The sequence below is a fragment of the Miscanthus floridulus genome, chromosome 1 (assembly GCF_019320115.1).
Source record: "Miscanthus floridulus cultivar M001 chromosome 1, ASM1932011v1, whole genome shotgun sequence".
In the NCBI taxonomy this organism is placed as follows: Eukaryota; Viridiplantae; Streptophyta; class Magnoliopsida; order Poales; family Poaceae; genus Miscanthus; species Miscanthus floridulus.
Genome location: NC_089580.1, coordinates 92,952,450 through 93,024,538, shown reverse-complemented (window position 1 = coordinate 93,024,538; position 72,089 = coordinate 92,952,450). Strand labels below are relative to the sequence as shown.

General features: G+C 46.1%; 2 protein-coding genes and 2 long non-coding RNA genes across 4 annotated transcripts in view; 3 read left to right on the top strand and 1 right to left on the bottom strand.

The window, feature by feature from the left end:
* The first annotated feature begins 32,764 nt into the window (after window positions 1-32,764).
* Window positions 32,765-33,166, top strand: LOC136460382 (uncharacterized). Its single transcript, XM_066460101.1, has one exon. It carries the CDS (start codon window positions 32,765-32,767, stop codon window positions 33,164-33,166), a length of 402 nt encoding a protein of 133 aa, XP_066316198.1.
* A 399-nt stretch (window positions 33,167-33,565) lies between these two features.
* Window positions 33,566-36,785, top strand: LOC136489731 (uncharacterized). The gene is made up of 6 exons (XR_010767429.1): window positions 33,566-33,868; window positions 34,154-34,251; window positions 34,771-34,839; window positions 34,916-34,987; window positions 35,648-35,741; window positions 36,494-36,785. It is a non-coding gene; the product is annotated as an uncharacterized lncRNA (long non-coding RNA).
* Window positions 36,786-45,788: 9,003 nt separating this feature from the next.
* LOC136460373 (uncharacterized) lies at window positions 45,789-46,847 on the bottom strand. Its single transcript, XM_066460099.1, has 4 exons — window positions 46,407-46,847; window positions 46,128-46,340; window positions 45,989-46,066; window positions 45,789-45,929 (listed from the first exon to the last, which is right to left on the bottom strand). The coding sequence occupies exons 1-4, from the start codon at window positions 46,785-46,787 to the stop codon at window positions 45,789-45,791; spliced, it is 813 nt and encodes a 270-aa protein (XP_066316196.1). The 5' UTR covers window positions 46,788-46,847.
* Window positions 46,848-71,188: 24,341 nt separating this feature from the next.
* The window catches only part of LOC136489723 (uncharacterized), a 3,795-nt gene continuing 2,894 nt past the window's right edge, over window positions 71,189-72,089 (top strand). The window contains exons 1-2 of the long non-coding RNA XR_010767428.1: window positions 71,189-71,230; window positions 71,621-71,927. This is a non-coding gene — a long non-coding RNA (uncharacterized lncRNA). The remainder of the gene's footprint in view (window positions 71,231-71,620; window positions 71,928-72,089) is intronic.

Sequence of the window (72,089 nt, the reverse complement as noted above, 5' to 3'; positions counted from 1 at the left end):
ATCACCCTATACGCCACTAGAGTAGTAGTCAATAGCGTAGACTTGGTGTCTAGGCTAGAGGCTACCTTCGTTTGCCTCGTGCTCCATGGTTGAGGGGTAGGCAGCAGGTGGTGATAGCCATGTTCGTCCCTTGTAATCCCCCACGTCCGGGCATGGCATAGAGCTATAGGCCGGTATCACTTGGCAGACCAGGCGTAAGCTAGTGCCCGAAGTGAGCAAGTAGAAGTGAAGTTTATATATCCATAGACCCTATAACCATAGGAATCCATCTCAACCTCTACCTTCTCTACCCTTGTATTGTCCTTGGACGAACTAGCTAGAAGAATGCCTCCATTCCCTATGGAAAATACGATACCCTGAATACTTCCGGGTGAAGTGCTACCACGGTAATTCTGTGCGCTTGCGGATTATTTCTGTTTGTGTTAAGAAATACCAACAAGCATTTCTAGCGCCATTGCCCAGGGAACGGTTCCCGTATTTTCTTCGAACCTAGTTCATCCTCGTATCTATATATTTCCTTTTTTATATAAAAAACAAAAAATATATTTTCACCACGAAAACCACTCCTATCCAATACCGGTTCGCTTCAAAGGTCGAGTTCTCTGAGCCATCACCAAAACCAAACATTTCATCCGGCTATGAACTTCACCCTAGCTTAATAGCCATGGTTTGGACAGAACCCTTCTTTAGGCTAGAAAATGAAAACCCCTGCCATCACATGCACGAGTTCGAGAAAATGTGTTCATGCCTGAGCATCTTAGGCATGACACAAGAAACTCTAAAGTGGTCATTGTTTCCCTTCTCTCTCATTGGAAAGGCAAAGCAGTGGTACAAACATGTCGTAGAAAGTACGAATGGGGACTGGGAAGAACTTAAAGACAAGTTTTATTTTGCATTCTTCCCTATGTCCCTTATCGGCTCTCTACCAAGGGCAATCCTTGACTTTGAGCAGTACAAGGAGTCTATAGGTAAATCTTGGGCTAGGTTTTCAATGTTGATACATGCCAGCCCAGACTTGTCTTTACCCGATGGCGTATTATTGTGTCTCTTTTGTTCGGGTATTGACATAAATGCTGACCTATGCCTAGATGCGACTGTCGGAGGCTGGTTTACACACAAACCCATGATGGAACAAGTGAAATACCTTGAAAACTTCCTAGAATGCTACACTCCTCGCATCATGAGAAATAGAACCCTCTAGGCAAAAGTCATGTCAAGTGTTGAGGAGTCCTCATTAGTCGAATCTAAACCCATAGCATCCTTAGATTTGACTTATGAGCCCTCACTCGGACCTCGAACACTGAAGGAAAGATTAATTCATCCTTTGAAGTTCCCTATTGAATTCAGGGATTATGGCAATACCTCAAAATACTTTGGGCATGAAAAGCTCACACTTCCTTCTGAGGAAGATTCCCCTAGGGTCACACCATCAAAGGAATGGTTAATGGAAGTGAAACGTTCTTTCATAGCGATATGGATTCTTTCACCTTCTATGACCATGCCATGCTCGTTATGGGGAACTATCATAGAAGCCCTTCACAACCCCACTATCAGGACCAATATCATGTCAGAATTCCTAAGTGAAAAACCTTTTGGGTAACATGCCGCTAGTCTCGACCAATAAACTCTTTAAAAGTCCATCATGACTCATCTTTGAGTGTAGTGGGATTGTCAAAAATGTGCCAATGGAAATTAATGAAACCGAGGTTCACATCTTTGCCATCCTTGACTTTGAACTTCTTATAGGCTACCCCTTTGAAAAACTTCTCTAAGAGAAACCTACACATGGGAGCCTTGGTGAAGAATTTGAGAAAATTGCTTGCGCCACTCACCCAGAAAACCCCATGGTGGAGCATTATCTCAACCACAACCCATCCGAGGAGTTGAAGTTCACTTCCCCATTCATTTCACCTAGGTTTTCTAGTGAAATTGAACATCCATCGCCAACCTCACTCAAATGTAAGCCATGTCCCTCTGGCCATAGAACTGTTGTTCTCAATAATGATCAAGGGTCAACGTTGTTTCCACATGATATATCTTTTGAGAACGAAAGCTGCTGTGCCATGGACATTTTGCTTTGTACCACATGCTTCCACGAGGATAACAAACACCTCTTGATCTTTGTCTGCAAACTTTTTAGGAGGATGGTTGTGGATGCTTTCATCTATCATAAGTATTGCAAATCCTGTAGTTGCATTGTGGTATTAACCTTGCACCTCGAACGATAACAATAAATGCTATGCATCAATATTTAAAAAATAATAAAAATAAAAATAATCAAAAATATGTCCCTTTACTTTCAAAATAAAAAATATAATAATAGTAGTAATAGTAGTAGTAGTAGTAGTAGTACTAATAACAATAAAATAACTTTTGGAAATGAGCTTAAGGACATATTTGTGAAATTACTCCTTTGGGTATTTTTGTCACTAACCTTTTAGGTTTGAGCAAAAAGAATGAAGGGGGTGAAATGCAAGGCAAATTCTACCAAATATCATTTCAACAATGAAGCACATTCGACGGAGAGTGCTACCACCCAGATTTGATTTTGCACATTGCAAATTTCAAGTGTGGGGTGAACTTCTCTAAACATATTTCATGACATGCTTCATTCATTCATTTGTTTTTGGTTGTCTCTACCTTGTTCTACCTTTATGCCTTGCTCATCATGATAAAGTCATAAAAAAATTTAATAAAATAAATAAAAAATCACTTTTTAGTTATTAGATTTTTTTCAATAATAATAAAAAATATAATAACAATATTTGCTTGCATAATAAACTTGTTTTAACTTAGACTTACATTTTTTAGAATAAAGCTATGACCTCCATTTTTCCCACAAATAAATAAAATCTTGGTGTTAGACAAGTTCCCCTCGGGTATTCTTTGCCACTAACAATTACAGGAATGAAGAATGAACGATGTCTAGGAACATGGGTGCTACAATACACACTAATGAGATGCTCCAACATTCACACTTGGTTTTTAGTGTCAAATGACATAAAAATCCAAGTGTGGGGTACCCGACCCTTCCATGCTATCACTCGGGCATGCTAGTTTGCACTCCATTTTCTCACCAATGATACTATAAGTTTGATTACGTTCAAAAAAATTCCAAATATGCCAATCAGACTTAAAAATGTGAAATAAAATCTTGCCAAACTATGAACTTGACTTTACAAAGATGGTCGGCATAAACTTTACTCCTAGTTCATATACTTGTTACTTGTGGATACATATCTATTAGGAAAACATGTGAACTAAGTAATTGAGGAGTGAGATATGGCAAAGACTAAAGAAATCCTATCTTTTCTATGTAAGCTCTTGGAGAATTTCTGTTTTGCCAAAAACTTCAAAATTTATAGCAATACTTCTTCTCATTGGTGAAATTTCCTACCAAGGCTAGATATCATGATAAAAACCTTCTACATATGCTAATTATTTGTGTTGAGCTTTGTCAAACTTTGTTGACCCTTGTTGAGAAACTTATCATGCTTTTAAAATCAAGATCACGTACATGCCCCAAATATAAGCACTACCCCTACACTGGGAGTAGTCGCAAAAACATGCCTTCCACTTAGATCCATCCAAAAATGTTCTACTCCTACACCGGGAATGAACAAAAATATGTTTGTTAGGTTCCATCAAAATAAATGCTCCAAATCTTTGCTGATATCTCCCTCAAAAAGTTTTTCTTGCAAAAAGAGGAATGAGGCTATCAAAAAAAAGGAAAAAAAAAAAGAAACAAAAAGAAAGAGATGGTAAGAAAAAAAATAAAAGAAAGATGAGAATAAAGATAGCCCAAGTTCTCATAAAATTTTTTCCAAGTCCCAATAAAGAGAGAGATGTGTTTTAAAGAGTATAGTAGAATTAGGTTAGCCACCACAACTTTTCCACACACATGCACATCTTGATTTGATTGTATGACATCTTTCTCCTTGGATCCATTGTTTGACTTAGCAAAATACGCAATGCAAGTATGCTTCCACACTTCATCCCTACCCAAAGCTCCCCATAAGCCTTTTTAGAAGTAGGATGAAAAGAAGGCAAATTCAAAAGCCTTTGGTAAGGATATAAGCACCATTGAGCGACTTGAGAGTACCATTTGAGGAGAAGTATGCGCTATGCTTTCAATTTCAAAAATACAAAAAAAAATTCAAGAATGCTTCATAGAGGGAAAGTGATGACTTGGTGTCACAACCGTTCCACTTTTCAACCGCTCAAGGCGACATGGTAGACACTTCAAAAATCCACAAGTATAAAGAATGACATGGAATAACTTTTATGCTAGCATCATATCTTTTGAAGTCATACTTCATAGTTACATATAACTTTGCTCAAGGATGAGCCAAGAATAAGTGTGGGGAGCTTGTTGGTGGTCCTTAACTCCTATTTCTAACTGCAACACTCGCATAAAATCTACACAAATGAACACCAAACTTAGAATTAGGACTTATAACTAATGAATTCCATAAGTTTTGGTGATTTACTATTTGTAGGAGGACATGTCAGGAAAACACAAGAAACATGACAAAAGTACACAAAGAACTTAGCAAAACAAACACCCGACATGAGCCTAAGGGGATAAGGCCCACTTACTAGGCAAATCAGGACCCAGGTGGAGAAAAAAGGCCAAAACCCATATCAAATCAACTCCAAATGGCGCTAAACTTTGCAGGGCCCATCTAGAGGACCAAGGAAGGCAAACCACCAGAGATGGGGCTGTTTCAACCGAGTTGGGGTGCGGCCACACCCCTGGTGTGCCCGCACCCCTACTAGCGTGCCTCGAGCCCATCTTTGGTCAGGCAGTGCCATCAATTCTCCTAATGATGGTGCGGGTGGGGTCCCCTTCGAATATTCCCTACAAACCATCATCTGGAGGCTGGTTTGGTGCATTAATGAGGGGAATATGCCATGGGATTATTCCTCCTCTCCACCTATAAAAGCAGGCCACCCCCTCCTCATTTACACACACCACAAGGAGCTCTCCTCATATCATTTCCAAGATGTAAAAGTAGTATAGGATTAGTTGGGAGTTAGGGAGAGAAGCTCAAGTTCTGGAAAGAGCCCTAGGAGTTCTGGTATAATCTTGTATCAGTTCTTTGTAAGACTCAAGTACTTTATATTTATCTTCTCTAATTACTAAATTGTCCTTTGTGGTTATCTATTTCACGCCTTAGTGGAGTAGCTAAGTACGATTAGTATAGTGGTTTACACCTTGGCTTGGGATCTCTGCTCGACTGAGTGCTCTAGTTATCATATGTGGCTAGAGTGGTAATCGATAGTGTAGACATGGTGTCTAGACTACAGGTTACCTAAGTTTGCGCCCAACCCTATGGATAGTTGTGGTAGCCTCAGAGGTAATAGCTCTGATTAGGCCTTTGTAGTCCACCACATTCGGGTTGGTGTTTTCGTAGAGCTTTTGATAGCCTTCCCCTGATCACCCCTTCCTAGTCTTTTCGAGGATCAGAAAGGTACTGCTGCTCTGAAGTGTTAAGGTGTGATCGTTGTGTCTAACCTTTGCTTAGCTAAACCCTTTGGTCTGCTCTAGAATAGAACCACAGTAATAGAGAAGTAAATAGGAACCTTGAACTCTCCCATTGTCCTCCTAGCTTAGCCTGTCTGCTCTACTATCTTATCATGTAGTTCTCCTGTGTGTCACTTATACGAAACTCCTATTATTATCACTTACCCTCACATTAGCTTAGTCAGTACTCTAGTTAGTGGATACATGATGATCAACTATCAAGTTCTTCAACCAATGCTACTAGGAGGATAAATACGATACCCTGGAATACTCCTAGGAGAAAGCTACAATGGTATCCATGCACTTGTGGATTTATCTATTTGTGGTAACAAATACCAAACAAGCTTTCTAGCACCATTGCAGAGGACACAAACCTGGTAGCGACGCTAAGAAATGCCAACAGTACCTTTTTCTCCTGGAAATTGGAAGTGGACTTGTCCAGATCCAACATAGATGATCATGTTAGTAGTGTTGAGGAATGGTCTTCCAAGGATGATGGGTATGTCTTCTTCTTCTTCTCCCATATCCAAAACCATGAAGTCGGCAGGGACATAGTGATCATGTCGGTGCAGAAAATGACCAACACATAAATATTTGTAGTTTTGTTGTATGTTGTGATCGGAGGTGGCCTAGCACTCAATGACATAGGGTTTATACTGGTTTAGGCAACGTGCCCTATGTCCAGTTTGAGTCGGTCGGTGACTTTATTCCTAAGCCCATGTGCTTGAAGTTTGCTGTGGGGTTACAAACGGAAGGGAGAAAGATGGGGGGTACAAGAGGTCTAGTTGGACACCAGTCTGAAGGGCCAAGAGTGAAGGGAGCTCCGCTATGTGCTAAGTGTTTGAACGTGTGCTCGAGGTTTGAACCTAGTGGTTCTGCTATTGTGTGTTAGTGAACTGATCGATCCCTTTGTTGGGAAGGGGCACATCCCCTTTTATAGATGAAGAGGACAGCCTTACAAGTGAGAGAGAGAGTACGTATGCTACTAAGTCTTGTTGCCCACGCAGGCTGGTGCCAGATAATGGTAGGTGCCCATAATACTGTTTAATGTTTGATGCATGTGGGAGGTTGCGTCGTCTTCTTCTGGTATGGCAGACGTCGGTGCCTACCATACTGTTGATGCCTAGAGGCGTGTAGGGGGTTTTACCATGTTTGTCTGGTACGGTAAATGTCGGCGCCCACAACACTGTTGATGCCCAGAGGCTTGTGGGGGGAGCCTTACCGTGTTTGTCTGGTATGGGAGTTGATGATGCCCATAACACTATAGGGAAAATGTCAGCGCCTACAACACTGCTTGGGTTCTGTCATGCTAGGAAGGACGCAGGGTACTATCTAGTAGGTGTATAGGGTATAGTCCTTGGTATTGCGGTTGACTTGAGTGCCCTGCCTTACTTTCTCTGTCTGTTTCCTGGTTCTTACTGAGGTGGCATCCCCGGTCGGTTGGTCCCAGTCGGCTCTGATTTTGCTAGTTGGATAAGAGCTATGAGCAGCGGTTCGGCGCATCCCCGGTCGGAGACGCGGGTCAGAGTCAAAAGCGGTATTTGGCCAGGCCTTCTGGTCGGAGAGGCTGGCTAGGGCCAGAAGCGAGCGTTGTTCCTCTTTGGCTGGGCCTTCCGGTCGGAGAGGCGGGCCAAAGCCAGAAGCGAGCGTTTGTTCTGTCTTAGCGAGGCCTTCCGATCGGAGATTGGATCGCCTTTCTGGCCTGTCGTTTAGGTTTTTGGGCCGGCCCATGAGTTGCACATCGTTCGTAATGTTGTCTGTTGGGCCAAGCCTTTGTTGGGAAGTCGGTCCATGAGGGACCCTAGGTTTATGAACCCGACAGGAGCCCCCGAGCCCCCGGGCGATTCGGGTAGAATTGTCTGGGGGGGTTCGTGTTTGCCAGCTGGGGAAGTTTCATTTCATCAGCGGGTGTGCACGAGCATACCCACGGGTGTAGCCCTCGAGCCCCCAGGCCATTCGGGCAGAATCGCCTAGGGGTTTTGTCAGCGGTCAGTCACGGATCCTAGCATTAGGCATAGCCGAGGGATCGGGCGAGGCGGACTCATGGACCCATGGTGAGTAGCCGAGGCAGTTTTAGGAATCGGGCGAGACAGAGCTAATGGATCCTGGTGTTGGGCGCAGATGAGGGATCAGGCAAGGCAGACTCATGGATCAGTCGTGTGCAGCCAAGGCAGTTTTAGGGATCGGAGGAGACAGAGCTCGCGGATCTTGGCATCGGGCGCAGCCGAGGGATCGGGCGAGGCGGACTCATGGACCCATCGTGCGTAGCTGAGGTAGTTTTAGGGATCAGGCGAGACGAAGCTCGAGGATCCTAGCGTCGGGCGTAGCCGAGGGATCGGGTGAGGCGGACTCATGGGCCCATCATGCGCAACTGAGGTAGTTTTAGGGATTGGGTGAGACAGAGCTCGTGGATCCTGGCGTCGGGCGCAGCCGAGGGATCGTGCGAGGCGGACTCACAGACCCATCATGCATAGACAAGGCAGTTTTAGGAATCGGGCAAGACAGAGCTCGCGGATCTTAGCGTCGGGCGTAGCCGAGGGATCGAGCGAGGCAAACTCACGGACCCATTGTGCGTAGTCGAGGTGGTTTTAGGGATCGGGCAAGACGGATCTCACGGATCCTAGCATCGGGCACAGCCGAGGGATTGGGTGAGGCGGACTCACGGACCCATCGTGTGTAGCTAAGGTAGTTTTGGAGATTGGGCGAGATGGAGCTCGTAGATCCTAGCATCGGGCACAGCTAAGGGATCAGGCGAGGCGGGCTCATGGACCCATCATGCGCAGCCGAGGCAGTTTTAGGGATCCGGCGAGATGGAGCTCGTGGATCCTGGCATCAGGCGCAGCCGAGGGATCGGGCGAGGTGGACTCGCAGACCCGTCGTGCGCAGCCAAGGCAGTTTTTAGGGATCGGGCGAGACGGATCTCGTGGATCCTGGCGTTGGGCGTAGCGGAGGGATCAGGCGAGGTGGACTCATGGTCCCGTCATGCACAGCCGATGCAGTTTTAGGGATTGGGTGAGATGGATCTCGCGGATACTGGCATCGGGCACAGCCGAGGGATCGGGCGAGGTGGATTCACGGACCCGTCATGCGCAGTCAAGGCAGTTTTTATGTGTCTTGAGCCCCTGAGCCCTTTTTGGGCTTGGTAGGGGTTGGTTGAGTTTTGTGCGTTACCCCATCCGCTGTTTCTCGCAACTAGAGGGGTTGTGCTAACGTCGCTTGCCTCGATGTCTCGGGCTCGAGTGACGCGCTCGGTGAGCTCGCTAACGGGTATGATCGAGTGAAATTCGGGTCCGTCGTTAATGATAGGGTCGGCATAGCCCTCTCATGACATTCCACTACTCCTTAACCTATAACCTGGTAGATGTCTAGGTCATTCCAGAGACCGACCCAGGTGGTCCGCTGGCCTCCCCTCGATATAGATTCTGTGGGTTTGGCAGAGGTTAGGATCGAATGAGAAGGTTGTGATGCTTTAGGGCAGACTAGGCAAGGGCCACTCGGGTCTCATCTGTGTTTTCTCCCCTAGCTCTGTTTGACGTGAGGTGGCCTCAAGCCCTTCACAGGCTGGCCTTCAAACCCCGGTTGGTCGTTGCTCATGTTGAATGAGGCAACTGCCGCTTCGTAACACAACACGAAGCGTTGTGATGCATTTGACTACATATGCAATGTGATGAGGACATGACACCCATACATATGACCATGTTTGGTGCATGGTATGGAGAGGTAGGAGGCCAGTAAGGGTGTCCAAGTCAAAAAGGAGATCCGAGGCTAATTCGGTTCGAATCCCCAAGGTGGAGGCACAAAGCAACTCAAGTTCGAGTCTACCTCGGCCTCCAGAACCAGTCTACCTTAAACTGGTCACCCAGGACGCATCTGGACTCTGTTTTTGACGATCCACATATGGATGGAAAGCTAATTTGATAAGGAAGCCAATCCAAGTTGTATCACATCAAAATACCTTTGGAATCAATGGGAATCATCGAAACAAGTCAGCGTCTAGAATCTGTCAGGGTGCTGCGACACCGTCTTTTGGTCCGTTGGACCATGTATCGTGTTTGGGCCCATTAGGGGGCGCGTCCAGAGGGGGTGACGCCTAGAATCTATAAATAGCAGCCGTCGCTCTCCTTAGGGTTCAGGGGTTTTGTTTAGTTCTTGATCTCCTCATGAAACAGACGTCATTTTGCTGCAACTGTGCCGCCAAGGCTGCTTGCTGTGAACCAGGGCCTCAGTTCTTGATCTTGTTCGCCTATGGCGATTAGTCCTTTCGAATAAAGACTTGAACTCCTTTTTTTCATAAGCCTCATATTTATTTGCAATTTTAGATTGCGTTCATCCCATTCTTGCTTGTGTTCTCGATCGCTTGCAGGAAAGCCTTCTCGGCGAGGTCAATCGCGTTCGCGTGGTTGATAACCAATGGAGCAGTGGTGTAACAGTTGCGGGGGTCCAAATCAGTCTTGGTTTGAAGCCTAGATCATGAATGTCGAGTCTCCACCAATCGACGCTATCATACCTATCGGAAGATCGGGCCTAGTCTACATCAAGTGGTATCAGAGCGCTTGTTGCCCGTTAGGTATAACTTTGTTTTCCCCTTTAGATTGTTACTGTTTTTACATTACCTATAGTCCAAAAAAAAGCCAAAAAAATATATACACTATCACATATCTCTAGTCCTATAGCCCCGCTGTGCCTTTGTAATTTTTTTTAATTTTAGTTTGCTTTATTGAACTGTCGTCCCTCACCGCGTCTTAGTGTTCGTTGTGTTCTGAACTTGTTCTTGGTCTAGTGACAAGTCTTGTCTTCTAGAGTGCTGATAGTTTGTTCCTTTTCGCCAAATCTTGCATCCCTATTGCTTGTTATGTGAGCAAATTGAGGGAAAAGAATAAGTCAAGTTGAGAGAGACATATAGTACAAATCTTTAACCTAATCCTTATTTCCACATTTAAAAAGGATATCTCATCTGATCTCCACGGTTGTAGCTGGTGGATTATTCTTGCACACAGTTAGAAAGAAAGGAAAGCATTAATTGGCAGTTATAGTCTCCTTTGGAAATAATATGCACACAAGATTTTCTATGGTTGGTTAGTTGTGATCCTTGTTGGCCATCTCTTTGGTTTTTCCTTGCGCTCATCCAAAAGTAAGTTCCTGTCAGGGTGTCCACGCCTAGGCAGTCCTACTACTGATATTGCTTTGCTGGCCGAGAGTTTAGATCATGCTACAGTGCAGCTTCTTGATATTTTTATTTACAATTATTTTTGCAGCACTTTTCTAAGTTAAAAAAAGAAAGAGTTAAAGGCAAAGAGGTGCAAAAACCAAAAGAAGGAAAAAAAGCCGCACCTAAAAAAAGAGAGAGAAAAATAAAGAAGGAAAGAAAAAGAAAGTGAAAAAAAAGTTCAGAAGTGCTTGCATCCTTTTGAGTCCTTGTGCTGAGTTGTATTGTATTCCTTGCTTGAACTAGGTCCAGGACAAGTTTAGGCCAGCGACATAGACTAGCTTGGGACTATTTTTCAATCTTGCAATTTCTGAATTAAATTATTGCTATTCCTTGCTACTATATTGTGCCTGTCCAAGCTCCACTTTCTTCTAATCAAGTATAGGTTCGCCTTGAAACTGTTACACTCAAGCTACAACGGTATCACAGTCACCGACCGATTGCACCGCCTGTTGCTTTGGTAAGAACACTTGTAAGACCATGGTAAGACGCTTGAGAGTTGAGTGCCTTATTTTTCCTTGTCCACAACCTAAGTAGTTGGTAGGGATAGTACTTTTGTGTTGTCTTTTGCTGTCTTCTAACAATGACAGGTTGTTCGTATCCACCGACTTATGATGATATAGGTGCTGATGGGTACATGGAGTGGGAAATTGCCATAGATAACATATTTGCTACTCGCTTTATGTGTCCAAGGAGGAAGGTAAAAAATACAGCTAGTGTTTTGCGACATTCTGCTTTATCTTGGTGGGAGTCTTTAGATCCTTCTGATAAACCTCAAACTTGGAATGATATGAAACTTCTTATGCGAGAAACCTTTGTTAATCCACCTCCTATTTTGACTTCATATGATGAGGTGCACCATTTAGAGGAAGAGTCTGTTGTTATTCCTCTTGCTATGACTAACCTTCTGCAGGATAATGTACATAAGCGAGAGGATGACATGGAAGAAAATGAGGAGCTCACAACCTCATATGCAAATTCAGAACCATCACTTCACAATGCACCTATTACTACTGCTGAGAACATAGGTAATGCCCATGGTGCTACACTCACGGAAGGTGAGAATTGTTTTAATGTACTAAATTTTTCCACAAATCATGCTATCATAGAGCAATTGTTAGTGGAACCCTCTCTTGATTTATCTCTGTCCCGTGATAATTTGCTTGAAGTTCCTTGTGATAAGATGAATTGGTTAATGATGCTTCAGTTTTACATGTTTTGGAACCTGTCACTTGTGCTGAAAATAAACATATTATTCATATTGCTACTAAAACTGATGAGTTCAAACTGTTGTCTTCTTTACATACTTTGGGTTACATTGAATTTGATTTTTTGTGTAACCTAGATTGTTTGGAGGAGAGCCTTTTTAAATATGCCGATTTGCCTTGGTTTTCTAAACACACATATCATGTTATTGGCAAATATAACAACAAGGGACAATATATGATACATCGAGTATACATTCATAGTAATATGAATTCTCCTTTTGTTGTACAAGATTATGATCATTTAGAGGGCGGCCATAATAATACAAACATTTTCTCATGTTCCTCAAAGAAACAAGTTCACTTCCAAGAAGGGGAGCATTGTTGGTTGCTACCTATGTCTGCTAGACCATTTATTCCTGCATTATCTTTTGTTAGTTCTAATCTTTTGCAGGATAGTATTGACATACATTGTGTGCATTCGGATCATGGAGTCTACATGCTTGCTGAAATTTTTATGCGAGATGACATGCTAGAAACTTGGAAACATGGTCACATTTCTTCTCACAATTATTTTAGTTCCCTTTGTCTTCGCAACCCCGTTCTCCTTTATGTTGTGCAGGATCAGTTTCAAGCACAATCGACGCCGAGGACGGCTTTTCGTCAAGAAGGGGAGGATGATGAGGACATGACACCCATGCATATGACCATGTTTGGCACATGGTATGGAGGGGTAGGAGGCCAGCAAGGGTGTCCAAGTCAAGAAGGAGGTCCAAGGCTAATTCGGTTCGAATCCCCGAGGTGGAGGCACAAAGCAACTCAAGTTCGAGTCTGCCGCGACCTCCAGAACCAGTCTGCCTTAAACTGGTCACCCAGGACGCATCCGGACTCCGTTTTCGACGATCCACATATGGTTGGAAAGCTAATTTGATAAGGAAGCTAATCCAAGTGGTCTGATGTCAAAAAACCTTCGGAATCAACGGGAATCGTCGAAACAAGTCAGCATCTAGAATATGCCAGGGTGCTGCGACACCGTCTTTTGGTCCGTTGGACTGTGTATCGTGTTTGGGCCATTGGGGGGTGCATCCAGGGGGTGACGCCCAGACTCTATAAATAGCAGCCATCACTCTCCTTAGGGTTTGGGGGTTTTGTTTAGTTCTTGATTTCCTCGTGAAACAGACATCGTTTTGCTGCAACTGTGCCGCCAAGGCTGCTTGCTATGAACCAGGGCCCCAGTTCTTGATCTTGTTCGCCTGTGGCGATTAGTCCTTTTGAATAAAGAATTGAACTCCTTGTTTTCATAAGCCTCATATTTATTTGCAATTTCAGATTGCGTTTATCCCATTCTTGCTTGTGTTCTTGATTTGCTTGTAGAAAAGCCTTCTCGGCGAGGTCAATCGCGTTCGCGTGGTTGATAACCAACGGAGCAGTGGTGTAATGGTTGCGGGGGTCCGAATCAGTCTTGGTTCGAAGCCTAGATCGTGAATGTCGAGTCTCCACCAATCGACGCTATCATACCTATCGAAAGATTGGGCCTAGTCTACATCACAATGCTTTGGATGTATGGAATGAATTAATGCGTGCATGGATGAATGAATGTTTATATAAAGAAATAGTGGGGGTTGGTAATGTTACCTTGATGACTCGAGTGACGGGGTTTGAGGAGCTCCAATCAGAAATGTCCGACCGGGATCCGCACTCGTTGTTCATGATGGAGTCAACATGGCCCACATGGGGCGTCCCTCTGCTCCTTACCTATCTCTCGGTGTTTGCCTGAGCCATCCGATCGACCTAGGAAGCCCAATGGTCTCTCATGGGCGGAGATCCCGTGGTTGGGCCTTTCCAAGTCCCACCTGAGAAGGCGGAGGGCCACCTGAGCGTGGTGGTGCTTTAGTTCTCGCGCCCGGCATGTGGTAGTGGTGGGCCATACCTAGGCCACGTCTCGTCTGACTAGGCACCGTTCCATCGGGTACGGTGCGTCCCATCAGTCAGGGCGCATCCCGTCGTTTCCCATCTACATTGAATGGGGGAAGGGGGAGGGTTTCTCGCCCCAATCCTTTCAACCTTCCTCAATTGCTCCGCCTCTTCTTTAAATAGGGGAAGGGAGAAGGAAAGGAGAACTCACAACCGCAGACCCGTTCATGATTCTGGAGCGCGATGTTGAGTTGGAGGTCCCCTAATGTAGATGAGATGGTGCTTGCTGCCTTCACTGAAAAGGGGCTGGTTCTGCCAAAGGAGGTGGCGCACTGGAGGGTGTCGTACGTCGCCAGCTTTGTCACCATCTGCGAGACTTTTGTCGGGATGGAGCCATACGTGGACTCCTTCCGGCGAGTCTTCTCTAGGTGAGCCTTGTCAGAGAGGAAGATGCTCGGGACTACACCGGTGGGAGGTTTCGCCTTTGCAGCTGCTCAGGTTGGACAGTTCATAAAGTTTGATGAGATATCTTCTAGCCACAGCGGCCATACCTTGGCGGGCAGCGTCCCTGTCCAGGAGCTACCTCGACTACATGAGAAGGTCAGGAGCTCCATGCTCTTCTACTGAGCATCTATGGGTGTGACGCCCTTGAGGTACCCATTGCACTCGCCGAAGTCAAGGGAGCAGAACCGGGCAGGGCCCCTGCGGCGGTGGTTATGTCCAGCGGTATGTGCCGTGGCCTCTCCTTTGGCATTAGTTGATGCCGCCGAGCAGCCACAGTAGTATTTGGAGTAGAAGTAGTCAGCAAATGTAATCGTTAAGTTCATGGAGGAGCCCCCATGTGAATAGTTTATGTATCAATGAATACATCAATTCTATTTTGTGATAGAATCACTATCCATTCCTTGTTTTTTATCCTAGCATAGCTTTGTTTTTATCCTTTCTTTTCTGCACCTGCCCGTTCGTTCCATAGGCTACAACTTTTAAGAACCTAGGCATGGCCCGCGAGGCGAGGCTGCTTGTAACTGTAGGTCATGGTGGGGTGCGCTCGGTCAGGAGTAAGAACAAAGTCACGTAAGGGTAATCAAAGGAATGGAATGCGCTTTTCGTTTGAGAAAAAAGTGTTTACCATGTGATAGTAAAAAAGAGAGGTAGTATTTAGTATTGTACCCTCATGGAGCCCCCGAGCGACTCGGGCTGAAAGTGTTCGGGCTGGGGTGCTTTACAGGAGCAAGTGTTGAATAAAAGCGGTAAGACCGAATTTAGGGGAAAAACGACGTAGCTATTTAATGTTCCAAGTGTTGGGGAGAACATTGCCATTGTCGTCCTTCAGTCGGTAAGCGCCCGGTCGGATCACCTCGGTCACCGTATAGGGTCCTTCCCATGGTGGAGAGAGTTTATGTTTCTCCTTCGTTGATTAGGTCCTCTGGAGTACGAGATCACCAACTTCGAGGATCCTCCCCATGATCTTCCTTTCGTGGTACCTACAGAGAGTTTGTTGGTAGCGAGCGAAGCGAATGATGGTTGTCTCATGGGCCTCCTCAAGCAGGTCGACTACGTCTTGCTGAGCCTCCGTGGCTCAGTCACGATCGAAAGCCTTCACTCTTGGGGCGTCGTGGTTGAGGTCAGAGGGCAGCACTGCTTCAGCTCCGTAGGCCAGGAAGAAAGGTGTGAACCCTGTGGATTAGTTTGGGGTCATTCTCAGGCTCCAAAGGATTGCTGGGACCTCTATGACCCATCGCCCGATGTACTTGTTGAGTCGGTCAAAGATGCGTGGCTTAACTCATTGGAGGACCATGCCGTTGGCATGCTCGACCTGACCGTTAGTACATGGATGTTCGACCGAGGACCAGACGAACCTGATGTCGTATCCATCACTGAAGTCCAGGAACTTCTTCCCGATGAAGTTAGTCCCGTGGTCAGTGATGATGCAGTTAGGAACGCTAAACTGGTAGATGATGTCGAGGAAGAATTTGACTGCGTCTTTTGAGCGGATGTTGGTGATGGGCTTGGCCTCTATCCACTTGGTGAACTTGTTGACCACTACAAGCAGGTGAGTGAAGCCGCCCATGCCCTTTTTGAGGGGTCCTACCATGTCGAGGCCCCAGACCACGAATGGCTAGGTGATGGGGATGGTTTGAAGCTCCTATGTCGGCAAATGAGTTTGTCGAGCATAGAATTGGCATCCCTCACACCTGCGGATGACCTCCTCTACATCTTGTAGTGCGGTGGGCTAGTAAAAACCTTAGCAAAAGGCTTTTCTGACCAGGGACCTTGGGGCCATGTGGTGTCCATAGATCCTAGCATGGACCCCAAGGAGGAGTTGCTTCCCTTGGTTGGTAGGGATGCACTTCATGGGCACCCCTGATGGAATCCATTTGTCGAGTTTGTCACCGAGCGCGACGAAGGTCTTGGTGCATCGAGCAATCTATTGAGCTTTAGTCCTTTCAGGTGGGAGAACCACCTCAAGGAGGCAGGCGAGTAGCGGCACTCGCCAGTCGGTTTGATCGAGTGCCAACACGGTGATGTCAGCGGGTGATGTCATCACAGAGGCACTAGGGTTGGAGCCCCTGAGCGCCGGCTTGGCATTGGGATCGGAGCCCTGGGAGCTGGCTTGGCATCAGGGTGTGTCTAGATCGGACCTTCCAGGACGTAGGCGGATGGCTCATGGAGATCGTTGATGAAGATCCTGCTCGGAGATGGATCCTGCCTGGCGGCCAATTTTGCAAGAAAATCGGCGACATCGTTGTCCTTTCAGGGGACGTGATGCAGCTCGATCCCCTGGAATTTGTACTCGAGCTTGCGCACCTCCTAGAAGTATGCTGCCATGAGGGGGCTTTTGCAGGAGGACTCCTTCATGACTTGGTCAACGACCAACTCTGAGTCGTCGTGGACGTAGAGTCACGTAGCACCGAGATCGATGGCGATGCATAGCCCGTTGATGAGGGCCTCATATTCCATGGCATTGTTTGAGACCGAGAAATGGAGGCAGATGGCGTAGCGGAGCCTACTCCCATCTAGGGAGATCAAAACCACTCCAGCCCCCGAGCCAAGCGCCATCACGGACCCATCAAAGTACATTGTCCAGTACTCATGGGTGACATCCGGGGTCGGTAACTGTACCTCAGTCCATTCGGCGACAAAATCCATGAGAGCCTAAGATTTAATAGCAGTACGAGGGATATACCTAATGTCATGGCCCATGAGTTCGAGTGCCCACTTGGAGATCCATCCCACGGCATCGCGGTTGCAAACGATGTCCCCGAGCGGGTATGAAGTGACAACCGTGACTTCATGGTTGGTGAAGTAGTGCAAGAGCTTCTGGGTCGCTATCAGCATGATGTATAGGAGTTTCTACACCTAGGGGTACCGGACCTTAGGGTCGGTGATTACCTCCCTAACGAAGTATACGGGCCGCTGGACCTTAAGGTGGTGTCCTGGCTCCTCCCTTTCGATGGTAGGGCGGCGCTCACCACATGGTTGCTTGCCGCGATGCAGACGAGGAGGGGTTCTCCCCATTCGGAAGTGATAAGGATTGGGGCTGACGTCAGTGACATTTTGAGGCTCTCTAGAGCCTGCTGGGCTTCCTTAGTCCAGACAAAGGCATCCGTCTTTTTGAGGAGCTTGTAGAGTGGAATCCCCCGTTTGCCGAGCCAGGAGATGAATCAGCTCAGGGCAGCCAGACAGTTGGTGAGCCTTTGTATGCCCTTGATGTTGTGTATAGGGCCCATGTTGGAGATGGCCGTCATCTTTTCGGGGTTGGCCTCGATGCAGCATTCGGACACAATGTATCCAAGCAACTTCCCCTTCGGAACCCTGAAAACACATTTCTCGGGATTCAATCTGATGTTGAACCTTCGGAGGTTCACGAGCGTTGCGGCAAAGTTTGTGATCAGGTCGCCAGCTTGAGCCATTTTGACCACTATGTCATCAACATAGACAATGATTGTTGGTTTCGGCCGCTCGGCTTGATCAGGCTGATCGAGTGGGTCAATTTGGTCAGCGAAGCATTGCTGCATGCACCTTTGGTAGGTGGTGCCAGCATTCTTTAGGCCGAAAGGCATGGTTACGTAGCAGTATGAACCATACGGGGTGATGAATGAGGTTGTGAACTGATTGGACTCTCTCATCACGATCTGGAGATAGCCCGAGTAGGCATCCAGAAAGGAGAGGATCTCGCAACCCAAGGTGGAGTTGACTATCTGGTCTATGCGCAGCAAAGGGAAGTGATCCTTTGGGTATGCTTTGTTGAGGCCAGTATAATCAATGCACATTCTCCATTTCTCGGTCTTCTTTTTAACAAGAACGAGATTGGCAAGCCAGTCGGAGTGGAATACCTCTCGGATGAATCTGGCTGCCAGGAGTTTGGCGATCTCTTCGCCAATGGCCCTGCGCCTCTCGTCGTTGAAGCGACGCAGGCATTGCTTAGCGAGCTTCAAGCCTAGGATGAGGCGCAGTGCATGCTTGGCGACATCCCGTGGTATGCCCAGCATGTCAGATGGCTTCCATGTGAAGACATTGCGATTAGCACACAGGAAGTCGATGAACTCACATTCCTATTTGGATGGGAGCTAGGTCCTGATCCGCACCGTCTTGGTTGGGTCAGTGGGGTCGATCCCCACCGCCTTGGTTTCCTCAAGTGGATGGAAGGCCATCGAGGAGGTTGGTTTGTTGTAGTCTGGGACTGCTAGGGTCATCGACTCCCCGAGCTGCGGGAGCTCAGATGAGTTGATGACCGTGGTGGCGAGCTTGAAATGCTCGGGTCATAGGTGACGGCGTGCGAGAAGGCGCTACCCATGGTGATGATGTCGTTTGGTCCCGGCATCTTCAGCTTGAGGTAGGTGTAGTTGGGGATCACCATGAATTTGGCGTAGCATGGCCTCCCCAAGATGGCGTGGTAGGACCCTAGGAAGTCCACCACTTTGAAGGTGAGGACCTTCGAGTGGAAGTTGGCTCAGTCACCAAACATGATGGGCAGGTCGATCTGCCTGAGTGGGTATGCCTACGCTCCCAGGATCACCCCGTGGAAGGGGGAGCCCACTGGGCGGAGTTCCGACCGGGGGATGCGCATGGCATCGAGGGTGTCGATGTAGAGGATGTTGAGGCCACTACCTCCGTCCATCAGCACCTTAGCGAGGTGCTTCTTGCGGATGATGGGGTCGATGACGAGTGGGTAGCATCCTGGTCTCACGATGTGGGAGGGATGGTCCCTCAGATCAAAGGTGATCGGAGATTCCGACCAGCTAAGGAAGGAGGGGATGGTTGTCTCGGTAGTGCATGCCTCCCTGTAGCGTACCTTATGCTGGCACTTGGAGCAAATGGTGTCGGATCCGCCGAAGATCATGATGCATTCCTCGAGGTCAGGGAAGCCATCCCTGTCCTTGCCCACCATGCCTCCTTTCTTGGTTGCCGCCTCTTTGCCATCTCCTTCTTTCGGCCCGCCAGCCTATCACAGGAAACATTTGAAGAGCTCATAGCCCTTGTAGAGGTGTTTGACAGGGTAGGCGTGGTTGGTGTATAGGCTATCCATGAGCTTGTTGAAGTGGTCAGGCAGGCCCTGCTAGGGCTGCTTGCCCACGCATTCAGCTGCGGTGACCAACGCGGTGTTGTCCGGTTGGTGCCGATCCTTTTTGTTCTTCTTGCCCCTTTGTGTGGAGGGGCCCTCGTCTTGGTCCACGCACTTGGCCTTGCCTTTGTCCCGACTTCCATTGAAGACTGTTTTGACTACCTCCTCACCAGAGGCGTGGTTAGTGGTGATGTTGAGCAGGTCGCGGGTGGTATGGGGCTTCAGGCAGCCAAGCTTGTGGATCAGGGACTCGTAGGTCGTCCCGGAGAGGAATGCTCAAATGACATATGCGTCGACGACGTTAGGGAGGGAGTTGCATCATTGGGAGAACCTGTGGATGTAATCCCGCAGGGACTCGCTAGGCTCCTGCTGGCAGCTCTTAAGGTCCTAGGAGTTACCAGGGCGGACATACGTACCATAGAAATTTCCGACGAAGACCCTCTTGAGGTCCGCCCAGTCCTGGATGTGTCGTGTGGGAGGAATTCAAGCCACGCCTGAATGTGTTCCCCCACATAGATGGGGAGATATTGAATGATGAAATGGTCATCATTCACCCCTCTGGCTCGGCAGGCGAGCCAGAAATCTTTGAGCCAAATACCGGGGTTCGTCTCCCCGGTGTACTGGGCGATGTTTGTGGGCAGTCGAAAGCGTGGTCGGAATGACACACTCCAGATATGTTGGCCAAAGGCCCGTGTTCCTGGGCCATCTGGGCTGGGACTCCGGTCGTCTCGCCGATGACCATGCCTGGGGTGCATTTCACCACTCCCCTCGATGGTCCGATGGGGGCCTATGTTGCCTGCCCTCGTCACCACCCGAAGGACATCATCATCATATCGGGCCTAATGCCGGTTGCTGATGATGCTGTGAGCGTCTTGGTGCAGACCAAGCTGTTCACGTACCGGCGGTCGGTGTGGAGCAGGCGCCAGGTCAGACCGCGGCGCAACCGCAGCCTCCTGAGCCACGCTTGGTGACTGTAGCAGTGAGCGGATGGAGCGATCTGTCTGGTGCGTCCCCACTCCCCTAGTAGGGAGAGAGGGCGTGAGTCAGAGTCGCGCTGCAGAGCTTTCTGCCTATTGAACAGTGGCGGCTTCCACCAGCGCCCAAAGGTTCCAGTAGAACGCCTGCTCCTAGGGGTCGACGGGCTCAGGAACACCGCGTAGAAGCATTGCTGCAGCGGCGATGTTCTGGCTAGCCCGAGTGAACTGTGGGGGGTCATTCCCCTCATTCATGATGTCGCGCTGGACCTGGTGGGTGCAACCCCAAGCGCCGCTCATCGGGTCAAGCGCATGGGGCACAACTTGCTACATCGAGCACGTCGGCGCAGGCGGTGGCTGGTTCTACCACCATTGTCGTAGCTCCTCGGCGTGCTCTTGTGCGAGCACGAGGGCCCCTACACGTAGGTCAGAAGGGGTGTGAGTCTACAAAGACTCAGCAACCACCGGTGGCTGTCCCAGAGCGTCCACCATAGCGCACTCCTAGGACGGACGGTGGCTAGGTGACACATCACCGATGCTGGAGCCGTCGCTCTCAACCTCATCAACCAGGAGTTCGTGGAAAGTGGTGGGAGCATAGCTCGCCATTCCCATGAATTCAGATGTGAGAGGGGGCAGCGCCAGCATCCTTCGGAGCCCCCAAGCATACGCGTCCGCAGGGGATGCGAGGTCGTAGGGGAACCAGTCATACGGTGTTTGCGGTGCGGACAATACGGCCCCTCCGGATAATCGGCAGGAGATAGTAAATAGAGTGTAAATAACAGTATGCATGTTACTCATAGCGGGGTTTGAGTAGAGAGTTTGCTCAGAATGAAGCGCAGGCGCCTCGTCATCGAAGTCGTCGTGTGTCTCGGAGCTGATGGAGGGCGCCCCTCCGATAGGCGCCGGAACAAGTGCCTCCTCACAGAGGTGTAGTACGCCGAGCCAATTGGCAACGAAGTCTAGGCTTCTGAAGAGGAAGGCTTAGGATGGCTCGAAGATAGGTGGAACCCACATCCCCACAGGTGGGAGTGCAGGAAACTCCAGTGAGCCAAAGCGAGTCGTATCGCTTGAGCCTGCCATGGCGAAGGTGGCAGAAAAGTGGGCCATCCGATGACCAAAAAGTGTGAACGTACAACGTCTTTCCCACGAACAGCGCCAACTGTCGGTGCAGAAAATGACCAACACATAAATATTTGTAGTTTTGCTGTAAATTGTGATCGGAGGTGGCCTAGCACTCAATGACACAGGTTTTATACTGGTTTAGGCAACGTGCCCTACGTCCAGTTTGAGTCGGTCGGTGACTTTATTCCTGAGCTCAGGTGCTCGAAGTTTGCTGTGGGGTTACAAACGGAAGGGAGAAAGATGGGGGGTACAAGAGGTCCAGTCGAACTCTGGTCTGAAGGGCCAAGAGTGACGGGAGCTCCGCTATGTGCTAAGTGTTTGAGCGTGTGCTCAAGGTTTGAACCTAGTGGTTTTGTTGTTGTGTGTTAGTGAACTGATCGATCCCTTTGTTGGGAAGGGGCGCATCCCCTTTTATAGATAAAGGGGGCAGCCTTACAAGTGAGAGAGAGAGAGAGAGTACGTATGCTACTAAGTCTTGTTGCCCACGCCGGCGGGTACTAGATAATGGTAGGCGCCCATAATACTTTTAATGTTAGATGCATGTGGGAGGTTGCATCTTCTTCTTCTGGTATGGCAGACGTCGGTGCCTACCATACTATTGATGCCCAGAGGCATGTAGGGTGTTTTACCATGTTCGCCTGGTACGGTAAATGCCGGCGCCCACAACACTGTTGATGCCCAGAGGCATGTGGGGGAGCCTTACCGTGTTTGTCTAGTATGGGAGTTGATGGTGCCCACAACACTGTAGGGAAAATGTCGGTGCCTACAACACTGCTTGGGTTCTGTCATGCCAGGAAGGTTGTAGGGTACTGTCCTGTAGGAGTACAGGGTACGGTCCTTGGTATTGCGGTTGACTTAAGTGCCCTACCTTACTTTCTTCGTCCATTTCCTTGTACTTACCGAGCGGGCATCCCTGGTTGGTTGGTCCCAGTCGGCTCTGATTGTGCCAGTTAGAGAAGAGCTGTGAGCAGGGGTTCAGCGCATCCCCGGTCGGAGATGCAGGTCAGAGTCGGAAGTGGTATTTGGCCAGGCCTTCTAGTCGGAGAGGCTGGCTGGGGCCAGAAGCGAGTGTTGTTCCTCTTTGGCCAGGCCTTCCGGTCGAAGAGGCGAGCTAGAGCTGGAAGCGAGCGTTTATTCTGTCTTAGCGAGGCCTTCCGATCAGAGATTGGATTGCCCTTCTAGCCTGTCGTTTAGGTTTTTGGGCCGGCCCATGAATTGCGTGTCGTTCGCAACATTGTCTATTGGGTCGAGCCTTTGTTGGGAAGCCGGTCAACGAGGGACCCTGGGTTTATGAACCCGACAGATCTTGTATTCTTACTATGACATCTTTTGCTATTCCCTCCGGAAATCAGATTGATTGATCCACCATCTGCAATTGTATATATGTAGGGAACAATGGTTCATCACCAAATAAGTATTCATACATTACCTTGAACATTATATTAACAACCAATCCAATATCATAGAAGGTGTTGTGGAAAATTCTTTGTCCAATGGTACACCCGATCGTGGGTACTCCTGGATCGTCCTTCTTGGCAAGGAATGGTGAAGCGAGGAGGTGGTCGTACTCCGATCGAAGTGTATTGATCATATTGATTGATTCTTCTCTTGGCTACCTAGCCCTATTCTTCCTTCTTCTCCGGTTGTTATTCTTCTTGCTCACTGTTGTTTCTTCAGGCAAGTACACCATCTATGGATGACTAGGAGAATGGTGTATATGATTCTTGAAAGTAAACTTCTCCTTTCTATCCTTGATTGTAAAACAGATATTGTCACTATCCGCATAGATGATGGCTTTTGCGGTGCTCAGGAAAGGCCGACCCAAGATAATGGGTGCCCTTACATCTCCTCCTGTTTCCAAAACTGCGAAGTCTATGGGTACATTTGATTGTCCCACTCGAACAATGGCATCTTCAAGAATTCCCTTAGGGTAGCAAAGTGACTAAATTGCAAGCTGCAAACACATGTTTGTGTACAACAAAGTATCTCCATTAATTTTATCATAAATTACCTTAGGCATGATGTTGACACTTGCTCCAAAGTCGCAAAAAGCTTCTTGGAAAATGTGAGGTCCAATAGCTATGGGGATGATAGGTCTTCCTGTATCACCCTTCTTTTTAGGCAAGGAATAATCTATCCACCTTCCTATCGATGGCTCCATGTAGAAGTATGTTGCATTATGAATATCGATAAGATTTGTAGTTTCTAGATCTTTCGGTTGCCCCAAAATCTTACCTTTATCGGTCGGAGGAACAGCGGCCGCCAGCTGAGCTATTTGTGATTCTATCATTTTATTAAAGCTATGCTGGTTTTTAATAGCAGAGGAGAAACTATCCATTCTATTATTTATGTTTTCTAAGATTTTGTCATTGGAAGCTAATTTTCTAAATAAGCCCTCCATAATTTTAGCTTGGCTAGAAATTAACTCTCTCAAGGGTGTTTGATTATTGAAATTATTGAAATTATTACCTTGATAGTTACCTTGGTAATTACCTTGGTAGTTTGGCCTTTGTTGCTGATTCCATCCTTGATTCTGTTTAGGACGATAGTAATTGTTGTTAACGAAGTTCACATCCTCATGGATTTTAGGATAATTGTTCCCTGAATACCCAGTGTTTCCACACTCTTCACACGTCATGCGGGAATCATGAATGTGCATGACTTCTTGCACTACTAGAAATATCCACTTCTATGACGAAAATCTTAATGACGAATCCAAAAACGTCATAGAAGAGCGCTTTTTATGACGAATATTTCCGTTTCATCATAGATTAGTGGTGATGATCCTGCAACCCTCCATTTCTATGATGAAATCAGGCATCGTCACAAAAAATGTCATAGAAGAGCGTAGGGTTTCATCACAGATCTCCCGCATGACTCATCTGTGAACATCTCCTTTAAACCTGCGACGAACAGGGATTCGACATTGAACTAATTACACATCTGTGATGAACAATATTCGATCTGTAACGAATGGCTTCGTCATAGATCTCCAAACGGTACTTTCTCCATATGACATGTACCTATGGGACCTGTAGTTACTCATCCGTGACGCTTGCAATTCGTCATAAAAGTCTCCACTTGATCCTTTCTCTATGCGATGTGTACCTGTGGGACCCTTCTCCATCCGACGTGTACCTGTGGGACCTATAGTTACTCATCCGTGACACTTGCAATTCGCCATAAAAGTCTCTGCTCGGTCCTTTCTCCATCCGACCTATGGGACCCGACGGCTTACTTGTCACGTGTACCTGTGGGACCGTTTTCCATCTCCATCCGACCTGTGGGACCCAACCGCTTGCGTGTCACATTTACCTATGGGACCATCTGACCTATGGGACCCGATGACTCACATGTCACGTGTATTTGTGGGACCATTCTCCATCTCCATTCGATATATGGGACCCAACAGCTTGCGTGTCACTTGTACCTTTTGTGCCACCGGGGTCTAATAAATTCAAAAAAAAAACTCAATGCCTAGGAGTCGAACCCGAGACCCGAAGGAAGGAATGCATGGTCTTTACCATTGCGCTAGATACCTGGTTGTATTGACATGTCTCTGGAGTCATTATAGTATTATATTCTTTGTGTGGATGCCCTACAGGTTGACCTATATTGGATATTTCCCCTTCAAGTGGAAACAAATCTGTGCCCGTTAGACTAGCGGTGGCAGCGGAGGATCCTCGGTGTGCTGTGGTGGCTCCGACATCCTTTTGGAGGCTAGGCGGGGGGCTTGCCGGTGGAGCACGGTGGCATTGGCGTCTGTGTCCGTTGTGTGCCACGGCAGAGGCAACAGATCTGATCCGCATGTCTCCTTTCTCGCCTTTTCCTGTTCGCTTCACTATTTTGGTCCTTGCTTGAACATGAGGTATACAAGAAATATTCTAGCGTTGGAGATCTAGTTAGGCCAATGATATGATGATGAAAAGAACTAGGAGGTGGCACTGGTTGGTTTCTGCTGATGTCTTGGTTTTCTGCATATGTTCAGTTTTGTTACTGTAAATGCTCATGTGCAACTAGGCCTCTTAATTATCAAGTGCTTGCTTGATTGTACCTATCTGTCTAGGCAAACAAATAGGCCCATTGCTTCTGCCTTCAAAACTATTGTAATTGTCATCCTCTTAATCTTTGTCTACCTCCTAAGCTCTAAGCTCCAGTACTGATTGTAAGTGTGATGGATAGACTTGATTTAGCTAGAATTGTAATGGTTACAGCTCCATTAACTGCTACTCTAGTTTGAGTTATATATATCTATGTGGTGCTACTCTAAATTTTTTTGAGGTTGTACCAAGAAAATTGTTAATTGCTGTTAAAGTTGCACTTTGTTATGAGTTGTGGACTTCACTATTGGATCTTTGTTGGATTATTTTACTCTTCAGTGATCTCATTATAGATGAAATAGAGGAGGTCCCCAATAAGAGGAACACACTGGCCAGCCTCATGAATGATGCCATTGTCAAGATCCTCCACCGCCTCCCTGCCCGCTCCTTGTTCTGCTGCAAATGTGTCTGTCGCTCCTAGAATCGCCTCATCTTGAACTACAACAACCATAAGGTGCTGCCCTAGACTCTAGCCAGGTTCTTCTTTGACATCGACCAAGGCCATCAATGCTACACCAGAGTCACCGATGAACACCCCTCCTTGTCCTTCTTGTCCTTGACCTTGCCCAATGTAGCTGTCTCAGATATCTACAATAGCCTCATCCTATGCTAGTGCCGAGGGGCTGATAGATCATACTGCTATGTCATCTGTAATCTGGCAACCAAGGAGTTCAAGGAACTACCACCTAGAACCATTCTGTTGGTGAGGCTCGATTGGGGTTCAATCCGAAAGCCTCCTCACACTTCCATATGATTGAATATATAGAAGTGGAGCAGTTTGATCGGTGTAGGGTTGTGGACATCTACTCATCTAAAACTACAGCATGGATCTATAAGAAATCTAAATGGGGAAGGAATGCTTGTGTGACAATTGAGAGATCAGATAGGAGATCATCAGAAACTATGTATCTTAATGATTTTCTACACATTATGGGGTACTCGTGGGGCTGTCAGATACTTGCTGTGGATATGGAGGGAGAGACATGGAGGAAAATTCCTTGCCCACATGGTTCTAAAGGTTCCATCCATCAAGCTCAGGGTCACTTGTGTGTATGTACTGTTCGTGGTTGCGATATGCCCAAGCTTAACATCTGGATCCTTGAAGACTATGGTACTGATAAATGGACATTGAAGCATACTGTCAGCACTCTGGACGTTCTTTTAGAGACTAAGATTGAATTTTGTTACTTGGATGTTGATCAGTACTACACAACAGTTCACCCAGAATGGAATTTGCTTCTCTTTGTTGGGGTTGGGGATGAAAATGGCATCGTCACATATAACATGGATAGCAGAAAAGTTCATGTCATCCCTACACGTTATAGTGCATTTTTGAAACATGGCATCCTGCCACAAATCAACGGTAGACCTTACTATCTTCCCTATGTTCCCTTGTTCTCGGAGTTGGAGTCATTAGCATAGGAGTAAATAAAGTTCCATGATGTATCTCTTTGTCATGACATGTTTAAATGGATCAATGTTGTTTGATTGTCTATGCATATGTTCAGTTTTGTTACTATAAATGCCTGTGTGCAACTAGGTCTATTAATTGTCAAGTGCTTGCTTGATTATACCTATCTGTCTAGGCAAACAAACAGGACCATTGCTTCTACCTTCAAAACTATTGTAATTGTTGTCCTCTTAATCTTTGTCTGTCTCCTATGGAAGAAGCTCTGAGCTCGTGTACTGATTATAAGTGTGATGGATAGACTTGATTTAGCTAGAATTGTAATGGTTACAGTTCCATTAACTGCTACTCTAGTTTGAGTTATATATATCTATCTGGTGCTACTCTAAATTTGTTTGAGGTCGTACCATGAAAATTATTAATGGTTGATAAAGTTGCACTTTGGTATGACTTGTGAACTTCACTGATGAATCTTTGTTGGATTATTTTCCTCTTCAGTGATTTCATTACTGACCAAGCTCTCATCCTACTACACATAGACAAAATGGAGGAGGCCCCCAACAAGAGGAATTCACTGGCCAGCCTCACGAATGATGCCATTGTCGAGATCCTCCACCGCCTCCCCGCCCGCTCCTTGTTCCACTGCAAATGTGTCTGTCGCTCCTAGAACCGCCTCATCTCAGACTACAATAACCATAAGGTGCCGCCCTAGACTCTGGCCGGGTTCTTCTTCGACATCGACCAAGGCCATCGATGCTACACTAGAGTCACCGGTGAACTCCCCTCCTTGTCATTCTTGCCCTTCACCTTGGCCAATGTAGCTGTCTCAAATATTTACAATGGCCTCATCCTAAGCCGGTGTCGAGGGGTTGATGGATCATACTGCTATGTCATCTACAATCTAACAACCAAGGAGTTCAAGGAACTGTCGCCTAGCATCCATTCTATTGGTGAGGCTCGATTGGGGTTCGATCCGACAGCCTCCTCGCACTTCCATTTGATTGAATATATATAGAAAAGGAGCAGGATGATGAGTGCAAGGGTGTGGACATCTACTCATCTAAAAATGCAGCATGGATCTATATGGAATCTAAATGGGGACCAAATGCTTGTGTCATATTTGAGAGATCAGAAGAAATGAGATCATCAGAAACTGTGTATCTTAACGGTTGTCTGCACATTATGGGGTACTCGGGGGTTTACCCTCAGATACTTGTTGTGGATATGGAGGGAGAGACATGGAGGAAAATTCCTTGCTTGGGTGGTTCTTCACCCTCCATCCATGAAGCTCAGGGTCACTTGTGTGTATGTACTGTTCGTGGTCACAATATGTCCAAACTTTCAATCTGGATCCTTGAAGACTATGGTACTAATAAATGGACATTGAAACATACTATCAGCATTTTGAAGGTGTTTGCATAGACTAATAATGAATTTAGTTATTACTCGTACTACGATGTTAATGAGTACTACTACTCAATGGTTCACCTAGAATGGAATTTGCTTCTCCTTGTTGGGGTTGGGATGGAAAATGACATCGTAGCATATAACATGGACAGCAAAAAAGTCCATGTCATCCCTACATGTTGCAGTCAGTTTTTGAAATGTGGCATCCTGCCACAAATCAACGGTAGACCTTACTATCTTCCCTATGTTCCCTTGTTCTCGGAGTTGGAGTCATTAGCAGAGGAGTAAATAAAGTTCCATGAAGTATCTCTCTATCATGACATGTTTAAATGGATCAATGTTGTTTGATTGTCTATACATATGTTCAGTTTTGTTACTGTAAATGCATGTGTGCAACTAGGCCTATTAATTGTCAAGTGCTTGCTTGATTATGAAAATAGTATGACTTAAGATCAATGTAATGATACTTATTATGAAAATAGTATAATTTAAGATCAATGTAATGATACTTATTACGCATCATAATCATCAATACATCTCTATATATATTTGGTCAAAATTCAGAATCTTTGAGGGAAGGGGGACGCTCCTCCCATATAGACCTTGCGCGGTTGCTGAGTGAAGTGAATGCGTAGGAAAGCTAGACACAAGAAGTGTTAGAAGAAGAGCTTTTGACCACCATAACACGCTTGAGACTTGAAAGCCTGGTACGGTTGTGAAGAGGTCTCACAGCATTGGAGGGGCAGTCAGGCAGATCGAAGAGTGAAGAGGAGTTGCTTCCCTATTAAGCAATTTCTCTTGGTCGGAGAAGCAGAGCCAGTCAGCTAGCTAGAGATGGCTATAAAATGGTAGTGAGGCCAGGCTTTGTACACACAGGGATGCTAGGGCTGGAACAGGCTTCTGACTTGACCGCACGACATTCATCATTACTAGTATCCAAGTAGTGAATATTTTAGATGGCCAGACCTTCTGTCATCCGGTGGACTATATAGTGCACTCCAACCCCAGCAGACGTAGGCTCACAGTAGCCAAAGGGCGGCAACTAGCTAGAGATGGCTATTGTACATGGTTTCATAGGTTATGATCGACTGCACTCCCTAGACTATGGTTGACGCTGCTGCTTCACGAATCCAACTGACGTACCTTACTACTTCATGCATGAAGCCATAGCCAGTGTAGCTATTGTTTGTAGCACAGCCGATCAGGCAAGTTCTACTCCCATAAAAAATAACGTTTTTTAATGTATGACGTGGGGCTAGAGTACTTTTGTCAGCTATGAACAAATGCACTCAATTTACTATGACTTTCAAATGTTCAGACGACACTATATACTGTCCTATGAGATGAAATGTAGAGCGGGCGGACTTTCTTACGTGTGCAGTAAAAAATCAACAGCTATGCCTCCTGTGTTCTGCATTAGATGGAGGCGAGACTTGTCCAAATAAAATCATTGCTGCATGGTTCGCTATATTAGACCGAAGCCACTCCTACTGCTACTACTACTAAGACATGTCCGATGAGATCAAAAGACATCGTACCTAGGCAATAATTCTACTCGCAGCTGTCCGACGAGATCAAATGAACGACATTCGGACTTTCTTGCGTGTGCACTAAAATGTGAATAGAAAGAAATATGCAGATTAGAAAGAGAACTAGAAAACTCTGCATTTCTCAATAATCTGAACCATCTCGTCCACCCGGTCGCCCACCCACCAGGTAATCTAAACCGGGTCGTTGTTGCCCACCGGGTAATCTGAATTGTGTCTTCGTTGCCCATCGGGTAATCTGAACCGTCTTGCCCACCCGGTCACCCACGCTAGGTAGGGGACAGTCGCGCACTCTCGATCATAGAAAAGGAAGCGATGATTCCCTGCACTTATGTCGGACTTGCTCTTAGCGTGGCCCTCGGCGGCCGCATCTGCTTCGGAAGCCTCGAGTTTGCCTACATCAACAGGCTAGCTCCCGTAGACAGTCTTCTCCCCGGCCAAGCCTTGCGCTTTGGGACTTGGACTTCATGGCCGACCGCCTGGGTTGGCTGCGACTAAGCGAAGAGAATGCAGTTCTGCCGCACATCTCGACGCCTGATCACGGACCGGCCCGAGCCGGTCCTGCGATCGTCGACTCCGATGCGCTAGCATGCTGAGTCGACGCCTATCTCGGGGTGAACCTCAAGCCAGAGTTGAGCCGACACGTGTTTTACGTGTTGGCAAACGCTTTTGCCTAGCTCTCCGAAGGTGGGCCCTTGTCGCCAGAGGTCAAATTCTGGATCCTAGCATTCCACTGCCCTCTAAAATAAGGGACGCAATAGCGCTCTTTGAGCAAGAGCTGGCCAGGCGCAACGGCCGAACAACGATACCAGATTCCCCTAGGTTTGTGGGGATGATGGAGAGGGATCTGGAGTCCCTCTATGACCTCCTACTGGCCACCCCTAAGAACACAGACTCTGAGTCTGATTCTAAGGGGAGCTGCCATTCTTCGAGGGAGTGCAACATGTTGCATCTCTCGGAGGATGGTGCAGCACCGATGGAGGATGTAGAGGACGATGCCTATCCGATTCCACGCACCCCTGGGTAACAGGCTGAGTATGACCAGGAATGCCTGGAACGAGCTAGGGCCTAAGAAGCTTATTAGGCTGACGAATGCCACGACGATGGATGCCCTAGCCCGTAACACCTCGACGCCGAGGGCGCGCGGGCGTGGGCACGCCATGTGTATGATCAAATCCAATAGGGCAGTAGGGAGACACTTGTCTTCCCTCGAGCCAGCCAGAACATCACGACGGCCTCCATGATCAAGCGGACTGTCCCTGAGCCCTCGATTGATGAGGGAAAGTGCGTCCATCAGGAACTGCGAGACTTGCTAGAAATCGCAGCGATACAGCAGGCTCAAAGTTACACAGGGAGGCGACATCCCGAGGCCAGCCTCATACACATCTCCTCGGCATGTGGCGCCCTCGAAGGACACCACGCACCAAGCATGCTCCGACCAGACGACGACGGCATGGCACACAGGCGGGAACCCTCCCCATCGTGCAGCTGCTATGTTGGACACCACAACGCCCATCCAACTCAAGGCGTCAGGCGCCCTAGGCCAAACTAGACGGTCGAAGATCAATTACACTATGGTGATAGTGACCCGGACAGCCATGGCCAGCATCCTAGGGTGCGGGACACTCAACGTAGCCTGAGCCCAGACGCCTACGGCTCGTAGGCGTTCACAAAAAAGATCCGGTAGACTCCATTCCCGGCGCGCTTCCACGCGCCGCCAAACATCGTCAAGTACTCCGGGGACTCCAACCCTGCCATGTGGTTGGAAGACTTTCACCTTGCCTGTCGGGCAGGCAGGGTGGACGACGACCTCTTTATCATCCAATACTTGCCGCTCTACCTTGAGGAAAGAGCCCGAGCATGGCTCGAGCATCTCCCCGTGAACAGCTTCCACTCATGGGCAGACTTAAAGCGCATCTTTGTAGGGAAATTTTAGGGCATGTACGTGCGCCCTCAAAATTCCTAGGACCTCAAAGTCTGCAAACAAAAAGCAGGAGAGACTCTACGCGAGTACATCTGCCGCTTTTCTAAGCAGTGCAACAAGCTTCCTGATATCATGGATGCGGATGTGATCGGAGCGTTTATCTCTGGTACGACCAACGAAGCGCTCATTCACGAGCTCAAACGCTACAAACCGCGAACGACGCGGGAGTTGCTCGACCTCGCAACAAGCCACGCCTCCGACGAGGAGGCCGTCCATGCAACCTTCTACAAACATAAGGGCAACTCTGAAGCTGAACCCGCGGACGAGGCTAGGTACCGCAATTGACGAATAAAGGGCCAGAAGGACATCTGGATGCACCGCGACAACGAGTTCGTCGCGGCCATCGATAGGGTCCACAAGCAGAAAACTGGCAAGATCAACCGTGTCAATTTTGACAGGATAGTCAAGATGTCGTGCCGCAACTACGGCTATCCGGTCAAGCACACCCTTGAGGAGTGCGACCTTATCAAGCGCTACTTCAGTGGTGACTACAAGATGACCAGCACGGACACGCCGTCCGGGCCCGCTGACAATGAAGAGAAGGGGGATGCGTATCCCAACCCAAGAGGGTGCCTCATGATCTTCGGCGGACCTATGGCGTACGAGTCCAAACGCCGGCAGAAGCTCACGGCTAGGGAGGTCAACGCGGTCGCCCTGGGAGAAGCTGTCCCGACCTTCCTGAAATGGTCGGAAAACCGCTATCACTTTCGACTAAAAGGATCACCCTGACCACATCCCACGACCGGGACGCTTCCCCTCGTTGTGGACCCGATCATCGGCAAGACCCGCCTATCTCGAGTCCTTATGGACAGCGAAAGCAGCCTCAACCTTCTCAACGCCGAGAACTACGACGCTATGGGGCTTTCACGGGCAGCCATACGACCATCCAGCGCTCCGTTCCACGATGTCATACCCGGGCTCCAAGCCGTCCCCCTCGGGCTAGTCAACTTACCCGTGACGTTTGGGGGTCGAGCCAACTTCCGCACGGAGATGCTCACCTTCGAAATAGCGGACTTCCCTAGCGCCTATCACGCCATACTGGGTCGGCCATGCTATGCCAAGTTCATGACCGTCCCCAACTACACCTACCTAAAGCTCAAGATGCCTGGCCCACACGGGGTCATCACTATAGGTGGCGACCTTCAGCAGGCCCACCTCTGCGAACGGGAGAACTACGACATCGCGACAGCTACGAGCCAGCCCTAGGGGGCTAATCCCGAACACGATTTCCCAGCGCGGTAGGGGAGCACATGAAGGACACGCTCTTCGACCTCGACCGAGGCACGCGGCAAGGCAGGCAACAACACGGCTCAAGCACTATGCCAAAACTGCACAAAGGAGATACTATATTCAGTGACTTGAAACTGAAACGTGTCACTGATATCTGATTAGAGACGGGTGAAGTCAAAACACGTCACTGGTGTATCAGCTCCAACGAAACACATCTCCAGGCTGCACATATCAGTGACTCGTTTCAACAAAACGCATCACTCATCTACAGACAAAACGCGTCACTCGTGTACATAAGGTAGCAGTGACGGACCCATCCACGGACCCGAAAATAAAATGAACTATAGTTATGCCACGGCCTCACGTCCGCCAGGTCTCCCCGTCCGCGCCGCCCCTCCCCGTCCGCATCCCCATTCTGCGCCGGCCCTTCTCCTCTCCCCACCTCCTCCTCCTCGTCTCTTCTCCGAACTCCAGGACTAGATCTGGTTGGGGACGAGCCTCTCTCGTCGGATCCCCTCCTCCCCCGTGCCCGTCAACCAGCGCCTCGCGGCTGCCTCCCCGGTCACCTCGCGCCTCGTCTTGCCTCCTCCAGAGAACTCAATTTGTTCCCCAATCTCAGCACCTGCTCCACCGCCCTCCGCTCTGGCCGCCGAGCCCGCCCGCCCCGATCCAGATCAGGTAACCCCGCACCGAGATCCCAGCATTTCAGGTCTCTTTCTTCACACGGATCGTTGCCACGGAGCCGGATCCATTCGATGGCATGAAATTTGCTAATGCGATGCGAGCTCTTGTAATACGTCGCGGATTTGTTGGTCCCTCTGCCGTGTGATGGAATATCTGGACTATGGCATGAAAGTTGACATCTGGCATAATGTGCCGATCTAGGTTTACGCGCCTTTGTTTGATCTGAAACAGTTCAGGTCTGTTTCTGAATCTGAATCACGGTACTTTTGTTTTGCCCAGGAGCTGAGAGATGGACGCGAACTGGCACCAGAGTGGGATCCAGCAGTTGCTGGCTGCGGTGCAGGAGGCTCAGCAAATTGTGAATGCGGCTAGAGCTGGTAGTGTTTTCTCATCTTTTTTGGTACAAGTCATCGCAAATCTAGCGTAGCATTAGACAGAAGCAACCTTGTGAAGGGGTTCGTTCCATTCACTTAGATATCCTTCTCTGATCCTCCATTAATGCTTTGAGTGAAAGGTTTTGGATTTTTTTCGTTTGTCAACTGTAGCAAAAAATCAGTTTGGTATATATGACTGGTTCGTGAAATTTGGCTAGGTGTGCAGTCCACAACTCTGTAGGAAATTTTCTTGTTGAATCAGTGAAATTTGGGTTCAGATACGGGTGTGCTGTCCACACGTCACTGAATTTATATAAGTGCTCTAAAGAAATACTGAATTCTGAGATGCTGTATTCAGTTATCTGGGATACGGCTTAACGACACCTGGGGCTATAACATGAACCAGCTGACTACTAGTTTAGTTGTAATTTTGATCTCACATGCTCTCTTAATTGTCAATGCTCGGATGTTTACAGACAACATGTCATTTTCTTGTGTTCATCGTACTTTAGTGTTCTGCAGGGAGATGAGCAACAATAATCTTGAAGGCAGTGGCATTTCTAATAATCTTCCTCCTAATCTCCAGAGCTTGTGAGTCATGTTTGATGTGTACCTCATTATTCCTATTAATATTTTTAGGTCTTACGTAGAACTACCTGGTATGCAGAAATCTTGCAGGAAACACCTTCACTGGGACAGCACCTTACTCCATCTCCTAGATGGTTGCACTTAGGAATTTGTAAGTTGCCTTTTGAGAATTGTACTAGGTTGTTTTCTTTGAGCACTTTGATAAGATTTGGCTTATATCTTTCACTCTCCTTGGTGTAGAAATCTTGGTCACAATCAGCTCTCAAACATCAGTGATTTGTTTAATCAGCTCACAAATTTAACAACGTTGTGTGTGATTTTTCTTTCCTGAGCTATTTGTATTCGGGTCTGATCTAATCACAGGTGTATATATGTATTGTCAGTCATATATGCTGCTCTGCCTTCTGTTGGACTCATCATAATAGAAATTAAAGCTTAATTGTGCGCCCTGTAGTTCCCTTGTTTTCTGCAATGAATACCTGCTACTATATGTGATTGATTAGAATTGGGATGTCTGGTATTGGTTACAAGCCTTCATACTTTTCCAGTTTTTTATTATTCATTCATGTATTCATCATCTACTGAACTTAAAAGAGTGTTTTTCATATTATTTAACAAGGCTGAACCTGTTACTTGGTCCCTAATGTTGCTGTTCTGACTTTTGAGTTCGATTTAAGCACATGAATGGTCACTCTATCAGTTAGCTGAAAATGGATAGTTAGCCTGTGGTCACTCTATATGTTAGCTGAATGGTCACTTCTAAATAAGTGGTTGATTGTACTGACTATAATATACAATGCTTATGTTACAGGCTAGCCTACAGCCTTCAACATGCAGATTGTGTTTATGTTACAGAGTATCCAGAAATGAGGCTCGTGCAGATACTGCTCAATGCAAAAACTGAGGTATTTTTCAGTTGTAAATTGTATAGTGTAGCCAACTGGATGCATATTGTCTATTTTTCATGGTACCATGAGGTTCTTAAACTATCATAGTAGCTTCAACTGTCAAACTGGAGTTGTCTTAATTTAGATTATCTGTCCCAAGTACACCAAATAAATAGAAATGTCTAGGTACTGAGAAGAACTGTTGTGCAGTTCTGCATAAATCCGAATGGTTCAGTATGTTCTTTTCTTCCAAGTAATTTGATGCCTGTGAGTACTCTATCCTTTTATCCTTTTTTAAGTCATTTTTCCTTGCCTGCATATTACCACTTCCGAGATCTAGCATGTATGTACATCTAACAGCGAAAAATAGTACTTTGCTCTTAAAAATGGAGTTGAGTATTAATAATATATATTTGAAAATGTGTTCTATCTGATGCCTTCCGCTTGTACTCTCCTTTTTCCCTTTAGTCTGCAACTATGGATCATTGGATCCACTCATCAGTAGTCAAAATAGCAACGTTTGGCTGAATAGTGTACATTTGCTGTTATTGTGTAATTAGTTGTATCACTTTGCTATACTCAGAGATTAGAAAAGTCAACTAATGATTGCAGCATCTGTGTACATATACAATTGTCTTGAGTAGACAGAAACTGCTATTATCATTTCTAGCATTGTGTACATGTCAGGGGAACCAGTCTGCAATGTTTGAATAATGCTATGCTCTCTCCCTTCATCTTTTAATTATGCTCTTGGTCTTTGCATGTATCAGCTTGCAACAAATAATAGCTGAGTCCACCTTCTGTCAACAATGCCGATTATGATCCAGCAAGGGAGGCCAAGTCAAAGAACCATCCTTTATATGGGGCTGCACTGAAGTTGAACCCAGGGAAATTACTGCTTTCTCTTGTAACTTTTCTGTACAGTCTGCACTGCTGCTTTTGTTGCTAGGTGGATGTGATTTCTTAGCTTTGTGTATCAGTTTGTATAAAGAATTTGATTGCTTTGTATATAATTTGTATAAAGAATTTGATTACTGGAATGGATGAAACATGAATGACGTATATAGGATCCTAGTAGAGGTTTTTTCTTTTTTTTTTGTTTTTGTAAATTGCCATCAGTGATGCGTCCATAAAAATTGCGTCGCTGATGAGTTCTTCCTCGAGGCGTGTTTGGCTACACGCGTCACATGTGACCCACTTCAGAGACGAGTCTCTGCTATATGCGTCTGTTGACACCGTTTTTTGCACGTGTCAAAATAATCGGAGTGGACTAATCGGCAAGGGGGAAGTTATTGAATACTTGGATAGCCGATGAAAGCCAACTTGTAAAGATGGTTGCCGATAGCTGGTGATGGTCGATGGAAAGGTTGATTTGGACTCGGGCGTTGCCGATGAGGTTGGAGGTGTTGTTGTCGATGCCGATGAAGGGAGGCTTGAAGACTACTGTCGATGAAACATGGAGTATGCCGATGAAAGGAGGCTTGAAGACTACTGCCGATGAAACAGGGAGTATGCCGATGAAGGAAGACTTGAAGACTACTGCCGATGAAATAGGGAGTATGCCGATGGGAAGGAGAACGGTGAGATTTTCATCGTAATTGAGGCGGACAGGGAAATAGATAGAAGTTGATTTCCTTTTCTATATTAGTTAGAGTATGATTCATGTAAGAGTCCCGTGTTTCCTTAGATATGGGATTGGTGTCCTAGTTGTGTTTGGTTGTGTCTCTTTAGATCAGGGTATAAATATGGAGTAAGGGGCAATGTAGTAGATATATCAATCAATATCAAAACCAATTTTTACTCCTATTTGCATCTACTTACTTTTCGGCGACTTCGTCAATTTGCATATTTTTTTTTCCTTTTTACGAGTTCTCATTGATTCGGCGAGCTGCATCGTTTCAATACGACCTTCGGCGATTCTCGAGTTCCGCGTGAACACCTCTTGGCCGTGACTTCCGGGCGTATCGCTGTTGTCAGGACCAAAGTGTTCGTATCTTCATCCTTGTCGATTAGCAGGTCAAATCGACTGGCACGCTTTGGATATCGATTCGGGTATTAGCCCTTTGTGTTTGCAGATCCACTTTTGCATCAACACATCTTTTGGCACGCCCGGTGGGACCAATCAATCAATATGTTCAATCCCGAGATCGATTCAGGGAACATTATCGCAGTATCAGAAGAAGATCTCAAGGAAGAACAGAGGCAGGCTATGGAAAAGGCTGTAGAAGAATACAAGCAGCTTTGTCTGAGATCGTTTAGCTTGAACAAGAGTGGACAAGTCATCCAGAAGCAAGATTTGCCGTTGCCTCGGCAGGTTACCTTTGACTCCAATCCTGGTAAACTTCAAGAGATGGTTAATTCTGCAGTAAATCATGCTTTGATTAATCATTCCAATGTGCTGTCCAATACTGTTCATAATACTGTGGTTCGAACTCTCAAAGAAGGACAAGCGGCACCACATTACGTTGGGCCTGCCTATCATCAACCAGAGCCGGCATCTGTCAAAACTCCATCGGCTCCCTCGGCCGTTGTGGGTACAGAAGTTACTTCCCCTCCAGTATTGGCAGGTTTACCTAATATTCAATCTACACCGATACGATCAGATCAGGTACTACCAGGAGGGCGAGTTCAGCTTAATACAGATCTATCGGCATCAGCTATGTCAGGCCCTGTGTCTCAGAATAGCCAGATTCCTACTAATTGGTGGGGATATGGCATGCCTCCGGAGTCATCTGCTTTCAATCCTAGATTACCTCAAGGGTTTGATGCAGTAGGAAGAGCGCCTATACCATCGGCCGTTTCGCCGATGGCTCAAGTGCCTCAATATGCCGCAACTACTTCTGTGCAACCAACTTCAGGAGGTTTCCAGATGCCTATGGTTCAAACATTCAATTCAAGTCCATCGGCGAGCTTACTGCCGATGCAGCAGAAAACCCCTGCTATGAGTCAAACTGGGGTTCAGTTCATGCCTCAAACCGGTTTTAATTATCCAACAATATCAGCAAGTTACCAGCCATCGGTAAGTTTTGTACCGATGAGTTCTAATAATGATTGGTCAGGACAGTTACCTGTTCAACATGCAGTTCAGCGAAATCAGCAGGTTGCAGGGATTCAACAAGGTCATATGCAAGCTGGTTTCCAGAATCAAGCATCGGCAGCCCAGCCGATGAATCCTTTCCAACAGGCTAATGGACCACAAGTAACGGCAAATATGCCGATTGCTGGAGATCGTGGGCCACAAAGATATGTGGAGGGATGTCAGCAGGCACCTGTAGAAATTCAACCGGTTCGTCAGCAGGAGGCTGATGCTTTTTGGGCCGATAAGATAGCAGAAATTATGAAGGATCAGTTTGGGATAAAGCCCAAGGTTAATACTTATTCTTATCGGACTCCATACCCTCCTGCATACGATTTAATTCCTCTCCCAAATCGGTACAAGTACCGGATTTCACTAAATTCTCTGGGCAAGATGATACATCAACAATGGAACATGTCAATCGCTTCATTATTCAATGTGGAGAAGCAGCTAACAGAGATGAATTAAGAGTTCGATTATTTTCATCATCTTTGTCTGGATCAGCATTTACATGGTTTATTTCATTACCACCAAATTCTATTATTACTTGGGTTGATCTAGAAAAACAATTCCATAAGTATTTCTTTGCTGGAATCCATGAAAAGAAGCTTACCGATTTAGTAAAATTGAGACAGCGTAATGATGAATCGGTAGAGAGCTTTGTGCAAAGGCTACGAGATGTAAAAAATAAGTGCTACAGCCTGGTGCTGGATGATCGGCAGCTTGCCGATCTGGCTTTCCAAGGGTTATTGCCACATCTTAAAGACAGATATGCTTCTCAGGAGTTTGAAAGCCTCAGTCATCTTGTGCAAAGGATCTCTGATCAAGATACTAGGGTTTTTGAACCTAAAAAGAATTGGAGTAAAAAGGTATCATTTGTTGAAGAAGTAGGAGATTCTGACTCTGATGAAGAACCAGTTATCGGTTTAGCTGAGTGGGTTAAGAATAAAAAGCCGATATCATGTCCCTTTGGTCAAAAAGAGCCAGAAAAGTTTACCTTTGACATCACCAAGGCCGATAAAATATTTGATCTTTTGCTTCAAGAGGGCCAAATTAAGCTGTCACCTAATCATGTGATCCCATCGGCAGAAGAGTTGAAGAAGATCTTGTACTGCAAATGGCACAATGCAACTTCACACAGTACAAATGAGTGCAAGGTATTCAGGCAACAGTTACAATCGGCTATTGAATCTGGGAGAATTAAGTTTGGTACTTCCAAGGCCCAGAAGCCGATGAAAATTGATCAACACCCTTTTCCAGCAAATATGTTGGATGCCAAAGGAAAGACCAAGGTATTGACGTCAGAGGCTGCTGAGAAAAACGCGTCAGTGGACCCCCAACATCGGATAACTACCGATGATGCAAAAAGTAAGGGTTTGCTAGGAGAAAGCAGTAGTTCCAAAAATCCTCCTCGACCTGGCATTGTGATTACTCATCGAAGGCAGCAGGAGGGTTGGCGTCAACGTAATGACCGATATCGACAACAGCAAGGAGTGAGACGTCAGGAAGAATGGAATCGACATAAAGATCATTGGAGATGTCCGTTTTTCATCCATTGCTGGGAAGAAGGTATTAAATTGCCAACTGTTGAAAATTGCCCTGAGTGTAATGGTTATTACGGGGTCAATCGCTCAGAAAGGAGGTTTCAACTTGGGAATCAGGGTTTGTCTATCAATGAGCCGATCAGAGGCAGAGCATCAGTGCATGATCGGCTGGGGGGCAGACTTAGTGTACATGAGAGGCTTGGTAAACGCGCTGGATATTTTCCAAGGAATCAAGAGGAGCTTGAGGAGATGGCAAACGCAAGAGTTCCCGATGAGGAAATATTCTACAGGGACCCTAATATACGTCGTGTAGAACCAACTAGGACTTGTTATCAGCCGGTTTGGAAAACCAAGTTTCCTCGATGGTGCCCAGAGGGTCTGACAAAGACGCAGAGAAGGAGGATGCAACGTGAGCGTCAGGAGTATTTATACCAAGAGGAAAATTCCTCCAATGAAAGGCCTGGTCATCAGCAATGGCGGGTAAAACACAAAAATAAGGGTCCATCGGCAGATGTTAATATGGTATTCATGTTGCCGATGGAGTTTTTGGCACTATCTGATAATGAGGAAGAAGTTGTTCTCTCTGATCAAGTAGCTCAGTTAACACTAGATCCAATGATGGCTGTTTTTGAGAAACCTACCGATGACGAGAGACAGCATCTTAAGGCTTTATTTGTGAAGGGCAGAGTTGATGGGCAGCCTGTGTCTAAGGTACTTATTGATGGAGGGGCTGCGATTAATATTATGCCTTACGTGATGTATCGGAAACTTGGTAAGGGAGATCAAGACTTGACCAAAACTGATATGATGTTGAAAGATTTTGAAGGCAATGTGTCACCGGCTAAAGGGGCAGTGTGCGTTGAATTGACCATCGGCAGCAAAACCTTGCCAACGACGTTCTTTGTTATCAACGGCAAGGGTGCATATAATCTGCTTCTAGGGAGGGATTGGATTCATGCTAATTGTTGTGTTCCTTCTACAATGCATCAATGCCTCGTACAGTGGATTGGGGATAAGATTGAGGTCGTCCCTGGTGATTCTTCTTATATCATTGCATCGGCAGAATCAGATACTTATGAGCGAACTAAATGCATATCAGGAGAAGCTTGGGAAAAAGAGTTCCTTAGAGTTGCTGATTATGAAATTCCACCGATCCAAGCAGTCGGTTCTGAAGAGGAGTTTTAATGGATAGGTTTGCCGATGATGGAAAATTAGGTCAAGGGTTCACATCGGCAGATGATTTAGTAGAAGTAGATATTGGTGATGGTGATAGGTCAAGACCTACTTTTATTAGTGCTAAGTTAGATTCCAAGTGTAAGCAGCGAATAACAGATTTGTTAAAAGAATATAAAGATTGTTTTGCTTGGGATTATACTGAGATGCCTGGATTAGACCGATCGATAGTTGAACATCGGTTACCTATCAAATCTGGATTTCGGCCACATCAGCAGCCAGCGCGCCGATGCAACCCTAATGTACTTCCTGACATTAAGGCCGAAATAACTAAATTAATTGAAGCAAAGTTTATTCGGCAATGTCGATACGCAGAGTGGATCTCTAATGTGGTTCCTGTTTATAAGAAAAATGGAAAACTTCGTGTCTGTATTGATTTCAGGAATCTCAACAAAGCCACACCGATGGATGGCTATCCAATGCCGATTGCTGATTTGTTGATTGATGCTGCGGCTGGACATCAAATTATCAGCTTCATGGATGGTAATGCAGGTTACAATCAAATATTCATGGCTGAGGAAGATATTCCCAAGACTGCTTTCAGATGTCCAGGTCATGTGGGGTTGTTCGAGTGGATAGTCATGACGTTTGGTTTGAAAAATGCCGGTGCTACTTATCAAAGAGCTATGAACTTTATTTTTCATGAATACATCGGCACATTAGTGGAGATCTACATTGATGATGTAGTGATTAAGTCTGGAGATATCACAGCACATTTGGCCGATCTGCGAAAGATACTGGAGTGCACAAGGAAGCATGGATTGAAGATGAATCCTAATAAATGTGCATTTGGTGTATCGGCAGGACAATTCCTGGGTTTTATGGTGCATCAGCGGGGCATCGAAATCAGTAGGAAGTCTATTGATGCAATTAACAAGGTGATGGCTCCTGCCAATAAGACTGAATTGCAATCTTTGATCGGTAAGATTAGTTTCATTAGAAGATTCATATCTAATCTGTCGGGTAAGATCAAGGCTTTCAGCCCACTACTTAAATTGAAAGCTGATCAGGAATTTGTGTGGGGAGTTGAACAGCAATTGGCCCTTGATGAAATTAAGAAATATTTATCAAATCCTCCAGTGCTAGTTCCACCTCAACATGGGAAGCCTTTCAGGTTATATTTGTCAACTGATGATACAGTTATCGGTTCAGCTCTTATTCAAGAATTTGAAGGGAAAGAACGTGTTATTTATTATTTGAGCAGAAGATTAATGGATGCTGAGACGAGGTATTCGGCCATCGAAAAATTGTGTCTGTGTTTATACTTTTCTTGTGTCAAATTAAGGCATTATTTGTTATCTGCCGAATGTACGGTCATATGCAAAGACGATGTGGTCAAGTATATGTTGTCGATGCCGATATTAAGTGGTAGAATCGGCAAATGGATTTTAGCATTATCAGAATTTGAACTACGTTACGAATCAACTAAGGCAGTTAAAGGGCAAGTGATGGCTGATTTTGTCACTCAGCATTGTAATACAGTGGACTCTCTGGGGATTGCTCCCTGGACACTTTTCTTCGATGGGTCCACATGTGGTGAAGGAGCAGGTATCGGCATTGTGTTAATTTCACCTCAAGGAAGGAAGTATGAGTTTTCATTGCCGATTGTTGCTACAGCGACAAACAATCAAGCTGAATACCAAGCCTTGATAAAAGGGTTAGAATTGCTGAAGGAGATACGTGCCGATGTTGTTGAAATCTTTGGTGATTCTATGCTAGTTATAAATCAATTGGCTGGAATTTATGAATGCCGAAGTGAAGCTTTGATTTCGTATTATGAGAGATGTTTGCAATTGTTGAAAGGATTTAGAGGTTTTCGTCTTGAACATATCTCTCGATTGCATAATGAGGAAGCTAATCGACTAGCTCAGCATGCTTCAGGGTATCAGCCTATTCAGGAAGTGTTAACATCGGCAGTTGATACCGATGACTGGAGGAAAGAGATTGTCGATTATTTAAAGGATCCATATAGAAAGGTTGAGAGACGTATAAGGTTCCAAGCTACCAAATATGTGCTCCTCGATGATGAGTTATATTATCGAACTATAGATGGAGTTTTACTTAGATGTGTTAGCAATGATGAATCGAAAAGCTTGATGGGTGAAATTCATGAAGGAGTATGTGGGGCACATCAATCGGCTTTCAAGATGAAATGGATGATCAGAAGGAATGGGTACTATTGGCCGACTGTTCTTGAAGATTGTTTTAAATATTTTAAAGGATGCCAGGGGTGTCAAAAGTTTGGTAATATTCAAAGAGCGCCTGCATCGGCTATGAATCCTATAATCAAACCATGGCCATTCCGGGGATGGGCTATTGATCTCATTGGTCAGATTTATCCGCCATCGAGTAAAGGACATAAATTTATTCTGGTTGCTACCGATTATTTCACAAAGTGGGTTGAGGCAATTCCTTTAAAAAAGGTGACATCGGTCAATATGATTGATTTTGTGAAAGAGCATATTGTTTACCGATTTGGTATTCCTCAGACTATCACTACCGATCAGGGCACTATGTTTACATCAGGAGAATTTGATGAGTTTGCTGTAGGTATGGGAATTAAAATTTTAAATTCTTCTCCATATTATGCTCAAGCTAATGGTCAAGCTGAGGCTTCTAACAAAGGGATCATCAAACTCATTAAGCGCAAAATTGAAGAAAATCCTAGGAGGTGGCATACAGTATTAAATGAGGCCTTGTGGTCATATCGGATGTCATGTCATGGTGCAACCAAAGTAACGCCTTATCAGTTAGTATATGGACACGATGCAGTATTGCCTTGGGAAATTAAGGTTGGCTCTAGACGAATACGTTCTCAAAATCAGCTGACAGCCGATGATTATAATACTCTTATGAAGGATGAGTTGGAAGATGTGGCGGGTCATCGGTTAAGGGCTTTAGTTAGTATCGAAGAAAATAAGAAAAGAGTAGCTAGATGGTATGACAAGAAGGTAAAAGTAAAAGAGTTTGCCGATGGAGATCTGGTCTGGAAATTGATTTTACCGATTGGGACTAAAAGTTCAAAGTTTGGAAAGTGGTCTCCTAATTGGGAAGGTCCATATCGGATAAATCAGTCTGTTCCTGGTAATGCATATATTTTAGAAACCCTCGAAGGGGTTGTGTTTCCCAGAGCGTTAAATGGAAAATATTTAAAGAAATATTATCCTAGTATCTGGATGGATGCGTAAAAGTATAAGTGCCGATAACAGTACTATCGGCTAGAATTATGCAAGAATGCCAATGTCTCATAAAGTGCCGATACAATAAATAAGATTACACGTTCAACAAGGATTGGATAGCTAATATCGCACGCAGGCGAATCTGGTCGGCTTCTTCCATTTCTTTGATATCGTCATCGGCAACACCCTCCACAGGCTTGAGTCTTTTCTTCATGGCCAAGGCTTTGCGAGCCTGGAAGTCTCTTTCTTGCTGAAGGGCCTTGATGGCATCGGGTAGCTGGCTTTCTTCTTGTTGGGCATGAGTTAAGGCTGCCTCGACTTCTTTCAATTCAGCCAATAGAGCCATCTTCCTTGCTGATAAATCTAAGATTTTCTGCTTAAGTTCAGCGCCCGAATTCTGCAAGTTGCCGATGCCCTTGTGCTTCTCATCGGCAATCTGTTTCAGTCGTAGCATCTCTTCCTTGAGTTGAGCCTGAGCTGCTCTATCGGCAATGCGCTGAGCAGCCCGTTGATATTGCAGTTGGCGGCTTTCTAAGTGAGCTGCTGGGAAAAGTACTTCTTCAACATTGGCAGGGACCTGGCCACGAATTGTTTTGAAAATTGCCTTTGCGGGGTCCGAGTCATCTACCAGTTGGGCGGTACCTTGTTGTAGCAAGTTCAGGAGGGTTTCCAACTTGGATTTAGTCTCTGCCGATATTGTTCCCAGTGCAAGGGAAGAACTTGTCTCCTCTCCATCGTCGTCAGAAATGTCAATGGCAAAGGAAAATAGGTTGTTCGGGGAATCTTGTTCCTGAGAGAGAGAAAAGGAGATCAGTTAGGGGTAAGTATGAGTATTGTAAATCAGCTAGGTTGATCGGTTTACCTGTTTCAAGGCAATTTCCTATGCTTGACTGGGGGAAGCAGCCTGGAGTATGTCATGTGGGGGATCGGCTGAGCTTGCCGATGGGATATCCTCTGTGACTTCATCAGTGGTGGGCTCTTGAGGTATGATGACCAATGACATTGGGGCAGGTGTAGGGATTGGCATAGACCTTTATCGTTTTGGCTGTGCTTCAGTATCTGTTAAAGCTTTGCGCTTTGCTTGGGCATCGGCAACGATTGGCTGGGGGGCATCGACACTTGTTGATTGTGAAGCTTGGACATCTGGTACGTTTGCCGATGTACCCAATTGTTGCTGCAAAACAAGTGTAAGAGATGATATTTAACAGATAAAATGTAAAGTCAAGAAGCTACCTCTGAAGGTTCATCGAAAGAAGTGGTGCTTGATATCGGCGGAATTGCCGATGACGATCCAGTAGCAGTTCTTACCCCCTGATGATTAAGGTTAATACAGTTTGTGACCGGCATAAGTAAAAATAAACAAGATTGTTACCTTAAATGCTTTGACCAAGGTTGTAGCAGCAGCCGATGGAGTAGCCCTGGATGTAGCCAATTTGGACTTGGAAGTGATGGTCTTGGTACGAATCTTCTGGTGGGTCAAAGCGGCTAAGGTGGGAGCGTTGTAGCCGATCGGCGATGTTGGGGAAACAGGCCGGAGATTGAAGGGTTTCCCACTTTTGCTCACCGATGGTGCTGGGTTGTTAACCTGTTACAAGAAAATCAGTTACTGATATATGAAGGGAAAAGCAGAAGGGAGTTAAAGGAAACTTACCGCGTCGTCAGGGATGGCATATTCAGGGTCGATCATGTGCCGATATGTGTGAGCAGAAGTTGCGAACAGTTGTTCTTTCCACTCTCGCCACCATTGCTTATATGACTCGGTGATGAAAGATATTGGTGTCCAGGTGGATATATCAACATCTGTAGTATCGGCATCGGGGGAGAGTTGTACTACCTTGTTCCAATCTGTTCCGCAGGTGATTGTTTCCCTGGGTTTGATCACATCGGCAAAGCAAAGTTTGATTGGCAGTTGCCCAAAAGCCAATTGGCGGGATACTGCCGATGGGTTGTAAAATTCATACGTAATGTTGGTGTTTTTCCCGCTGCCGAATGTGTTTACTGGAATTGCCCTGGGAGTGATGATAGCCATCATGAGCTCATTATCTTGATTCAGAGTGTCATCGGCAAAGTTGAAGAGAAGGGGGAATCTGTTTTCTTCGTCGATATAAGGCACCCAGGCCCTATGATCACGAGAAAGACCATTGTAGAAGCTTTGAAAGAATCTGCCGATTTGGTCTTCGTTGGCTTCTGTTCCAGGAAGGACAATTATGGCTTCACCAAAATTGAGGGGTGAGCGTGTTGCCGATTCATCATCCCCAAGCACATAGTCTTCAGCAATTTCTCGTGGGAATTGTTGAGCAAAAAAGTCCCATTGCAAACGTTTGTGCATATGGGCATTCAGCCACATGTTGATAAACCACCACGGGCCTCCCAGGTTGCCGATGGGTTCGCCAAGCAAAAGTTTCTGAGACACTTGATGAAGAAGATGATAAGTGGAGCTCAGAAGGTATCGGCCAAGAGGAAACCTTACGCCATTAGCCAAAAGTTCAGCTGCAGGGAGGAAGGCGTTGGTTGGTCCTACTGATCGACCACAGAAGATAAATTTTTCTAACCACATATTCAGGAATGTGGCATGTTCCCTCTGGTTAACTGTCCCGGTCTTCTGGTATTCTTGAATATATCCTGTCCAACCGCCGATGTTGCGGGTATTCACCCTATATTCAGGCTTTCTGCCATAAATGGAGCCTTCATCGGCAGTTGAGATGTCCAAGCCAGTAAGCATGTGGATATCGGCAAGGGTAGGGGTAGCTGGGCCATGTCCAAACATAAAAGTGTTGGTCGTGTCTGACCAGAAATAAGCAGCTGCAATTATCATTGATTCATTTTTCTGCATATCGGCAATAGAGAGCCTAATGCATTGGTCTAACCTTCGTTCTGCCCAGTATACTTGCATCGATCTATTAACCCTCAAGTACCAATCTTTCCACCCTTTGGTGATTTTGGGCCAAGATCGGAATGTGTCTTTCCACAAATTCAGAGAGAAATTTTGGGCTCTAAAGGGGATTCTGTTAACCTCTGCATTGATCAGATCAGTTGGATCTGGGTTGCCCATTGGTCCAAGGCATTGAACGTGCGGCTGATCGGTTGGGATAACTAATTTGTTGCACAGTTCCTAAGGTTATAGAATCCAGAGAACAGAAGAAAGGAAAAATCACCAACTGAATGAATTTGCGAAAAGATCAAAGTAAAGGGCAATGGAAGTGGAGCGAACCGCGGGGACGTCGAAGTTGATGGCCATTGTCTTGAGGAAGGTGGAAGTACGAGCCGGAACTTGAAGTTAGCGCCGGAGAAGGGTTCTTGTTGGTTGGGGTCGCGCGGTTGTTCGTCGGAGTCGCCGCCGGAGAGAGAGAATGCCAAGGATTGGAGGCTGAAGGTAGAAAATGAGGGTTCCGGAGAAATCTATTTATAAGCCGCCCGGAATAAGGGTATTTTGGACTTATCTCTATGTCGCGCGCATATAGGTCAAGGCGGTTCAGAGGGATATGGTAACTGTTCGCGCGATAATCAGGGGATTGTACAAATGAGTTGATGACAAGTAATCATGACTTGGAAGGGATATCGATACAGGATATTTTAATTCTGAAAATGGCAGCTTTATCATGTTAAGGTCTTGCCGATGGGTTATTGTTTCGGTATCTTAACCATAATCAAGGCAAGAGTGGTTGGCGATTGTGCGATATTTACTGAAGTGCGTGAATCAAGATTAGATTTGATTGGATTTGATAACAAATCAAGTTTTGGCTTGGAGAATGAGTTACGGTAATCGGGCGAAGGCAAGCGTTATCTGGAGTAAATTTCGGAGCATTAATGGTTTTATACTCCGAAATTGGGGGGCATGTGTTGACACCGTTTTTTGCACGTGTCAAAATAATCGGAGTGGACTAATCGGCAAGGGGGAAGTTATTGAATACTTGGATAGCCGATGAAAGCCAGCTTGTAAAGATGGTTGCCGATAGCTGGTGATGGTCGATGGAAAGGTTGATTTGGACTCGGGCGTTGCCGATGAGGTTGGAGGTGTTGTTGTCGATGCCGATGAAGGGAGGCTTGAAGACTACTGCCGATGAAACATGGAGTATGCCGATGAAAGGAGGCTTGAAGACTACTGCCGATGAAACAGGGAGTATGCCGATGAAGGAAGACTTGAAGACTACTGCCGATGAAATAGGGAGTATGCCGATGGGAAGGAGAACGGTGAGATTTCCATCGTAATTGAGGCGGACAGGGAAATAGATAGAAGTTGATTTCCTTTTCTATATTAGTTAGAGTATGATTCATGTAAGAGTCCCGTGTTTCCTTAGATATGGGATTGGTGTCCTAGTTGTGTTTGGTTGTGTCTCTTTAGATCAGGGTATAAATATGGAGTAAGGGGCAATGTAGTAGATATATCAATCAATATCAAAACCAATTTTTACTCCTATTTGCATCTACTTACTTTTCGGCGACTTCGTCAATTTGCATATTTTTTTTTCCTTTTTACGAGTTCTCATTGATTCGGCGAGCTGCATTGTTTCAATACGACCTTCGGCAATTCTCGAGTTCCGCGTGAACACCTCTTGGCCGTGACTTCCGGGCGTATCGCTGTTGTCAGGACCAAAGTGTTCGTATCTTCATCCTTGTCGATTAGCAGGTCAAATCGACTGGCACGCTTTGGATATCGATTCGGGTATTAGCCCTTTGTGTTTGCAGATCCACTTTTGCATCAACAGCGTCGCTGCTGACCATTGTTAACGTGTCACTGATCTCTTCACATCACAGACGCAATGTAAGTGACATGTCCTTTCCGTGTCACTAATGACAGTCTGGATGCGTCACTAATGAGCTTTTCTGGCATAGTGAAGAACGGCGCAATCTAAGAGCGCCAGAGGGTCTGCGACACGGCGCATTCCTCAACATAGCGAGCCTTGTGTCCCAAGCCCCGGCGTGTCGGGCACCGCGAGCGATGAAAGCTACGACCAGTGGCGCGGGCGCTAAACATTCATGTCAAGGCTTCTCTTAGCCTGCTAAAAATTTTGTACATAACCATCAATGAATCTCTTCCGAGCCCAGAGATTGCGGCACGCCTTAATAAGCGTACGTCAAAGCGACGCTCTAACGATGCGCGCGCCCAAGAAACCTATGTCGATCGGCGCGTGCCTCACGACACGGTTCACTCACGGGGGCTACACCGTAGCATACCGCACATCGATGCCCACCGGGAAGATCATCATGATCCAAAGAAAAAGGAGACGACTCAAGGCGCGTTGTCGCCGGGCCTATCCTACGACACCATGGTCACAAAAACGGAGTCGCACCAAGCCAAACTGCGCGGGTCGATCCCCAGGCAAGGTTGCGACTATGGCATTCAGACGAACGGATCAACAACGGACGCACGAAAGAAAAAGAAGCACAACACCAACTGAAGAATCTTATTCATCAAAGGACCCTAGGTACAACCTAAGGCCCTTGGCCATCACCGCGGAGGATGTCCTCCACGTTCATAGCGGCCACGACGGCGGCAGCAGCGGCGACAAAGCCACCGATCATTTCCGCTCGCTTCGCCTAGCTGGCATGATCCGAGAACCCGAGCGCCACCCGACGAAAATCCTGGCCGGTGCGAAGCTGTAGGGCGGCGAGCGCAACGCCGGCTCCTTGATGGATTCCAGCCACAACCGCGCATTCGCGGTCCTCCATCAGAAGAACCTCCTAGAGGCGAGCTTCCTTCGTCTCGTGGCGGGAGGCCGCCAGCTGCTCCTCCAACGCTGGCAACGAGGGGACACGAAGATCAAAAGGAAATCAAGAATGACAAACGACAAGCAAGACAACAAGACACAGAAGCATCCTTACCCACGACGTGGGCCTAGGCGTCGGTGGCCGCCGCCTGTGCAGTAGTGGTCTCCCTCTCCGATGCCTCGAGGACCACCTGAACGGCCTCAAGACAGCGCTCTAGCCGGCTCACCTCGCGGGTGGCGTCGGAGTAGCAGTGGTGGGCCTCGTCCGCCCCACGGACGAGCTCGCAAAACTCACGCCGATCCTCCGAAGATGAAGATGACAAGCTTGACCCCTCGGAAGGTGGGGTCACGGCACGAACGGCGCTGGCGGCCCCTACGGACGCGGCGTGGGAGGCAGCCCTACAAAACACACACAATCAACACAGGTCGAACCCTTGAACTCGAGCATCGTCCGAATGCACTTACCCTTGATCACGCAGGCAAGGACGGATGGGCGGCGGTGCCCACCGGCACCCAATGACCCCTCCTACAGCCGCTTGCCGTGACTCATCCTCGTCGGCAAGAAAGTGACTCCAGAAAGAACTAGAGCGAGAACAGGGAAGTGATGGAGTAGGCGACTCAGGGCGAATGCCTCCTAGTCGTATTGCTCCAAGAGTATTTGTAGCTGCTAAGGATACTCAAGGCATGCACGCACCCACTCACATTTACTAACCGCCTGAAAAACCTTGTAGGGCAGGTGAAGCGATCGGAGGGAAGGCAGAATGACGGTCGCCCACAAATCAAGTAAGCCACGCACATCCCCACTTTCTCCATACCATTTCAATTTGCACGCCCACGTTTCGCGGCTCACGATTGTTCACGATCGGGCGCCATTATGCCACGATGTGACCGGGGAGGCCGATCGCCCCTAGTGATCGTGCGCCGAGCGACCCACCGCGACCATGACCACGTGTCGTATTTAGGAAACCCACTCTTCGGCTAGCCCTTAGAAGGGCTCGAGGCCACAAAAGGGGTAGGGGCAGGGAGGAGATGGGCCCCCATGGCTCTAATCGGTGGTGCGGAGCCACATGACCATCTCTCCCTGTGTTTGAGCTGTCCGCTTCAAAGTCTCCTAGGTTGACCCCCTCTGGGGGGAGGCATCTTGCCCTCTGGCCGCTACGGAAGCGGTTGGGGACCAATGGGATTGACAGCCGATGATTTATGGGATGTCTCACGTGAGGCACAACCGAACTCCACGTTGATTAGGGAGGATATCGGGTCCCGCTCGAATTACCCATAGACCCCGACGAGGCACACCGCTCCGACCGTGTGGTTACGGTGGACATGCCTCTCCCCACGTGGGGTGAAAACAAACCCACCTATGACAAGGCAACATGACCTGTCAAGGTCGGCAAGGACGCTAGGAAAGAAAAAACAGAGTTGGATCCCTGCAACCAAGAAAGAAGTCAGGGCCTAGCCATGACTGATTCCTCCCTACGTCCTAGGTCTCAGACCTGAGGCCTGCTCTAGAGACTCATAAACCATCAGAGGTCCACGACCTCTCCGAGAGAGATCAACGAAGCAAAAGGCCGGGGCAACGCGCAATGTGAAACCCCAAAACATGATCATGGCTCGATCACGCAAAAAAGACAAAGGTCCAAGACCTATGAGCCAATGCACGACTGCAAGAAACCTTGCGACCGTGCAGTAAGAGGTTGGGGAAACGGTCCCCCATGACACCAAGCCAAAAATAGTCCCACCAAGCTAGCCTAGGTCAAAGGGATGACCCCGAACGTGTGGCTCGGGGCCTCGCGGCAAAGGTTGCTTAGAAGTATCAAAAAAGAAATTCCTTTGGCAGTTACAAAAGCAGCCACACCGCCAAAACGTCAAAAAGGCGCCACCTCGATGGTGATGCCGATTGACAACCCAGGGCCAAGGGTCGCAAACCCCCGCTAACTCCCTCGTTGGAGCTGTGCCCCTAAGCAATAACGCGCAAGAGGGATGCAACAATTCCTTAGGCTCTGAAGGATGGAGCGGCCAGTAGTAGCGGTACAACCACGTCACCATCCTACCCTGTCTAATGGGGGTGGAGTGATAGGGAAGCACTGCCTCATCCTCCTCCTGTTCTACCAGCAGTTCGAGTAGGCTGACGACCAGTGCATAGACCTCCGAGGGGAGCCAGAAGCAACTCCAAACATTGCCCATTTCGAGCACACGAGCCGTCCAGGCTCGGAGCAAGAAATGAGGATGAGATGGCACACCGATGTTGTGTATGACCTGACATGGTGGCCATACTAACCCTTGCCCCCTAACTCACGAGATCCCTTCCAGCGTCGATTGTTGGCATGGACAGCCATGGCCACTGGTTGCCACCCGTGATCCCTAGTGGGACGCATGTTTGGGAACCACAAGGTTCTCTTCAGAAACCTTTCTTCTCTCTCCCCTTTAAAAGCTAAGCTCCTCAAAGAGGTTAGAGGAAACTCAGCGCTAAGGGTAGTTTGAATAGGAAAGAAGCCCTAACTTATAGACCTAGAAGTGGGTCGAGCGGCCTAAGACCCCCTCGCCATGTGGCAGACCACGAAAGGTCACGGGCAACGATGGGTGCCCATGTAAGGGCGAGAAAGTCGAGACTTCCCTGAAGGCAAGACCAAAGCAGCATCAACAAGACCACTTGAAGGCCCCATCTGGATCATGAACCCCGATGCACTGCTCTTCGATGTGACAAAGCCCAGCAGTCACATGCCACATTGTTAGGACGTCCTAACAAAATGAAACCTAGCGACCCCCTACCACACCGGTCGCACCAACCCACTAGGGGTCAAGCGGCAAAGCTCGAGCAGGCCACAAGAACGAGCCCGCGTCATAGCATGCATGCATACCAGCGCTTTTGTAATCGCTTTGCGATCACAAAAATACTTGTGGGCTACTGTTGGGGCTATAACCCTGGGGTGTCTCAGGGCACCGATTAGTTAGCAGACCGCGTGGCTCGTAATACTCTAGCTGGCGAAGGCCTGAACGACTGAGGCCCAGCCGAGCCGAGCAAGGCAGGCCGAATGCTAGGTCTAGGCTTGGCCCCGACCTCCTCACCCTGCCTTAGCCACACGATGCACGAAAAGTGCACGACCTTGCCCCCGTCATGACTCCTAAAAGAGACGGGGAGAGGTCGAGCCCTACTGAGTACACCTAATCTGGCAAGGGTAGACACGCCTCACTAACCCCACGAGGACCGAGGGAACAACAGTCACATCAGTTTGGTCAGATGCCAGCCCTACGCCATAAAGGTCAGATAAGACAACACCGCCCTGAGGTGGTGACGATAGGCACGACAACCGCCGGATAGATACGGCCCTACAAGACACGTGTATGATCCCACCCACTATGGGATGGGATCCACGATGGGGCCTTGACTTAACGACCACCCGGGCCGATGAGAGCCATGGCCCCAATGATCGGGATAGTGGCCCTCAGCTCCTCAACGACAACCCAGTGATCAAAGACCTAAGGCCGGCTACCAACTCTTGTACCACGCCATAGGAAACCGGGAGACAACGACGAGGACCACGACGGACACCACGTTGCATAGGATGGCTGACGAACCACCATCGAGGCTATAGTGGCGCCACGGCCTGCACAGTAGCACCACGCCACACCTTGTCGTAACGCGGCCAGAAGACCATGATAATAACCATGACCGGACGTGCACCAGAAGACGGTGTAGCTTGCAAGCCAAGTTAGCTAGGACCTCCCTCAGGCTCTCGACCCTTCGGTCAGGAGAACCTCCTGCTTTGTATGCGCCCTGGCCCCGAACTCTATATAAGGGCAGCCATGGCACCCTCTCCAGACATTCTGAATCATCTACCATTCCATTCATTCACCATTGTAGTTGGGCTCTTGGAGCTTCTCTTCGGGCAGCCCTTTGCCTAGCATAGGACCTTCCATCTCTTCCACCATTCTTGCACCCTCTATTGTAAGAACTTCAGAGCATTCAAGCGAGGAACACGTACTCGATCATCTCTGAGACTAGACGTAGGGCTCCAGCCTAAACCAGTATAAATCCTTGTGTCTATTGGATGCTACCATCATCTTCCTAGAGCAGCACATCAATCGTATAAGTTTACTAGTCTGGTTTACAAAACACCGACACCATTCATATAAACCAATAGCTCTAGTACATCTAAAAGCAGTTTTAGGAACATCCTCTTTAGCCATGAAAATTTAATTATAGCCCACATTGCCATCCATAAAACTGATAACTTTGTGTCCTAAAGCTGCATCCACTAAGAGGTCAGCTATCAGTATTAGATAACCGTCCATTGGTGTAGCTTTATTCAAATCACTAAACTCAATGCAAACCCTTAGTTTTCCATTCTTCTTGAGCACAGGGACTATGTTTGAAATCCACTCCGCATATCGACACTGTCGAATAAACTTAGTCTCATACAACCTTGTAATCTCCTTTTTAATATCTTCAAGTAACTTAGGTTTAACTCTCCTTGGGGCTTGTTTAAATGGTCGATATCCATCTTTAATAGGCAGCTGATGTTCCATAATCGATCGGCTAAGACCGGGCATTTCATAATACTCCCAAGCAAAATAATCTTGATACTCCTTTAAAAGATTTATTAGTTCTTGTTTATACTCAGGATCCAATTTAACACTTACATATGTCACCCTAGGCCTATCGCCAGGACAATATCAACATCTTCTAGTACTTCGGCCGATGTAAATCCCTGCCCTAACTTCCCCTCTGTATCATCAATTGGGTAATCCATTAGGACACGTTTTTAGAGCTGACTGCTTGGATCGACCGTTGACATTCATCGTTGATTTTGATGATGCCTCCTTCCCAGACTCTACTAGAGAAGCACTCGCAATCTTCAAACTCTCAGTATGATGGATCAGTCGTTGCCACACCTACAAACATGTCGGCTTGAACCACCTCGACATTGTCTCCTTGCCACTAGATAAGGCATTAGTGCATTATTGAAGGGATGCAGCAATTAGCATGGATCCAGTCATGACCAAGGAGCAGACTATATGTCCCTTTACCATCAATGATGAAGAAAGTAGTAGGCAGAGTCTTACTCCCAATCATTAGTTTCAACATTAACTGCCCCCCGGGTCTTAGATGCATTCCCACCAAAGTCCTTTAGCATCATGTCGGTTTCAAGCAAATCTCCAGGACCTTTCCCAAGCTTACGGAATGTGGTATAAGGCATCAAATTGATAGCTGCACCTCCATCAACTAACATCTTAGTCATCGGCTTCCCATCGACAATTCCTTTCATGTATAAAGCCTTCAAGTGCCAATGCTGAGATGGTTTGTCAAATATAGCTTGTTAGGACTGGAGGGTTAGCTAAACCACTACTTCTTCCAACTCTTCTTCATCAGACTCTTCTTGTTCATATTTGGAAGGAGCCCTGAACTCTATGGGTAGGATGAAAACCATGTCAATATTAGCCGATGGCTTACCCTTATTGGTTGTTTGTTTGATGCGCCATGCCCGAGGCTTGCTAGATTTCTGAGCTTCTAATTCTCTATTTCTTAAGCGCTGAACTCTTCTTTTCTAACTCCTTATTAGACCTCCTAGACACCATTGGCCCTCTTGCCAAACATACTCCTTTCTACTTCATCACGATCGGCCCCGTTCTGATCATACCCACGCTTACCTAGCCAATTGTGAACTCCTTCATTTTTTACACACTGATCCATGTCGTTAGATTGATGACTTAGACACTCATGGATAGACCAATGGTTGGCTTGAGATTGCCTAAACTCTGAATACTGATTACTACACTCGGGGCAGTTATGTCTTGTAGGCAATTTCAAACCTTCATTCCAGCAGTGCCTGAACAAAGGACAATTCTAATGTGATTCGGCTTGGTCTCTTCCATACCTTTCTTTCTCACACCGGCACTCATATTCCTCTTCTTCAAGCTGGTGCTGGTAGTCCTTCTCTTTCTAACATTGCCACTTGTTCAACAAAATCTTGGAAGTTACACGAGGACGCATAGCACCGACCCTAGAGGTCTCACCTTGTTCATATTGGCTCTTTTGCTGATCATGCTGCTGCCTAACCTTCTTATATTCATTAGCCGATATCTGAACCTTGAGATCAACTTACCCGTCCTCTTTGGCTTTAGCTTATGTCAACACCTTTGTCTTCCATTTAGCCAACTAGAATTCTACCATATGCATCCATGGAAAAAGGATGTCCATCTATGTCCATTGCTGATTTCTTAGTTGGCTCGAACTTGATTTTTCATTGCTCAATGGCTTTCTGAATATGCTGGCGGAAGATTCTACATTCATTAGTATTATGATTAGTAGCATTGTGGAACTTGAAGTATTTCTTCCCTTTGAGCTCTTCAGCCGAAGGGATCACATGATTTGCGAGTAACCTCAACTACTTCTTCTCCAGCAACAAATCAAAGATCTTATTGGTCTTCTTGACGTCAAAATCATAGGCACTTTCTATCTCCTTTACCCAAGGACAAGATACTAGAGCCTTGCCCCATGTTCACTCAACAACTACAACCTCTAGACCATCTTCATTGAAGTCTACATCATATGGATCAGACATAGTAGCGGTACCCTTCAAATACTTCTCTTTGCACATGGTTCGAAGCTGGCCTTCAAAAGCAGACACCTTCTGAACCAGGTGGGCCAAATTCTTGAATTCTTAGTCATTGAACTTCTCCATGAGTATTGGGACATCTCTTGAAGAGCCAATTCAGCCAATTGGCCATTAGACAAATTGAATGAGTAGCAATGGCTCCTTACTTCTCTGAACCTTTGAATGAACTCGGAGCCTGACTCATTATTCGTCTGCCTCATGTTTGTCAAATCTGTGATCTTCTTCTCTCCTGTCCCACTATAGAAGTATGCATGGAACTTGCTCTCTAGATCAGCCCATCCAGTAATCAAGTTTGGTTCGAGCGATAAAAACCAACTGAAGGCCGGTCCGGATAGAGACAAGGGGAAGAATCAAACTTTATGTGTCTCCTCAAAAGATGCTTCTCCAAACTAAACAAGATAGCAGCTGATATGCTCCATGGTTGACATCTCATCTATCCTAGTAAATTTGGAGAAATCAGGGACTCTGTAGCATGGAGGGAGTTGTAGAATATCATACTAGGCTAGATATGGATGTTGGTAAGAGCCAACCTGATTCTTAGGTTTTAAACCAAACTAGCTCTACATCATGGCAGTTATCCTGTTCACCAAATCATCAGCATTCATGCCAGCAATTTATTGTCTCGGCTGACCTTGGATCTAAGCTTGAGAGCCTTGTACTTGAAGTTGTTGACCTTGAGCCTAAGATTGTTGTCCTTGACCTTGAGATTGATGTCACTAGGCTTGAAGCTGCTAAAGTTGTTGCGCATTATAATTGTAAGGATTCTGGTACCTAGGATTTGGTAGTAGCTCATATGTGATCACTGTTCACCTAAATGGTCGTTTAACCCGTTTAAACACCGTGTAAACGCTACATGGTGGTGCGCCGTTTCTGTTTAATCACCCGTTTACCCCGTTTAATTGGCCGTTTAGCCCGTTTAATGGGACGTTTTACCCGAATAATGGCTAAACGGTAGGTGATCGACTGTTTACCATTTAGCGTTTAGGAAAACACTGTATGTGATGGCATCAGAAACTAGATGATATCCCTCTAGGTAGTTGATTTGAGCATTATGAGTCGCATATCCTTATAGTCAACTATTGAAATAATTTGGATCAACATCCTTGATGATCCTTTGCACTGATGGAGCAATCTTATGGTCCGACTGAGGCATCTGGTATGAGGTATTGAATCTCCCTTGAGTCAGCCGTTACACAACCTGTTGAGTGACTGGTGAGGTTGGCTACTGGACTGAATACACTTGGGCTTGTCTAGTAGGAGGCTAAGCTGTTTGTGTGACATGGGCATTTGGTGACTGTTGTGATGGTGGTTGCCCCCTGTCATTTGACCTTGACCTTGCCCCCTACTATCTGCAGAACTTGACCTTGCCCTCCTGCTGTTTGTAAGACTTGAGGATCTTGAGCTCGTCCTCCTGGAAGCTGCTGCATGGGTCGCTGCTGAGACTACCCACCATTCGGCTGCTGACTAGAACTAGGCACACTGCTTCTAACAGCTGAAGGATTATAGCCATTGAAGTATGACGGTCCAACTTGATCAACTAGCGCTCCATAGAAGACTCCTTTCATAACGTTGCCAATTGAATTGACCAACACCTGATTATGATTTGTAATTGTTTCATGAACAGTCTTGTGGATCATCTAGGCAGCAACTCTAGCTTTAGCTTCCTCGCTTGGATCGCTTTGTCCATGTAGGAGGACTCTTGGCAATGGAATCTTCTGAACGATTGAATCGCGTGTCCTACTATAAGACAACAAACACTTCTCTTGGAACTCCTCCACTGCCTTAGTGTTGAGCATTTGTTGATCTTCCAGTAGTTCCTCAAAACTAACCTTAAGGATGGCGTCATTGTTCATGTTGACGATTGTGGTCCCACTGAGCATGCCAAGAATGTGTTGACAGCAAAAAGTGACCTCGCCGCCGAGCATAGCAAGTTGGGAGAAACCGCGTGGAGCGGATCCCGAGATCTCCCAGGACTTTAGAAACACAGGACCGAATGATCATGACCTGAGGTGTGCCAGTTAATTTGACCCTGTAATTGACAAGGAGGAAAGATTCATCAGTAATTTAAGGTGGAATATGCCAGTGTTGCTCTAGACAGTTTCAAATGTGTGGCTGAATAGCCGATGAAGTAAGGCTATCTACTAAAGAGTCAATATCCAGCATGTTCGTAATGCAGAGTGAATAAAATAAGCATGTTAGTAATTATCAGGTATTTAATTGTATAGATCTTAACAACCGATGATCATGAGAGCATGTAAAGATGTGATGAATAAACATGAAAGCATTTATATTAATTGAGAATCATACTAGCTTTCAGCCAAGGCAAAAACAAGTACAAACATATGAATAGCTAGTGTTTTCTCAATAAGCAAGCTATCGGCTAAAATAGCCGATTCCAGTGTGTGAAAATAAACTCATAACATGCAAGCGATCAACCATTAAACATAGATAGATCCATAATCCTATCAGATCTAACCTATTATCTCTAATAGTGGGGTTCGACCAGATCTATGGCAGCCATAATAAAGATAACATATTAAACCTTCAAGGAAAACGAGTCTATTCATATTCAATAGAATCATGAAAACATGTTATGATCATGAAAGCATGGGCAATCAGCTAAATAGCCGATGCAAACAAAGCAAGCAGTCAGAAGCTATGTTTGACCATAAGCGAACTTGTTAATTGATAATTTCTGATCTATAGTGCTAATAGTGGGGGTCGACCGGATCGATGGCATCCATAATAGCAGTTCTAGACTAGATTTCATCAACTAACAATCTTACTTAAGATCAAACATGCCTTGACCACAGTTGACGGTAGTTAACAACCATCATAAACCCTTAATATAACTTGTATAAGGGCATGAAAGTAATCACCAACATAGACTTAGGGGTTTAAACTAACAAATTCCGCAAGTTTTGGTGAATCTATGTTTTTAGCAGGGTTTATCGAGAAAACCGTCAAGGTGGACCTATATGTCAGAGTTAATTACACTTATCTGAAATGAGACGGACACCAGAAGGATCTAGAAGACTCCAGAGGACACAACACCGTGGCAGAGGGCGAGAGGCCACCCGGCTGGCCCCACCTGCAGGGCGACCGGCCTGTGGGGCCCACTGTCAGCCTCCTCCTTCGAATGTCGATACTCCACTACCTTAGGGTTTGCATCTACGCCGTTTCTTTAGGTCGGTTTGATCCGAGGGCTCAGAATGGATGCTACGGCCTATATATACCAACCCCTACCCCCTCCCTAAATCATCAAACCCTGATCAAGTCATTTGAGAAGATAGAAACCCTAATCATCCTCAGTGCTCCATCATATTCTAGGGCATAGCTAGCTAGGCTAGGTCTAGAGGAAGGCAAGCTTCGCTTGGATTCCATATCTTATCAAGACCGTGGCTTGGTATAGACCCTTGTACCCTATTTTGTATCTTTCATTATTCATATGTTTGCAACAATTGATTCAACATTATTCTTATTATTATTCATGTTCTTAGTTATCATGTTCATCATCTACTTTGATTATATGCTTAGTATAGTTAGATTATCATCATGCTCAAGCATAAGTTCGTATAGCGCTTGCTCCAAGGTACCAGGGGTGAGTGGTCGACATTGTGTAAGCATGGTGCTTATACGTTGTTTACTTGTGAATGTGTTGACGGTTGTTAATGTCAATCATAAACCATCAATATAACCTGCATATATGCTAAATTCCATCACCAAACATAGGTCTAGGGGTTTAAACTAATAAATTCCACGAGCTTTGGTGAACATATGAATGCAGGAGGATTTATCTAGAAAATAGCTCACGGGACCACTATCATACACTCCAAATAGGCAAATCGACATCAACAAGTCATTCAACTTGTGAAACCTATGAAAGTTGACACAAGACAGAGCCCGGGACCCACCATCCGAAGGGGAGGCCCACCTACCATAGTAGCAGGCTGGCTGGCCTAGTGTTGAGGCTAGACAGCCCATTACGGAAGCCCCTCGCCCTCCGTCACCTTGTACACCTTCCTAAGATCTGCACCCTTGATTTTAAGGTGATTTTAAGTTGGTTCATCCAACGGTGATCGAGGGAGTTGACACGGATCGATGATGTGGCGATTCCTTGCCCTATACTCCACCTAGATTCCTTGCCCCCTACTCCATCTTGGCCAATATATAGCAGCCTCTACCCCCTCCTTGGAGTCATCCCTGAAACCCTAATTCATATCTTCCTTATTAGGATCAGAGCCAACTCTCAAGATGTAGAAGTAGAATAGCTCTAGTTGAGAGTTAGGTAGAGTTGAGACATGCTCAGCTTCTAGAGATATCTTTGGTGGTCAGGTATATCTTTGTATCTTACCTTTGCAAGACTTATGCTTTAATATAGTTATCTTCTCTATCTACTTTTATGCCTTTCATGTGTATGGTTAGTATAGTTATCATATCTTAGCATAGGACCTCTGCTCGCATTGAGTGCTTTAGTTATCATATGTGACTAGAGTAGTAATCCATAGTATAGACATGGTGTCTAGACTATAGGTTACCTGAGATTGCGCTCAATCCTATGGTTAGTTGTTGTAGCCCCAGGGGTGACAGCTCTATCAAGCCGTTGTAATCCACCATGTTAGAATTGATGTTTGTAGAGCTTTAGGCAGCCTTCCCCCAACTATGCTTTCTCATCCCCCTCGAGAGTTGGAAATGTACTGTTGCTCCAAAGTGTTATTGTGTATGATTGCAATATTCACCCATGATTAGTTATACCCTATAGAACCAAAGTAATAGAGAAGTATCTAGGAACCTTGAACTCACTCGTTGTCCTCTCAACTTAGCTAGACTACTCATTTATTATGTGATTCTCTTAAGTGTGAGTCATTATTCATAAGTCTTATCATAAACAACACTTACCCTCACTTTGGTTTAGTTAGTATACTAGTTAGTAGATACATGATGGTGAATTGTCATCTTCTTTAACCATTGTTTCACTGTGGATAAATACAATACTCTGGAATACTCCTAGGTGAAAGCTACAACAGTATCCGTGCGCTTGTGGATTTATCTGTGTGCGTCTAAAATATACCAACAAACTTTCTAGCGCCATTGCTGAGGAAACAATTGGTGTAAAGATTTTGATATTGATCTTGATGTCTACTAATCTAGTTATCACTAGCTTTAGTAGGATTACTCCTATTCTATTGAATTGTGGAAAAGACAGGACAACAAATGCCGTTGTGACCTTTTGGCAAGTTTCCACAAGAAAAAGAAGAGAAGAAGAGAAACATCAAAGAACCTAGGTGCCTGAACATTCATGATCCATCAACACTGGAACCCTATCATCTCACAGGTATTGCATATATATATTATTCTAACCAATTGTAGATTGGAGAAAAGGGCAATGTCACAAGAATTCAAATCACATCTCAAGTGACGGAAACAAATGCTGCACTGCTCACAAATTCCATCTTGTGAGTCATGGTAAGTATGATTAAGAAATGTGAGATAGTCTTGCTCATGGACTTTAAATTCGATGAGTAGTTATCTTTTAAATTCTTGCATTCCACTGCATGTTTACTTTGAATATCCATGCATCCATTCCATTTAGTTTGCATTTTCTTATGTCAAATCCACAACATATTTGGTTACCTACATATATCCATACCATTTGCATTTAAAAAGAAAAAAAATATGGGCACATGAAGGCTCATGCTTAATAAAAAATCTCACCCCATGATCATGCTCTTTCATCTCTATTTGAATATATCTCTATAATGCTTTCATGCTAGCTTTGTTTACTATAGTATGCTTAAGGTTTGGAGTGTGTTCATACATCTTTTAAATTAAGCATGGTGCTCAGTTTAGGAGTACTGATCTTACTACCAAAGGCTTTTTAAATTAAGCGTGGTGCTTAGGTTAAAATGCTTTCTTAAATTAAATTAGACATGGTGTCTAGTTTGATTTTTGAACCAAGAATATGCTGTAGTAGATACTGATCATTTTGTTAGACTAACCCCTACAAGAAACTCTCAAATTCAATCTGGGTAAGTCAAGAGATGAATTCACATCAAAGATGAATCAAGGCACATGATGAACTTCCAATAACTTTGCACAAAGAAGACCTAGCTCATTCTTCATGGAAGGAAGAATAGTGAGTATCAAAGTTTATTCACTTATCTTTTATTGCAAGTTATCTTTGCCTTGAACCATGCTAGAATGCAGCAAACACATAAAATTTGCTAATAAACAAAATCTATGCTAAAGTAATCCTAAAACCATCCTTTTAGTGCATAGAAGAAAAATTACAAAAGTTATGGACAACAACCTATGTTTCAAATTCATTATATTCCCTCGGGTATGTGTCCACTAACATTTTGTAGGAAAGAAGCAATAGAAGCTAGGCCTATTCGTGGTTTGGTATGAACTTGCGAATCCCAAAACAATCAACCACTGCAGCTATGGATGTGGATGACCAAATCGACGGGCTATGAGCAACATCAAAGACAACCTAGCGTTGAGCTTTCCTAGGACGCAAGCTAGAATGTTGAGGAGAATCTGGATGCAGCCCCCTTTGTATTGGCCAGAATATGCCTGCCTTCATCATCTTCGAAAAGACTAGCTCGCACGTTGGCAACAAGGACCAAGATTATGGGATGCCACCACATCATGGCATACATTCTCGTGCCAACAAACATCATTGATCAATGGTCTACCGATGGTGTCAGCTGCCGTATCACTATCAAAGATAGAAGAACAACTCTCCGCCATACTGCTAGAGGACTAAGACAATCAAGGAGGAATTCGAGTCTACATCTCTAATGAACACCAATTCGTCAACCGAGAAGCAACAAAAATCAAGAAAGTTTGATAGGAGAAGAACATACTACTATCCGCATCTTCATCTCCTGGATCAGATGGTGCAAAGAAAAGCTAGATGCAAGGGAGAGGTACTGCTCAATGGACCTAAAAACCATGAGTCCTCGCCGACAGTGTCAAATGACATAAAAGTCCATGTGTGGGGGAGGAAGGCTGACTTTTCTACAATAGATACAACCCTGCTCTTCTTCCTCCTAGGCTCCTGCCACTCTAACATGCTAGTTTGCAATCCCTCTACTCCATATTGCTTTATTTCTACAAGTTTGAGTATGTTTACAAATTTCATAAATGAAAATCAAACTTAAGATGTAAAGTAAAATCAAACTTTACGAGAAGAAGCTTTTGTGACAATTAAGGTAGATTATTTAAAAACATGGGATAAATGTTCTATGCTAATTAAAATGTTAAAACCAACTCTGTTATAGCATAGAGGATGACCTTTAGCTCTACGATAACACTACCATTGTTTCAAATCATTCTTGTATACTCCTTCGGGTATGTGTTGTCCACTAATCTTTTATAGGAATAAGGGGAGTAGAAGGTCCAAACAAAGTGTTGAAATAAAGGACAAAAGGATGACATGATAAAAGGATGAGAAAGGAGTGCGACATAGGAGATAAGATGCTGATGAACAGCTCAAGCAAGGAAAGCTTCAAGCAGGAAGAAAAGATTACCACAAGTCATCTACCTTTCATAACAGGGTGTCATCATGCTCCAATGATGAAGGTAACATCTTAAGGTAAGTGGTCATTATTTAAAAATGCTTTCCTTTGATCTTGGTATTCACATAAATGAAGAAACAAACATGATTGAGTTACAACTTTGCTTGATTCAACCTAATTAACTCAACATGTCTTGTTCTTTAAGCTTGTTCATAGCACCACTTACTTGATCTCATAGTCTTAACCAAATGAGCTAAAATTTTGCATATCTTATCTTTGGAAGATGATAGTCATAATCTTGTAAAGTTTGATACATTATGTAAAGATGGACAGTCCTTCCATAGGTTAAGCAACTCTACTCTTTTTGACAAATGTATTCAAATGTCACAATCATTCTCATTTTATCACCTATTTTGTAAGAATGAACAAAACACATAACATCAACACTTATCATGATCCAATGTGCCTAAGGCTAGAGAAGAATAAATAAAGTTTTGGTTCTATTGGTGTTTTTTCCACCAACAGAGCCCATGCACTTGATCTCTACCTTGTCTTCATGAGCAAAACACACTTCGAGCAAGTGTGGGGGAGTTGATCCACCAAGTTCTACAAGTGAAAGTTCTGAACAGGCAATAATGATGCACACAAGATGTCGTCAGTTTCTACTACTGATTGTTGACCCTAAAACACAAAACAAGGAGGAGGAACAAGTCAAGAAAGATGAACCTGTCAAACCAAAATCCAAACTCAAAACCAAGATGGGTTTGGTGAAAAAAGGTGACATCACCTTTAGAGGTGACAGACATCACAAGAATCCTAAACTTAAGAGCAAACCGAGGTACTTGATCAATGAAGTTAACAAGGAGAAGTCCAGTTTGAAGGACTTAAGACACCGAACCCTCACCAAAAGAGCTAGCTTGGGGGAGAAGTACTCCTGTGTATCTAGGTAAGTATTCTTTCCCTTTATTTTAGTTTTTAGTCTCTTTTTAATAGCTAAAAATGGTGAATAAAAACAAAATAAAAATTTATCTTTGCATTCGTCATTTATAGTAATAATGTGTGATCTAAAGATGGAAATGAAATAAAAAGATATGTCTAGTTTGCTTTAATTTGTTTTTAAGAGCTGAATAAAATAAAGGCGACTCATAATAATCTCTTAAATGGAAATGATGAATAGCTGCTCTGTTGTAATTCCTTTCAAGTACCTAGTTTTTAGCCTTGAATTCTCTCGAGTTTTGGATAAAACTTATTTGATATAGGGATTTACTCTGAACTCGAAACTTGTGGGGGACAGCAGCGGTAGCATCGGGCCAATGGAGGTGACATCACGAGCGGTGTCGTGGGGGCAGTGGTGCGACGTGCGGTGGGTGGCAGTGCAGAAGAGACAACGGCGTGACACTGAGAGGACGGCACCCGTGTGCGGGAAAAGGAGCGTGGGTGAGTGGCCACTGGCGATGCGCGCGGCTTTAATTTGCATGCGGTCTGCTATGCGCTTTGCTGGTTGCATGGGTGTAGAGTAAATGTAGCTAACTCGGGCGCACCCAAGCAGCCGGGAAGTGGAGGCGACATGGAAGAAAAACACTGGTGGGTCACGAGGTGGGGAGAACGTCAACCATGGTGCGCTCCCTGCACGAGCTTGAGTGGAGGGAGGAAAAAGGAGGGGAGAGGGGTTCGCTCGATGAGGATGCGGGCGAGCGGCCATGCCCCAAAAGAAGAAAAAGGAGGGTCCAGTACGGGGGCGAGGGCGAGAGTCAAGAGCCAACAGGGTGCAGGAAAAGGAGAGAAAATGAACTGTGCGGGTGAACAAGGCGAGTGCGGCATAGCCAAACCAGAGCTGAACGCAAGTGGGTCCCAGTATCGACAATGTCCGTAGGTGTCGATGTGTGCGTAGCGCGGCCAAACCGGAAACTAGGATTGGGACATTGCGTCAATTTAAGCGTTTCGATCACTCCAGACTACTCGAATAATAGCTTTTCCGCACTCACCGTCCTTGTGCACTGTGCGCTTCTCCTTTTCCTAGCCTCTGGTCCGCTCTTGATCCTCGCCCTCATCCCCCTACCGGCCCCCTTCTTTCTCCTTTTGGGGACATGGCCACCCGCACACCTCTCTCGTCGAGCGAACCCTCTCTGCTCTCTTTTATTCCCCCCCCCCCTCCGCTCGCTTACGTAGGGAGCGCTCCATGGCTGACTTTATCCCCACAGCGTGAACCGGCAGTGTATTCCATCCATGCCGTCTCCACTTCCAGTGCGCTGTGCCCCATCTCTGGTCGCCACTATAAGATGCCCTTGGTCCTTGCTCTTCTTCTTCATCCCCATCCCTCTCGAATCCGAGGCAGAGCTACGAGATCCAATCGTCATTGTGGAACTAGGTCCCTCTAACAGAGGCGATGGTATAATCTAAGAAGAAGGGGTCTAGTTTTTGAAGAAGTTCAGGTCTACCATTGGTTAGTTTGGTCTTAGGGTTCACGATGTTTTACTTCTCAGTCTCCAATTTTTGGATCTGTTGGTCATACGCCATGTTTTGGATAATCATTATCTTGTTGTTTCTCCATTGCCCTCGTCTATCCCGACTTCTGGAGTAAGCCTTCGTTGTCCTAGGTTGCTCTTAACCATGTAACTTTAAATCCCGGTGTAATTTAGTGTTCGATGTCGTGTAATCTTTCGTGTAATTTCAGATTTACGAAATGTGTTGCAGTTTTGCCTAAGGGGAGTGGATCCTAATTCACTCTTTTGTAAACCCTTGTGTTAGGAGATGTACTTGTGTTGTAGTTTTCGCTCTTACCACCTATAATGTAATCCTAGCCAATGTTGTGCTTTGAATCTAGGTGTGTTAGTTGCTTGAGCCCAACTCCATCAAATACTTCTTTCCACTAACATGTCATTGATTTGCTGGCCTAGAATAGGCACCATGTAATGACAACCGACCTCTATGTTCGTTTACAACATTGTAATGAAAAAAACTAGGTTACCTTTCCTTCCCATGTTTTCGCATTTAATGTACCAAATAGACCAACCTTTCGTAGCAACGCGATGAGGAAACATATTACACATATGAGTCATATTCCCCAAGATTTCTCCTATACCAAGCACATCACCCGCAGCGAAGCGCGGGCAGGCGCAGCCAGAAGTGTTAGTTTTGGGGGCGATTAAACAGTGTTAGAGTTAAAATTAGTTTGTAAAAAGTGTTAAAAGAATTCACGCCGGGCCAATGTCCGATGTACGGGTCAAGTGGTCAAGGCATCGCCTCAATTCTCCTCTCCCTCCATGCTACCATCAGATAAAAACATGTCAGGCAGGTGGACACATTTAATGCCTCCCCTCCATGCTACCATCAGATAAAAATAAGTCAGGCAGGTGGACACATTTAATGCCTCCCCTCCATGCTACCATCAGATAAAAATAAGTCGGGCAGGTGGACACATTTAATGCCTCTCCTTCTTACCATCAGATAACAACGATTCATCGACCATGCAGGAACATTTGTACTTACACATGCATCCATGCATCTAAGACACGGCTTGGTTTGTGTGCACATTGCTCCCGAGGTGGTCGGTGGTTGGGGTTGGTCACCAATAGGGAGAGAACGATGTGCCAAAAAGCTGAGCCCAGTTTCCCTATATGTTGGCAACAGTGAAAGGACGTATAGGACGTGCACTCATGTTGGCACCAGTGAAAGGACGTATAGGACGTGCATTCATGCATATCCTGTTTGTGCATTATAGTGCCGCATTACTGGTAGATACGCCATCCATAGGTGTCACGCGTGTCGTATTGTGCATGACCTACTCGTTCCTGTTCTAGAGTTAGGTTTGCACTGTGGTTTTGTCCTCCGCGTTCGCCCGTAGTTCACGCCTATAGTGACCCACGTCTCCTCGTACCCCTTTTCTACACTCTTGTCGGACTCTTGCCCTGCAGTCGTACTACTCAGTAATGGCACCACACGTCGCTCACCTCGAACGCGCGGAATTTGGTCGATTCATTCATAGTGATCCCACGCAGGAACCCTAGTAAACCGCGTCAGGACAGCAGATCGCTCCGCCTTTATAAGTAGAGCCTGGCTTAGCCATTGGTACCACCACTCGGCGCACTTTAGCTCGCTTAGCTTTTCCTTTGAGCACCACTGGCCTTTTGTAATGGTGGAGCGGTCATTGGTCCTGGCGCAATCCACTATTTAGTCTGGCGCGGAGACCAATAAAAGGAAAGCGTCAGGATTTTTACGCGCACGAAACGAGCAATGTCCGAAGCCGTTCCCTAAGGTATCCAAAAATTCACTAAGTAAGTTTGAAAGCACTGGACATCTTCACCTACGTAGGGTGGGTCGATAGCAGGTGGACACATTTGATGCCTCCCCTTCATGTTACCATCGGATAAAAACAAGTCGGGCAGGTGGACACATTTAATGCCTCTCCTCCTTACCATCAGATAAAAATGATTCACCGACCATGTAGGACCATTTGTACTTACACATGCATCCATGCATCTAAGACATGGCTTGGGTTGTGTGCATGTTGCTCCCGAGATGGTCGGTGGTTGGGGTTGGTCGCCATTACTACAACTGCCATAATTGCATCTGCATCCATGCTTGCAGAGGCGCTCGTTCCTTGTGGCTTTGTGCTTTGCCTCGCCTATGGTTATGCCTACCATGACCCAAGTCTCCCCGCACTCTTTTTTGGGCTCTTGTCGGAACCTTGGCTTGCAGCCATATTAGTCATTAATGGCCTCGGACATCGCTCACCTCGGACGCATAGGACGTGCATTCATGCATATCCTGTTTGTGCATTATTGTGCCGTATTGCTGGCAGATACGCCATCCATAGGTGTCACGCGTGTCGTAGTGTGCATGGCCTACTCGTTCTTGTTATAGAGTTAGGTCTGCATTGTGGCTTTGTGCTCCGCGTTCGCCCGTGAGTCACGTCAGTAGTGACCCACGTCTCCTCGTACCCCTTTTCTATGCTCTTGTCAGACCCTTGCCCTGCAGTCGTACTACTCAGCAATGGCACCGCACGTCACTCGCCTCAAACGCGTGGAATTTGGTCGATTTGTTCGTAGTGATCTCGCGAAGGAACCCTAGTGAACCACGCCAGGACCACAGACCGCACTGCCTTTATAAGCAGAGTCTAGCTTAGCCATTGGTACCACCACTCAGCGTACTTTAGCTCGCTTAGGTTTTCCCTTTGAGCAAGCTTTTTGCTCAGCCCTTCTTTGTAGCCACCGCTAGAAATGGCAGGAGCCTGGGTTAGTAGTTACTGCCTGAACATTGAGGGTTTTCCTAGAATCCTGCATGCCACACTGCAAAAGCTCAGAGTCAAAGATCGTCCCGAGTATGAGGGCCGTGAGTATGAGAAGTATGGCACCGATCGGTGTGAGGTTACCATCTACATTGGGAAGAGTGAAGAGTTCCCCGACATCATCGAAGCCTGAAGTGTGACCGCAACCGGGTTTAGCTTCATCGACACCTACCAGGTTGTGGCCCACAAAGCCTTGCGGTACCTTTGCCAGCTCTATGAAGAGCCCATTGCCCGTACCCCCATGAGGTTCTTTCCACCCTTGGATAGGAATCGGCGGGCATGGAGGCTTTGCAAGGGTGGGATGCACAAGAAGATAGTCCTACCGTGGTGCACTTGACCACGTACCTGCTTGCTCTAGATGAGTAGTATGACCGGCAAGCCTTGGAGCTGAGGGCGTGCCTCCGGCACGCCGAAGAAGCCGAGATCTTCACTCGGATGCTCTAGGTGCAGCTCGCCGAAGCGCATGCCAGTGCTGCAGCTGCTGAGAGCTGGGAGACTACCATGTCAGAAGCTCTGAAGGAGGCCAAAGATCGGCATGTTCATCAGCTAGGTGAGGCCTATCTGTTCACTAGGGCCAAGCGGAGGACGCTGGTTGATGAAAGGCAGGATGCCCCAATCTTGGAGGGGATCCCTATCCACCCGCCTGAAAGAAGGAGAACCGGTGATGCAGAACCGCCAGCACCTCCACCTTCGGAAGTGTTAGAAGCAGAACCCTTGGTTCCTCTCACTCAACCATTGCCACAAGAAGATGTAGATCCATAGCCAGGGCGGTAGAAGAATCCGCCGAGCACAGGAATAAATATGCGTGGTTCTAAGGTAGATTAGTTGCCTTGGGATGCTATACCCATAGTAGTGCTTTTCGTCGCTGTCCTCCTGTATTGTACTCTTGTCGTTGCTGTCGTCCGTAGTTGTTGGATGCGTGTTGTAGTTTCGCCTAAGGGGAGTGGATCCTAATTAACTTTTTTGTAAACCCTCGCGTTAGGAGAAGTACTTGTGTTGTAGCTTTTGCTATTTCCACCTATAATGTAATCCTATCCAATGTTGTGCTTTAAATCTAAGTGTGTTAGTTGCTTGAGCCAACTCTATCAAATACTTCTTTCCACTAACATGTCATTGATTTGCTGGCCTAGAATAGACACCATGTAATGACAGCCAACCTCTATTTTCATTTACAATATTGAGACAACCTTCCGTACCAACACGATGAGAAAACATATTAGACATATGAGCCATATTTCTCAAAAATTTTCCTATACCAAGCACATCACCCACAGCGAAGCGTGGGCAGCAGTGGCTAGTTGTTCTCTGAAGTTTGAACTCTAAACCAAGCATGGCTAATGGTCAGTAGAAGTACTCATTATTCAGAGTTCAAAATAAACTTCAATTCGTTCTCAAATTAGCTACTTGTTTAGTTGCTGCATCATACTTGACTCCCCACTGCAAAAATGAAACTAAGTACTCCATGTTCAACCACTAATCTATTGCTCATCACAATTAGTTTTCATTTTTTACATTTTCTTGCCAGATTATTTTTCTGTCTATTGGTAGCAATAGTATCAGGACGTTGTATTATTCCCCTCTAATAAGCATTAGCAGCTGCTACAATTCCTTCCTGTGATCAGTTCTCAGAATTCTGATTAACAACTTGGCAACTGAAGACTATAGGTTTTTACTTAGAAACTCATATATACTGTACGGTCACCTAAAAAATTCCCCTTTAACCTTTGCAGATTCTGTGCTCCGCTCGATTTCTTCCTACCTGAACTTGCTTGGTGTTTGTACGGTCACCTAAAAAATTCCCCTTTAACCTTTGCCCCTTGATTTCGTTTTCTGTGTGTATGGGTTGATTTGCCTTACTCAAGAGGCTCCTGTTCTGCCAATACAATCTGAGCGTGTTTGTATGCGTTGTGCTACTGCTGTGATCTTCTCAACATATATAACCATAAGCCAATGCTGCTGATTTTTTTTTTATCCTGAGCATATGTCATTGCAGATGATGTAGCCATTCCAATTTTACCATATGCCAATGCCTGCGAGGTACAATGCCTATGCTGCTGATTGATTTATTTTATCCCCAGCATATGCGTTTATTGAATTGATGCAATTGGCATATGGAGTGACACAAACCATTACATAAATATTGTCCTTTATGTTATTCTTAGTAAACTGAGGCACTTGGCATATGCAATGATGACCTAC

Coding starts and splice junctions, on each gene's coding strand:
- LOC136460382 (XM_066460101.1), top strand. CDS start 32,765: ATGGACAGCGAAAGCAGCCTCAACCTTCTCAACGCCGAGAACTACGAC.
- LOC136460373 (XM_066460099.1), bottom strand. CDS start 46,787: ATGATGGCTATCATCACTCCCAGGGCAATTCCAGTAAACACATTCGGC. Junction 46,341..46,406: donor ATGCCATCCCTGACGACGCG/GTAAGTTTCCTT, acceptor TTCTTGTAACAG/GTTAACAACCCAGCACCATC. Junction 46,067..46,127: donor CCTTGGTCAAAGCATTTAAG/GTAACAATCTTG, acceptor CTTAATCATCAG/GGGGTAAGAACTGCTACTGG.